The sequence below is a fragment of the Camelina sativa genome, chromosome 2 (genome assembly GCF_030686135.1).
Source record: "Camelina sativa cultivar CO46 ecotype springtype chromosome 2, ASM3068613v1".
Lineage (NCBI taxonomy): Eukaryota > Viridiplantae > Streptophyta > Magnoliopsida > Brassicales > Brassicaceae > Camelina > Camelina sativa.
Window position 1 is genome coordinate 18,183,943 of NC_141881.1, and position 52,224 is coordinate 18,236,166.

A 52,224-nucleotide genomic window follows, 5' to 3' on the forward strand; every position below is an offset into this window, starting at 1 on the left:
GCTCCTGTTACCTTCAGAGCTCTGATGCACTTTCAATCTCCCCCTTTTTGACTGAATCTTGCCACACAAGCAACCGCAGCATCAACCCTGAAAAAGCACAGACAACACAGCCAGACAAGACATAACCGTACTAGCAAAAATAAAATTCCAGCAATCAACACAAGACGGTTAACCGATAAAGACTTGTTAAAATAAATTGTTCAAAACCAAAAACAGAGATAAAATAAAATAAGTCTCAAGTTTTAACAGGGGAGAAATAAAATAAAATCAACAAAAAACTGTGAGCAACTGCTCCCCCATAGCTTAATCTCCCCCTCAGGCCTCTGAATCAGACTCATCTCCCCCTGCTTGTTTGGCACAGTTTAGTCAAAAAATACCAAGAACCTAAACCAGAAATTTGAGCGAACATCAAAGTGAGAAACTACTTACCAGCTTCTAAGGCATCTTGCAGGATCTTGATTGCAACCCGGATGGCTTTGCGTTCTGCAGAGGACCCTTTTGGAGAAACAGGTTCAACAGGGACGAATGCTGTCTTCTTCCCCTTTGCCTTCTTTGCATCTTTTGATGACAAACTAGGAACAGGTCTCTGAGCAGTCAGCAACTGATAGATGAGACTGGGAAACGGCAACCGAAAGCCAGACTGAGCTTGCAACCCCAGTTGAATGATCTGGTTGTAGATCATCCGTCCAAAATCGAACGAAATCCCATGCATGATCATGTAGATCACGAGAGCCCTATTCGTCGAGATGTACCTAGTATTTACCGTGGGAGACCAGTTGCTACAGCAGATCCGATACAGATCCTTGATCACCGGGTTCTTGATTGCAGTGGATACCAGCTGCTTGCAGGGTTTGACCTTTCCATCCGAGAGAAACAGAGCCAGATCCTCCTCCAGAATTGCAGCCGTCTGCAGTTGCTGTTCACGCACATCCATAGACCTCAGACCAAACAGGACATTGATACGGCATGGAGAGAACTCACAAGTCCAGTCTCGGACAAGCAAATCGACAGACTCCCCCTCACTCTTGACCGTTGGGAGATTCGCCAAGAATTCATAGACCACCTCGGAGTCGTACGAGCCAATCTGAGTAATGGTTTTAAGCAGCCCAGCTTTGTCTATGAACTCCCTAGCCTTGTCTACAGCATCTAGTGGATAACAGACCTCTGGAGCGAGCGTTCGAGAGACAAAGAACCCATAACGTCGAACAGCCTCTGAGGAGATGAACCGTTTGGCCTCGAAATCCTTTGACGAAGCTCCTCGAGATGCGGTGCCCTTATCTCTGTGGAGAGATGGGCGCTTGGAGTCACGACTGTCGAGATCAGCAGGCGGTTGTCTTTTGCGTAGACGGGATGAGACTCCTTGAGATGGCAGGGCAGGTACAGGCACATCACCGGTAAGATCTACCACCGGAAATCGAGAAGTCACCTCTCTCGGCGGAGAAGACGAGGAGTCGCAGGTCTCTTGATTCCCGTGAGAAGGCGAGGGATTCTGATCCACCTGAGTCGGAGATGCAGTGACAGACTCCTCGCGAGGCTGGTAAACCACCATGGCAGTCGCGGGATCGATCGGAACATGTGGAGTTGGCGGAGGCAAGGAAGACGGTGGTGTGTGGAGCTCCTTATCTGTGCTGGAGTCATAGTGGAAACCACGAAAGATGGACTTCATGATGGTTAGAGAGTTGATTGACAAGAGAAGAGAGAGATTTGAGCAGAAGTTTAATCGACACAGGGTTGAAATCGCAGAGGTGATGAGGAAAACGCCAAAACCCTAGCCGCTCCTTTTTATACACATTCGTGAGTCCCAATGGGCTGCACAAACTCGGCCCAAAACATTAAAGATTTCCTGAAACCGCTCAATTAAACATCAGTGTACACTGCATCTATTTCCTCTTTTGACTGCATTTAATCGTTAATTCATTCAATCACTATTAATATCAGTGCATTTATAAATCTCATTCTTCCTCTTTTACAACCCAATTTAACAGATTCATGAATCAAACACACAGATACACACAACCACTAATGATAGATTCGGAGGGACCCAGATCAAGAAATAAACACACATGAGCATCAATATTATTATTTTTATTTTTTTTTAAATATTAAACAGTGCATAAATCAGAACACTAACCAGACCTTTGTCGTATCAGCCACTTGTTCAGAACCTAAGCTAGAAACTATCACAACCTCTTGAATTGTCGAAGATCAGAGGAATGTTGCATGTGGGTAGTCTTTCACACTGGCATGCCTTTAGCCTTCAGTCCATCCCAACATGTTAAGGCAGCTGGAGTTCATCTCTTTGAAGAGCACAATTTTTTTTTTTTTTTCTCCAAGCAGCCTTATGATGACTGCTTCAGCATCTTGAGCTTCAATGACATCATTTGCTTGTGTCAGCCACTGATTCCAACCTCATCATTCCTTAGGTTATTAAACCTTAGAAAGACTGTGCATGTCTCTTCACAGCTCTTTGACCTCCTTAAATCATGACAACGTTTAACAAGATGGACAGACCGGCATGACAGGCAGCTATTTCCCACACTCTTTTAGATGTTGATCTTCTATATATTCCAGAATTTCCATGATCTGTTCTAGCTCCAGTTCCTGCCTTAGACCAACACAACTCAGAGACATAGTTAGAGTTCATAGACACCAATAGACATCCTCAGATTTACGAATCTGTTGAAGTCCAACGGCTTAGTAAACAAATCAGCCAGCTGAAAATCAGTGCTCACATGGTCTATCTCAATCAGTTTCGCCTCAACAAGTTCACGAACAAAGTGGTGTCTAATATCTATGTGTTTTGTTCTAGAATGCTGGACAGGATTCTTAGAGATGTTTATTGCACTTAAATTATCACAATGAATTAACAGAGTATCAGAATCCATACCATAGTCTGAGGACATTTGACGCATCCACAGAAGTTGTGTACAACAGCTGCCCAAGGCAATGTATTCAGCCTCAGCGGTTGATAGTGAGACACTGTTTTGCTTCTTGCTGTGCCATAAAATTAGGTTGTTGCCCATAAAGAAGCATCCCCCACTTGTACTTCGACGATCATCCACCGAACCTGCCCAATCAACATCGCAGTATCCGCTCAAACTGGTGTTGGTATCCTTGGTGAAAGAAATACCAAAGTTCACTGTCCCCTTGACGTATTTGATGATCTTCTTGATTGCCAGTAAGTGGGACACCTTGGGCTTGGCCTGGTACCCACGCATATCCCCACTGACAGACAAATGTCAGGCCTACTTGCTGTTAGGTAGAGCAAGCTTCCAATCATACCTCTATATAGTCGTTCATCCACATCCTCTCCTTCCTCATCTTTTGAAAGCTTGTCATTGACTCCCATAGGTACCTTAGCTTCTTTACTCTTCCCTAAACCAACCCGTTGTACTAATTCTTTGGCATAGGTGCTTTGAGACACAAAGATCCCATCAGCTGATTGTTCTACTTGCAAACCCAGAAAGTATTTCAGCTCTCCCACCATACTCATCTCAAACTCCTGTGACATGTTTTTCACAAACCTTTGCACCAGCGATTGACAGGTAGAACCAAAAATGATGTCATCCACATAGATCTGAACAAACATCAATGCATTGTTGCTGTTGAGAACAAACAGTGTCTTGTCTACACTTCCAAGAACATACCCTTGATCCAGAAGAAACGTAGTTAACCTCTCATAACATGCTCTCGGAGCCTGCTTGAGACCATATAGCGCTTTCTTCAGACGGTACACATGCTCAGGATGTTGTGGATTCTCAAAGCCTTTTGGTTGTTCTACAAACACTTCTTCTTGTAAAATCCCATTCAGAAATGCACTTTTAACATCCATCTGATGTAATGTGAACTTGAGAGCACATGACATACCGAACATGAACCTGATGGATTCTAGCCTTGCTACTGGAGCAAAGGTCTCATCAAAGTCAACTCCTTCGACTTGAGAGTAACCTTGAGCCACAAGTCTCGCTTTGTTTCTCACAATGCATCCACTGGCATCACTCTTATTCTTGAAGATCCACTTCGTTCCCACTACATTGACATTAGCCGGACGTTTAGTGAGTTCCCACACATTGCTGTGCTCAAATTGTTCTAGCTCATCTTGCATTGCAGCAACCCAGAACTCATCCCGAAGAGCCTCTTTGTGATTCTTTGGTTCCATAGTGGAAACAAAACAGGCAAATTGAACGATCTTAGAGTCCTGAGAGACAGTGTCTGGAACTACAGTCTTCTGTTTCTTTCCAGCCAGTTGAGCAAAGTCAATCTGTTTGCCCCTGGTAACTCTACCCCCCTGAATCGCACCGATAACATCGTCTGAGGAGTGATTCCGATGAACTTGAGAAGATGGAGGAAGCTCGTCTGTTGACAGTCCAGGGCGGGCATGATCACTAAGACTCCCAGAGGCTTGCTCAGACTTCTCATCATCAGTTACCAGATCCTTCTCAGAGAGAACAGGCACCATATCAACTCGTTGAAATGAAGTATCATCAAAAACAACATTTACCGTTTCCTGAACTGATCTTGTGCGTTTGTTGTAAACACGGAAGGCAGTGTTGTGTCCTGAGTAACCAAGAAAGATCCCTTCATCACTCTTTGAGTCAAATTTACCCAACTGATCCTTGTCATTCAGAATATAACATAGACAGCCAAACACATGAAAGTAGCTTACAGTTGGAGACTTTCATTTCCATAACTCATAGGGAGTCTTGCTGGTCCCTGGTCGGACATACACACGGTTGATAATGTAACAAGCAGTGTTGACAGCTTCATCCCAAAACCGATGTGGCACTTGATTCCCATGCAGCATAGCTCGCGTCATCTCTTGCAGTGCTCTGTTCTTTCGTTCGACAACACCATTCTGCTCTGGGGTTCTTGGAGCAGAGTACTGATGAACAATGCCCTGATGCCCGTAGAATTGATCAAACTTGTCATTCTGAAACTCTCCTCCATGATCACTCCTAATAGCTTGGATGGAACATTTTTCACTTTTAATCTGCAGGGCAAGAATGCGAAAGCATTCAAGGGCATCAGCTTTTTCACGAATAAATTGCACCCAGGTGTAGCGAGTGAAATCGTCCACCATGACAAAGAAGAACCGTCGTCCAGAAATGCTCTGAACTTGAATGGGACCCATCAGATCCATATGTACCAACTGGAGTGCATGACTAGTGCGAATATCTGTCACTGGCCCATGAGACGTCTTGACTTGCTTGCCTTTGTTACAAGGACCACATATGAAATGTGGATCACCTTTCAGCTTAGGCATTCCACGCACAACCTCTTGATTAGCCAATTTCAACATTGTGCGAATTTTGAGATGACCAAGTTTTTGGTGCCACAGCTCTGTGTCCGACTCAGTAGTCGTGCTAAAACACTGCATTGACGATTTCCACATGTAACAGTTGTTACCAGATCTCCTGCCTCTGAGTCGTACTGACCCTTGTTGATCAACAGCCTTGCACCCTTCTTGGTGAATGTGACATCCAGACCTTCATCACAAAACTGGCTGATACTTATCAGATTTGCCTTCAACCCTTCGACCAAGAAGACATCCATAAGATGTGGTTGAGAATCACCACCAGTTGTACCTTTTCCTCGGATTGTACCCTTTCCTCCATCACCAAAAGTAACTCTTCCTCCAGCAACACCTTCTAGATGTGATAGATTATCAAGGGCACCAGTCATGTGCCTGGAGCATCCACTATCAAAATACCACTTGGCCTGATCAACCTCTGTTTTCTCTGCTGTGAAAGCCACATGACAGTAGAGATCATCTTTCCTGACATATTCCTGTGTGTTTCTTCTTACAGCTGGATAAAACTCACCGCGTTGCATCAAGCTAGACACACGATTCTGGAACTGATAACACTGGGCTTTGTAGTGAGTTAGATGCCCACAGTACCAACATCCTCTCCTTCTACTACGCTGAACAGGTCTTTGAGCCGTCTGCCGAAATCCACTCGAGGCATATGGCGGCCTAGTATTCACCTCAGGAAACACCACCATCCTTGGGTTTCTTGAATTCTGCTTCACAGGAATCTGATCATACATTCTAGTAGTTCGAGGGAACTTCCTCTCCTTCAGCTCGGGCTCAGACTCCACTCCTTTGACAAATTGGGTGGTTGGGTTGGTGTTTGTTCCTTGATAACCCAGACCCCATTTCAGATTGCTGGATCTTCCAGTGCTAAGCAGTGTATCCAGATCTTTGGTTCATTTATTCAGCATTCTGATATTCTTCAGCTGTTCTTCTAACTGTTTCTCAAGTCGCAGAGTCTTTGCGTGTTCTTCACTTAATTCTTTAGAGATCATTGCAACATGAAGCTGTAACGTATCTCTCTCAGAAGTTAATTGTGTGTTTTCTTGAGTCTTCTGTACCACCATCTTGATGAGAAGCTCTATCTGATCTTCTACTGACAAATCAGCCTCTTCTCCATCTGAATCAGAATTCACTTTCTCATCTGCATCCTTGGTTTCCAGCACCACATCATCTTCTTCATCTTCTTCAATGACACCCAGCAATGCAAGGAAGCTGTTAAGAACCTCTCCTTTGCTGACTTCTTCATCTGAGTCACTTTCGCTCCAAGTGATGTAGGACTTCTGCTTGTTTTCTCGTGAAGGACAATCAAACTTAGTGTGACCGTGGCCCTTACACCCATAGCACTGCAAAGAATTCTTTCGTTTGTTGTTTGGACACTCAGACTTGTAATGCCCAAAACCCTCACATTCAGCACACTGTCGTTCTTGCTTGTCACTCTTCCTGATCTCCTTATCAGTATCAGATTTTAAGACCGATGATGTTCCCTTCCGCTGACCTCTTTCCATCTTGCGAAAGTACTTCTTAACCAACAAACCCACTTTTTCTTCATCTGCAACCTCCTGAGACTCAGCAAGCTTCTGTTCTTCTATGGCTTTAAGGGCAAAAGATTTCTCATTCACTTTTTCTTTCTTCTTCAGCTGTATCTCAAATGCCTGCATCATCTCAACCACTTGATTGTACTTGAGCTCATCAGAATCCAGTGAAACATCTATAGCAGACCTGTGTGGTTGAAACTTATCTGGAAGACTCATGAGGAATTTCTTCACCAGCTTCTTGTCCTTATAGCGTTTACCCAAGACTACAGCTTCTTGTGCAATACCACTCAGACGACTGCTGTAATCAGCAACTGACTCAGTTTCAGTCATGTGCAAGTTCTCAAAATCTGAAGCAAGATTGTCCAGCCTTGAACGTTTGACCCTACTTGTGCCTTCAAACGTGACTACCAGAATGTCCCATGCTTCCTTGGCAGCTTCACATCCTTGAACTTGATTGAAAATATCCCTAGGCAGCGACTTGAAGATAACTGACAGAGCCTGTGAGTTATGTTTGGACTCCGCTTTTTCTTCGGCTGTCCATTTCTTCCTGTGCTTAGGCACCATTTCTCCCTTCTCATTCTTTTCCGTCGGATGTGATCAACCATCTTCCACCGCAAACCAAGCTTCCATGTTGATGCTTGAGATGGCCTGCTTGATTGACACTTTCCAAAAACCAAAGCACTCAGGATCGAGTTTCAATGGTGATTGAACCGCAACAAAATCCAGTGATTTCTCCATACCCTTGCCGCAAGATCTCACCTATTGAAAAAGGATATCAGAACTTTTTATCAGGTGCTTGCTCTGATACCAATTGTAAAGGTATAGAGGACAGCAAATCACTCAAACCGCTTTGAAACACGCCAAGCAAATGCTTTTATTCAAACTTATAAAAACTCCCTTTTACAAGTTATGAATCTAAGCCTACTCTCTTGTCTATCTATCACAATACCCTGTGTAGATCTAAAAGAGTAAAATGAACACACTCACCTTTAAAGCCTTTTTTTGATTGCTTGAAGGTTTACAAAACTCACAAACTTTTCCCACGAGTGCTAACTCTTTTTTGCGGCTAGCCCTCGTCCTTTTATACCTTACACAAATGATCTCTAACCTAGATCTTTGTGAATCTCTAACTAAAAGGAAATATTCTTATCCTAAGAAATATCCTCCCTTAATCTCTCGATCAAATATACTCTCAATATCCTCGTGTATATCTTGATCTTTTTCTTCCTTCCTTCTCACGTTCCCTGTCACGACATCCCATAAACTTCCTCCACGTCAGCTCATCTGCCACGTCAGCATATCAGCACTCTGAAACATTTCGCAAGCTCCTGTCACCTTCAGAGCTCTGATGCACTTTCAGAAAGAAAAAGAAATTGTGAATAGATTGGGAGAAATGTAAATAAGCGAATGCCATGAAGTGTCCTGGACCATGAAAAATGCATGAGAAGACGGGGTAGGGAGCAATACTAGGAAAAGACAGACGACAACAAAACGTCAAACCTAACCTATAAGAAAATTAAAAAACGTGAATCATATAATGACCTGTAACGAAGCAAGTTAAAAATAGTGAAAAGTTCAAGAAAACCAAAAAATAAGAGTTTATGTAACGGCAAACTCAAAAAAAAAAATTTGTTTGCTAAACCAAAAACTAAACTAAATATAAATTAATTTTTAGGAAAAATACATGATGAAAACGGACAAATGCTTTGGAATGCATTAGCAAATAAGACATTTTTGAGAAAGCATGAATAACTGAGAAATTATGGTAAAGCATTCTTTTCTTTTGGCATAATCTCTAAAGTAAAGTGTTTTTTTTTTTTTTTTTTTGTGCACCCAAACTTATATTAGAATTAGACAGTTACAAGAAGATGAAGGCGATTCGGACAGCAAACTTGAAAGGTAAAGCAACTAAACCACAAACCAAAGATAGAGACACAAACTTGAACAAGCTTGATAGGGTACCAGGAGAAGTATTGAAACTAACTATCACAAGAACACCCATGAAAGAAGTAGCAATCAATACATAAACCTCGACTGGAATAGAGTAAGTCACCATACATTGTGACGTTAAAAGAACTGCCTCATACAAGGACAGGTTGACGCCGGAGGAGTCTCCGGTGAGCAAAGAATGTTGGACCAAAGCAGAGGCTAAACCAACAGAGATGGTTTTTGGTTGGACGCAAACAGGTAAGGTTACATCAGAGAAGTATCCGAACCAATTTCGCCGAAGATGGGCAGAAAAAGAACCAACAGGAGTGGTTCTAACCTGGAGACCAACAGAACTAGTCTCAACTGCAATCAAGCAGAGGCCGGAGTAGTATCCGGTAAAATCGGAGAAGTATCCGAAATTTCTAACCTTGCAACAAAGTGGTTCAAGAGACTGACCAACCTTAAGCAAAAAGAAGGAGACACACTGCTGGAGGAGCGCAGGTGGAGAGGTTGAGAAGAGGACTGATTCATCAACCGAGAGGAGGGACAAGCCCCAAACAAGAGGCCCACTGAAATGGATGAACACCTTCAGGGGAGCAACGGGAGGGAGGGGGAGGAGAGATAACCACTCTCCATCGAACTCACTGGAAAAACGGGAGCAATAGAAGGACAACAACCGAGGTGAGATGAACTTGTCATCTGGCGGATCTGGTGGGTCTGGCGGATCCGGAGGAGATAAAAGGCTCACCCGCAGCGCTAAATCCGGTGGCCTTGGACAGGAGGAGCCCATTGAAAGCAGGAAAAGCTGAAACAGAGTCATGGAAGTGGAGACAAGCTTCGCCGGCGTCGTAGATCTACCGACGGGAGGAGAAGCAGATCGATTAGGCAGCGAAGAGGGCGGTGGAAGGACACCGGAGGATGGGAAGAACCATATCTTCGGCGAGCGGCTACCTCGGGCTTCGTGTCTGGGAGAAAAAAACTAGGGCGAACCTATATCTCAAGTAAAGTGTTTAAAATAAATAAATAAGTCATCAAATAATTGAAAGCACAGTCAAACTAATTAAATCTACATCTCTTGATATTAAAAAAGTGAGTTGTGATAAGGTGGTAGGGCCCTTTGATTATGTGTTCTTTATTTTGAGTCCATATATAGAGAGATATTGGAAGAAGCATGATCAAAAAGATTCAAGCACACCACCCTCAAACATTGGAACTAACTAAAATTAGTGAACACAACAAGGATGGCAAAAGTGTTGACACTTCTTGTTCTTCGAATACTCATGAATCTCTTACTTATCGGTTGGATTTCTCTCTGGATCATAAAACCCACCACTCTATGGATACAATCTTGGCATCAAGCTGAAGATACCATCAAACATACTTTCTTTGGCTATTACGGTAACCCTCAAATTAGCCACCACTCTTCTCTTATTTTTACTTCAATATATCTCTGATTTTGTTTTTGCATTTATGACTGTTAAGGTCTCAACTTTGCCGTATTCTCATTCCCTCCTATTGCTCTCTCCATTATTGGACTCATTTATTTGAGTTTACTGCCACAACATCATCGTCCAACTAGGTAATTAATACGATTTTAATCTTTAAGTCACGGTTAAAAACTAAAAAAAGATTAATAAAAAAAATTGATGTTTTATTCTGTCAACTTGTTATAATACTGAACCTGTAGAGGAGGGAGGAGTGCATCTATTACTATCTCAAGACCAGCCATTATCAATAGTTTCATTGGGATCGTGTCTTGTTTCGAGATCATTGCTCTTCTTTTATTCCTTCTCTTTTTAGCTTGGACCTTCTATGTCCGTGTCACTAGCGACTTCAAGAAGCTGACGCCTGTCAAAACCATGGATTTTAACTTGTAACGTTTCTCTCCACTTCAACCTTTCTATATAGAGTTGTTAAACTTTGTTGACTTAGTATTATATGTTTTCAGATGGCAACTTAAGTACTTTAGAGTTGCTACAAGGTTCGGTCTATTAGCCGAAGCATGTCTCTCTCTACTTCTTTTCCCTGTCTCGAGGGGACTTTCGATGTTCCGTTTACTCAACATTCAGTTTGCAGCTTCTGTAAAATATCATGTGTGGCTTGGGACCGGTTTGATCTTCTTTTCTTTGGTCCATGGTGGAAGCACTCTGTTCATTTGGACTATTACTCATCACATTGAAGAAGAGGTAAATTTAATAACTCAGTTTCTTGTAACAATATATTAAAATACTGTCCTGACTCTTTCTTGTGGTAATAAAAAAACAGATTTGGAAATGGCAGAGAACGGGTCGGGTATATGTAGCTGGACTCATAAGCCTTGTAACAGGATTACTAATGGGGATCACATCACTTCCTCAAATTCAAAGGAAAAAATTTGAAGTTTTCTATTACACACACCATTTGTATATAGTATTTCTTGTAGCTTTCTTGTTTCATGCTGGTGATCGTCACTTCTATTGGGTACTACCTGGAATATTTCTCTTTGGACTCGACAAGATACTTCGGATTGTTCAATCACGATCCGAAAGCTGCGTTCTTTCGGCCCGTCTCTTCTCTTGTAAAGCCATTGAGCTTGTCTTGCCGAAGGACACAAGTAAGAATGTCTATTTTTTCTCTGTTTTTACACATTAAAAAGGTTTCTTATTTTGGTGTATTACTTTGGTATTTTGCAGAGCTTAATTATGCTCCATCGAGTTTTATATTTGTGAACATCCCGGTGATCTCGCAGTATCAGTGGCATCCCTTTAGTATTACATCGAGCTCGAGTGTAGACAAACACACATTGTCTCTGATGATAAAATGTGAGGGAAAATGGACAAATTCTGTTTATAACATTGTAGAAGAAGATGCAAATTCTGAAAAGAAGATTAACAACATAACTGTAAGAGTAGAAGGTCCTTATGGACCTGCCTCAGTAGATTTCCTCAGGTTTGCTAAAACACTCTATATTTTAGCTCAGTTTCGATAAAATTGTTTTCAATTTGAAAGTATTGATTTTTTTGGCAGGTATGATAATCTGTTTCTTGTGGCGGGAGGAATCGGGATCACGCCATTTCTAAGCATTTTGCAGGAACTCGCTTGCAAAAACCGACTCAAGTCTCCCAAGAGGGTGCAGCTTGTGTTTGCGGTTAGGACATTCCAAGAACTTAACATGTTGCTTCCAATATCCTCTATACTCTTTAACCCAATCAACAACTTAAGTCTCAAGTTAAAAGTTTATGTCACCCAAGAAAAGAAGCATGCTAATGAGACAAGAACATTGCAAGAGTTCTTGGCTCAGTCACAAGTTCAGACTATACAACTCGGAACCGACGAGGACTATTCAAGATTCCCAATTCGTGGGCCGGAAAGTTTCATATGGCTTGCCACATTAGTCCTTATAACCATGCTTACGTTTCTCGGCTTCTTGATAGGTTTAAGCCATTTCTTTATACCTTCTGAACACAAGAATCATTCACAATCTATGAAGTTAGCTACTTCAAGAGCTATGAAGACAGATAAAGAAAAGGTTCCTTCATGGGTTCCAGATTTGGTCATCATTGTCTCTTACGTTAAAGCTATCACAATTGGTGGTTTGGCTGGAAAAATTCTACAATGGAGACGACAACACAGAGAGGCACCACCAGGGATTTCTAAAGAAGAAGTAAAACCCGAAGAGAGAAACTTAACCGAGTTAATACCAATTGCTCCTATTGAGGAACATGAGATACATACCGGAGAAAGGCCGAAACTGGAAGGTATTTGTTAACAAAAACTATAACATTCTTGATTTATAATGTCTAATAAGATTCTATGTATATGTTTTTGTAACACAGAGATATTGTTGGAGTTTGAGAAGAACTTGAGAGGATGGTCGAGTGTAGGAGTGTTGGTATGTGGACCAGAGCCAATGAAAGAAGCTGTGGCATCTATGTGTCGCCAAAGGCGGCCTCAGTGTTGTGGAGTAGAGGATTCAGGAAATAAACACATGAAGATGAACCTTAATTTTCATTCTCTTAATTTCAACCTTTAAATTTAAACCAAAAGCATTTTCTAATTATAAGTTGTATTATTTTTGGGTTTGTATGCTTTTTTTTTTTTCCCTTCTTTATTGAACAACCGACTGTAGTAGAAGCTCTCTAATACAAATTTAAGCAAGCTTTCTAACAATACGGCCAACTTTTTGAAACAAATGGAAAAATTTGTGGCCCAAAATACGTGCAAGTGTGTTGTGCAACACAAATGACTTTGACACATAGCGTTACTTCGTATGGAAGTTTTGGTGCAGTTCTGTGACTTACGTCAACATACAAAAAACCCAACAGCTGCCTTGGAAATTCAGAATTCATGGACTGAATTTAAAATATATAAACAATTTATCCTTCTTTTTTTCTTTCTTTGACATCAAAACGATATACGTATAAGATTTGCATTAGTGTATTAGAGATCCTAATAATACCAATCTTACGTTTTGGGCAATGTATACATTGAATAGAGAGAGGAGTTATCTTACGTTAATCAATTATGTAAAAGCTATACTTACATGTAAAATATTAAGAAACACTTTTTTTTTTTTAACAACATTAAGAAACACTTTGTTATATAACCAAACCAGATTATTGGTCTGTACTCTGTAGTATTCACAATCACAGCACATATATTTACAAATATACCTCAAAGGAAAGCAAAAGATTTGAAAGAAAGAATTTTTATTAATTATAAAGAAATAAAATAAGCTTATAAACTTTTGAATTTTAATTTATTTTAAAATAGCATATTGTCTGTATAAAATTAAATGCTTAGAGTTATTTCTTTCCAGAAATTATGATACATCTTCTTTAATTATGGTTTAAATTAATATTTAGCTATGAGTGCTATATTACTTACTTTATGAAATACAACTCTTGAACAAAAAAAAAAAAGAAGTTATGAAAATACACTTAGTTGATGCAGGAATAAAAAAAAAAAAAAAAAACTCATGAAGTTTCTAAATTTAGTATTAATGTTCATTTCTCTATGTTTACAGCTTTGAACCATCATAAATATATAGATATTATCATTTTATATATCAAAACCAAATAAACACAAACACATAGTTACACCACATACACTTTAGTTAAAGAAATGAATCACAACGCACTTCAATGACGAAAATCCACAGAATCTTGGAGTAAGTAGAAATTAAACTAACACAAAACAAAATAAGTCCAATGTGTTTTAGACATAAACATAGTTTCATTCAATCAAAAAGATCTTTACAAGTACAACAAAGCTCAAATTCTAATAATAACTCTCTTTTTACTTCCCAATTACCCAGAGATTCTCTCTCACTTCACAAACTATCTTCGAGAATCGTGTTCCACAAAAAATACAGTAAAGCTGTGAAACGGCTTTGCTCACCCACCATTCAAACAAAACAAAAAAAAAAAAAGCAAAGTTTCACGTTAGACACCATTTCACACTATTCGTAACATTCTTTTGAAAGTTTTTTTTTTTTTGATATTCTTAAGTCACATTAATATTGTTAAACTGATTTGTTATCTTAATCCACTCCGTTTAATTTCGTTTTAACTATCCGGAAATTTAAAATTAAATTTAAAAAAAAAAAAAAAAATCACAGACCAACAAAATTAGCCGAATGTGTGTGATGGACTAAACCGACCCATCATCCCAATCATCTCTTTCCTTCCGTGTCACTCTCTTCCTCCCCCACGTTTCTTCTCCCTTAACTTTGCCTTTATGGGTTTTAACTTGTCCTTCTTCTTTCAGTTTTCGAATTCTACATATCCTCCACATTTTTTGATTCCACCTTCACCATCATCATCTCTCTCGCTCTCTCTTCAAAAGCTTCGGTTTCTCTAAATCGATGAGGCTCTACGTCTACATACTCCAAGCGAAAGATTTGCCAGCGAAAGAGACGTTCGCGAAGCTTCACGTTGGGAAACACAGGTCTAAGACGAGAGTCGCGAGAGACACTTCTTCACCGATCTGGAACGAGGAATTCGTTTTCAGGATCACTACTGATGTCGTCGACGAAGGCGACGACGTCGTTGTGTCGATTCTTCACCACGAGCAGGAGGATCGTTATCACTCCTCCAATGTTTCCACCGGATTGATTGGTAAAGTTAGGATTCCGATTCGTTCCGTTGCTGCTGAAGAGAATCAAACTCTCTTGCCGACTTGGTTTGTGATTGAGAAGCCTAGTGATGGCAAGTTCGTTAACATTGAATGTGGTTAGTCTCTTTTGAATTCTGTTCGACTTTGTTTGGAGAAATGGTGTTTTCTGGTGTTGTGTTGGTCATGATTTAAGTCTCTAGTTAGAAGCCAATGGCTTACCATTAGTGATGTAGCTTGAGACCATTAATGAGAATGTGTTTGATTTTGAGATTTCTGTGACCTTATAAATCTGTTTCTATGATTTTTTTTGCCTTGATTTTGAGGAAGAACCATTAATAGGCTTTATTTGCTGTTACTCAAGATAGATGAGTCGGATTGAGATACAGGACTCATCAAAATATTTGAGTTTGATATCTTCCCTTATTGGAGGTTGTGGTTTATCTCTGGATATGAACTAAAACCTCTGTCTCGCAGGGAAAATCCTTCTCAGTCTGTCTTTGCAAGGGAAGTGGGACATTACCTCTGGTGAGAAAGTCCAAAATGATAAGCAGGATATCAACTTGGAAGGTGTGAAAGAACTCGAAGGATCGCCTAAAGATCTGAGTTGCTCCAAAGATGGGAAACGGCGTAAACACCACGATGGGAAGCACATAATGAAGAACCTTGTCAACCAGATTGACAAGCTTTTTCATAAGAAAGAGGAAATGTCTAAAAGACTCCATGACGACTCATCAGGAGGACAAAGCGTGACCTCGAATTATGAGGATGCCACGGACAAATCTTCTTGCTCTGCTACTTGTACTGGCTTTGAGGATGGCCTTGACCTGATGCAGTCTAGTGACAGTGAAAAAGAAGAAATGCCTGAGAATCTTACCGGGGGTGTTCTTGTAGATCAGAAATATTTAGTCTCGCCGTGTGATCTTAACAAATTTCTTTTCACGCCAAGTTCTCAATTTAGGAAAGAGTTGGCTGAACTTCAAGGTTTATCAGATGTACAGGAAGGACCTTGGACAATGATGCAAGAAGATACTCCTCGTCTAACACGGGTTGTTACATACATGAGGGCTGCAACAAAAATGGTCAAAGCGGTAAAAGCCACAGAGAATCAAGTTTACCGGAAAGCTAGCGGGAAGCAGTTTGCTGTTTTTGTTAGTGTAAGCACTCCAGATGTTCCCTATGGAAATACCTTCAAAATAGAGTTGCTTTACAAGATACTTTCTGAATTAGAGCCAACTGCTAGTGGGGAATCTTCTCGACTGATCATATCATGGGGAATTCAGTTCAGTCATAGTACTATAATGAAAGGTATGATTGAAGGAGGTGCTAGGCAAGGGCTGAGAGAGAGCTTTGAACAATTTTCTGATCTCCTGGCTAAGACTTACAAAACTCTAGATCCGGCTGTTGTATTGGACAAAGAGCAGGTTATAGCAACAGTGCAGTCAGAGCAAAAGACTGATTTGAAATCAGCTTTTCTATACTTCTGGAGTTCTTCTGTCATCTGTGCTCTTCTTTTATCTGTATATGTTGTGGTGCATATACTGCACAGTGAGCCTAGCAAAATCCAAGGATTTGAATTCTATGGGCTTGATTTGCCTGATAGTTTTGGAGAGCTATTCAGTAGTGGAATGCTAGTTCTTCTTCTGGAGCGTGTTTATATGATGACTGTGCACTTTATACAAGCTAGATTGCATCGAGGTGAGGATGATAGTTTCTCTTTATAAAATACCTTCAACCTTGTATTGCTTGTGCAGTCCAGTTGACTTCTCGTTTCGTTCCTGATTTCAGGAAAAGATCATGGAGTCAAAGCAAATGGCAAAGGATGGATTCTGACAATAGCTTTAATCAAGGGCACAAATTTGGCTTCAGTGGAAGCAACAGAGATCTTTGATCCCTATGTTGTTTTCACTTGCAATGGGAAAACAAGAACAAGCTCTGTCAAACTCCAAGCCCAGGATCCCCAGTGGAATGGTAATCAAACTTTTGTTCTTATTTATCTTTTCGTCGTCAGTGAAAATCCTATGTCTCACTTTTCTATCTTTCATTTCTACTTTGTTTCCTAATATATCGCCACATTGCCATTTAACTTGGTGTGGTTCTTGCAGAGGTAATCGAGTTTGATGCAATGGAGGAGCCACCATCAGTATTAGATGTGGAGGTATTTGATTTTGATGGTCCATTTGACCAGGGGGCCTCTCTAGGTCATGCAGAGATCAATTTCTTGAAACATACAGCCGATGAACTTGCAGACTTGTGTGTTCCTTTAGTTGGCCATCATGCTCAAGCGTCTCAGTCGAAGTTACAGTTGAGAATTTTTCTGGAAAACAAGAACGGGGTTGAAACAATGAAGGGTTACTTGAGTAAGGTAGAAAAGGAAGTGGGAAAGAAGGTAAACATGTGCATCTACCGTAATGAAGTACATTTAATTGGCCAGTCATTTCTGACTCGGTGTGGTTGTTTGTTTGACAATGCCTTCATTATGTTCATGTGCCACCCTGTCTCTTGTTGTATGTGTTGACAGTTGAACATTCGATCACCACAGAAGAACTCCGCTTTCCAGAAACTGTTTGGTTTGCCCCATGAAGAATTTCTTCTCAAAGAATATACTTGTTACTTGAAGAGAAAACTTCCTGTGCAGGTTTGCTTCCGTTTCTTTTCCTCTGACTAATTCTTGAACTATTTTCCACTCAATGCCTAAGAAATATCTTTGAAAGTGTGGTGGGCGTACCCATAGATTATGAAAACACGCATTATAATGGAGTGGAACTGATGTTAGAATCTAAGAAATGCTTGCTGCTAATGTTGACAGGGAAAGCTCTATCTGTCTGCTAGAATTGTGGCGTTCTACTCAAATGTATTTGGACACAAGACAAAGTTTTACTTCCTTTGGGAAGATATTGATGACATCCAAGTGCTTCCCCCAACTTTTGCTTCCTTAGGAAGCCCTTTGCTGCTCATTATTTTGAAAAAGAACCGTGGTCTTGATGCAAAGCATGGGGCTAAATCTCAGGATGATGAAGGAAGGGTTTGGTTCTATTTTCAGTCTTTTGTGTCATTTGATGCGACTAGCAGGTACCTGAAGGAATTATGTTTACGTGATAATTTAAGCTGACCAAACCCAAAACGATTAGTTTACTGTCTGTAGCTTTGAATTTGAATTATTCATGAATATGGCAGGACAATCATGGCTTTGTGGAAAACTAGGAAGTTAAGTGTATATCATAGAGCACAAATAGCAGAAGAAGAACAAGATTTGTCAGATCCCTTCCTTTTGCCTGAAGATGTTGCAGTTGTTTCAGATTCGGATGCATTAAAGATGTCAAAAGTGTACTCGTGTGATCTTCCTTGCGATGTACAAACCATCTTTCACTCCTCCCTTATGCTTCTTCCATTTAATAGAGGCTATGAAATATCGGAGTGTAATTGAGGATCGGTTTGAAGATGGTGTTCCTGGAACTTGATCTCAAAAAAACTTATGTTACAGGTCGAACTGGTAATGAAGATCTTTGGTGGAGGAGAACTGGAGCGTAAAGTCATGGAGAAATCTGGATGTCTGAATTACGCGAGTACAACATGGGAATCTAAAAACCCGGGGGTCTACGAAAGACGGCTTTCTTACAAATACAATCACTATGTGTCTGTGTTTGGAGGCGGAGTCACCTGTGCACAACAGAAATCTCCAGCTCCGAATGATGAAGGTTGGATCTTGAATGAGATTGTAGCTCTCCATGATGTTCCATTCGGGGACTATTTTCGCGTAAGTCTTCTTCTTCAACTGCTTTAGTCTTCTTCTTCAACTGCTTTAACATAGTGGCGTATAGAATCAATCTGTTTGCGCTAAATGATAATATGATTGATCATGTAGGTTCATCTAAGGTACGAGGTGAAAAAAGCAGGAGTTGATTGTAAAACAAGTAAATGCGAAGTGTATCTGAAGATCAGGTGGCTCAAAACTATAAAGTTTGAACAGAGAATTAGCAAAAGTATAATGGAGAAATTTAGGAATCGATTAAAGGTTATATTCGATTTGTTCCAGAAGGAGTCTCCACCAGATTCATCTTTGACACTTCTTTGACTAATAAAACTATATAAAAACTTGTCTTCGTAGATCTCTTCTCATTGTCGAAATTTTGAATCTCGACTCGTACATATGTCCACCTTCACTTGATCCAATCCTGTGGATTGCACGTGATTCACATCCAAATATAGGAGGGAATTGAATTTGAAGATGTACATTGACTATTCAAATCTTAAACCATTTTATTTCGACAAACCTTAGCTACACAATTAGTTAGCACCAATTTTGTCTACTTCTGCAAACTGTGAAAGTAGGATTTCATCCTGTGAAATTAAACATTAATTTGATCTTGGAAAATTTTATGCCTCTGCATATATGTATATGATTTTTATTTTTCCAGAGTGATTACTTTTTTTCAATTAATTGTAAGAGGAATATTTTTATATAACAAACCTTTATTAAATTTTCAAAAATTATTGAAATAATAACCGTCGGTTCAATTAATTGTGGTCAATGATTATTGGAGTTGAACTGACCGGGAAAGCTTTTATTATTGCATTTTTTCTAGAATAGTAGACCAAGAGTTTGACATAGATTAACTAAAGTGATTTTATGGAATTCAATAATAGCAAATAGAATCGTATGTTATATTTATACTGAAACGATTATTTGAAGAACAAATTTAAATTCATTGATGTAACATGTTATTCAACCATTATTGAATGAATAGTATTTTTAAATAAAGTAATAAGTAAAATAGAAATATATATTGAATACTATTTGTTATTTGAAAATAATGTAGGGGTATTTAGCAATAGAATAACAATCTATATTTTTAAAATATAAAATTTATCTCTGAAATTACATTCTCTATCAATTCTTGCATAAGTCATGTCTGCAAATTCCTATTTGTCTATCTCTAAAAAATGCTTGAATTTTTCCACATCTCTTGGAAATTAGGATAGCTTCGGTTCGAGATTATTCCGATAATCCAAAAAGAAAATTGAAAACTGTTCTCTTATAATCTTAAATATTTTTTTAGAGCCAATCTTTAGACCTCGAATGCTGCCTCAGCAACACACCCCAAAACTGATCAGCAGCCGAACATACACTGCTCCTCAGTTTTTGCCCCGAGATAAGGAATCCTTACTTGCACCATTCCCATGTGTCTGTCTGTTCATTGTCTTCACCCATCCTTTTTTTCTTATATTTTTAAATCCAAAATAGACACCCAATGCCTTTATGTGTCTCCTACTTCAAACCACCTTCATGAATCATTTCCATAACACAACCCATAAAACTCAACCTCCCCCATGTGCCTTCACATGCATTCCAATGAAACATTATACTCAATTAATTAATTATCCTATTAATTCCATTTAAGCGTTGTTGTTAGCATAAAAAAATTAAACAACCACTTTTGACTTCACATTCAACAAGACTAGCTATGGATCTTTGCAAAAGCAGAGCAACAACCACCGTTACTCTCTCATGTCTCCTCTTCTTCGTCACTTCATTCTACACAATCTCCACCGCGAAATCAGCCACCACCAATCAGCTCTCATACCAACTCCTTCAGTTTACCGCCTTCTTTCTCGCTGCAGCCTTGTCACTTCTTATGTTGGTCGCGGCGGCCCGAGCCACCATGGTCGCGTGGATAACGGTGCTTGTTCTGTTGGCTTTCTCGGGTACACGGCGACGTGTTCTGGCACGGAGAGGGAAAACAATCACCGCGGATGTGGCGATGTGCTTGTTCAGGGTTCTGTTTAGAGAGGCAGATCCTCGCGGTTAGTCTCTTGATGGTTGGTTCTTCGTTGTTAGAGAGTATTTTTTTTTACATATCCCATTTTGTATATAACAAACAAAATCTTTTTGTGAATGATCTTCCCTTTTGTATTTATTTATACGGAAATCAAGATTTTAATTTTAATATATATATATATATATATATATATATATATATATATATATTTGTGTGATTAAAATGTTCATTAAATTCTATTATATTTATAAAATAAATATACTTATATAGGTTACAGAACAATTTTAATCCTTCTAATTTTCTTTTGAAAAATACTTATTTTATATTTTTGGAAAACGAGATTTCGATCTCAAATCCGATCTTAGAAAAATAAATTAAGGAAGTAAAACCATAAACGATGTATAAAACACAAAATGATCTTATGAATTTTTTGACATTTTTTTTTTTTGATAAAGAATTTTTTGACAGTTGATATCTCTCCTACAAATTAAAATAAGTTTGGCGCTAAAAAAAAGGAATAAAACACTAAGGAAAATCAAATCTATGCCTAAAACACACTTACAAACAAAAATCCCTCAGTTATAGTTTTCAAAAAATTGTCGAGACAAATATCCATTTAGATGATGGTGGCATATACAATTGACTAAACAACACACTTTCACTACATAAGTCGGACATTTTAGAACAGTTCTACTAGTCCAACATAAGGAAAGACATGCCTTTACATAAACGGCTACAAAAGATTTAAGAATGAAAAAGAACAAAATCTGGGAGAATTGGAAAATAAAGGCTACTATCCAAGAAAAATGTCTAAATATACTTTATTTTCATTTTAACCATATATATTACTAGGACTCAGAATCCCCGCAATATCGCGGAGAAGTATTTCAGAACAAAAATAATTTAAATTTAAAATTTAAAATTTAAAATTATACATTATGAAATTATTTGAATGTAATAAAATAGTTTGAATACATAAACTGTTAATAAAAACACAATCATCAAAATGAAAACTTATAACAAAAAATATTATGTAGAATAGACGCAACTTTGCAAAACATATTGTTTAAAGTATTATAAATAGAAGATATTTTTTTTGAAGAATTATGGTAAATAGTTACAATTAAAAAAAAAATCATTATGACCAAGTAATCCTTACTGAAAATATTGAACTAAAGGTTAAAATAAGTAATGTAATTTTTTCTTAAATAACTATAATTAAAAATATATTTAATAATGAGTGAAACAATATCAACGGAAAATTAAAATTAAAATACACAACTCTAAAGAAAAAAATAAAATAAATTTTATATATTAAAATAGTTTTTAACAAAAAGTTACGATAAATAGACGCAACTGTAAATTTTATATTAAGTTTTATTAAATTTCTATATTACTATAATCATTTCTAAAATTTTAGTTAGATGATAGAATAACATTGAATATTAGATATAAAAATAAAAAAATAATATTCAAATTATTTAGATTTAACATAAAATGAAAAATTTGTTTCAGCGAAAAATGATTTGTTAGTTATTGATGAAGAGACAAATATATAAAGAGTTCAAAAGATATGACTATTTAAATAGACACACCTATTAGAACGAAAAGTTGTGATGAAAAAATATGAATAAAATACACAACTCAACAATGAACAAATACAACTGTTTGAGTTTTTTAAAAAGAACAAATAAAACCAATTTTTTTACAAAAAAATACTACGAAAAGTCGCAACTGTTTTTTTCATTTATTCAGATTGTTATTATTATTTTTAAATATTAAAATATTGTTTTAACGGAAAGTTAAGATAAATAGACACAACTGTAAATTCAATATTAAGTTGTATAAAATTTCTCTATTGCTATAATCATTTCTAAAATTTTAGTTTGATTATAGAATATATTCAATTATCTAGACTCAACATAAAATGGAAAATTTATTTCAACGAACTTGTTAGTTAGTGATGAAGAGATAAATATAAAGAGAGTTCAAAAAACATGACTATTTAAATAGACACACCTATTAGAACGAAAAGTTGTGATCAAACAATATAAATAAAATATAGTGAAAAGACACAACTCTACAATGAACATATACAACCGTTTGAATTTAGAAAAAAAACAAATAAAAAACGTTTTTTACGAAAAGGTACTACGAAAAATCGCAATTGTTGTGTCTGCACTTGATTATACTTACAAACTCATATAAACTGCTTTTAAATAGAAGACATCTTTATTACCATATTCAAAAGTCAAATCCAAAAGCTCATTATATACTCATTCTAACTCTTGAAAAAAGACTCTAGGTATAAAATTAACTAAAAGTTGTAAATTAGATTCATCATTCCAAAAATCTTTTGTTAAATCAAGAATTGGAGGAATCTCTTTACTTTTAAAAGAATGAATGCTAGAAAATAATTTAGAGAGCTGTAAAAACCGTTGAGATTGAAATTTTATATTATTTGGTGTCATGGCAAAAAAATGAAAACAGTTCAAACAGACAAATATATATAGATTTCAGAAGATATGAATATTCGAATAGACACAACTCTACATTGAACAGTTGCAACTTTAAAAAAAACTGTTACAATGAACAATCACAATTTTGTGTAAAACACACAATTTAAATTTTCTGCAGATTGTTTTGGAAAATTATCCAAAAAGTACAATTGAAAAACACAACTTTTGGTGGCATTTATTCGGATTGCTATTATATATAAGTACTTTCATTAATTTTTTATATATAAAAATAACTAAAAGTTGTAAATTAGATTCATCATTCCAAAATTTTTTTGTTAAATCAAGAATTAGAGGGATTTCTTACTTTTAAAAGAATGAATGCTAGAGAATAATTTAGAGAGCTGTAAAAACCGTTGAAATTAAAATTTTATAATATTTGTGTCATGGCAAAAAAAAAACAGTTCAAAAAGACAAATATATAGATTTCAAAAGATATGAATATTCGAATAGACACAACTCTACACTGAATAGTTGCAACTTTACAAAAAAAACTGTTACAATGAACAATCGCAACTTTGTGTAAAACAGACAATTTAAATTTTCTACAGATTGTTTTGGAAAATTATCCAAAAGTACGATTGAAAAACTACAACTTTTGGTGGTATTTATTCGAGATAGATTCATTATTCCAAAAATCTTTTGTTAAATCAATAATTAGAGGAATTTCTTGATTTTTAAAAGAATGAATGCTAGAAAATAATTTAGAAAAATGAATAAACCGTTGAGATTGAAATTTTAGTTGATTTTGTGTCATGGCAAAAAAAATGAAAACAGTTCAAACAGACAAATATATATAGATTTCAAAAGATATGAATGTTCCAATCAACACAACTTTACAGTGAACAGTTGTAACTTTTCATAAATAACCATTTTAATGATCCATCATGACTTTTTAGAAAATATCCAAAAGGTACGATTGAAAAAACACAACTGTTGGTCGCATTTATTCAGTTTGTTATTATTATATAGATTATATAAAGTTTGATGTCAAAGTTACTCATTAGAGATCATGACACATGTCAGTTGTATCGATAAGATGTCGACACGTGTCCAGATTATTGTTTAACATGATCAAGACATATGTCAAATTAACGATCTTAAATTTTGACACATGTCTAAGCTAATTGCTAAAAAAAAGTCAAACCTAAGAAAAAAGTTGAAAAAATATTTACCAAACAAAAAAAAAACTAATCTAAAAAAAAATAAGAGGAAATATTTACCTATCACCGTCAGGAAATAGAGCATATATCTTATTATATAAAGATGTATATTAAGTGGTATCCTATATCAAATCAAAACCTTAAGTACTCTAGCAAATCATGAACAACAAAAAAAACAAATACAAACCATGCAAGATCAGAAAACCTTACTAACAAAAGAAAACGGAGTATCATGAGTGCTGATCAGATTGCTATGATCGAAAAGACACTTGCAGATGAACCTCATATAATGCTGGATTTAACTATGCTTCATATATGGATAAACAAACTAAATCAATGTGTAAGTAAAATATTTATATACTGCTACACATATATATTCTACTACTTCCACCTATCTCACTATTTTAACATCTATAATAGACATCGTATTATTTAAAAATTTTCATTGATGTTCATTGTCTAACATATCCAAAATACATGGTTCCCACATTACAACTTCGCAACTTAGATGATGGTAAAGACTTTCATTTAATTTGTCTTATACTATTTTGGATGATGAATCTACGTACTATCAATATTTTTTCATTCCTTCTTTTTAATATTTTAATTTAATTATGTTGTAGTATTTTTAGATTTTAGTTATATTATTTAGTTAAATTTGATTTTCTTATTAGAAATTCGTGATATTTTAAAATAATATTTTATATATTATTTTGAGTTTTTAGTTTTATTTTTCTGTTAAAGATTTTTAAGATCTTTATTTATTCCTTTTAAAATAGATACTTTAAATTTATTATCTTTAAGTATTTTTAGAATTTTTAATTTAGTTTATATTTTATATCTATAAATTATCTAAGACTCATATATCATCGTGGTTATAATTTTTTATTTTTCTAACTGTCTTTTAATTTCTCAAATTTTATTTGGTTGGTCATAAACTCATTGCAATCATGTAGATCTTTTTTTCTCAGTTTTTCATCCAAAATATTTTTTGAGTAAACAGTTTTAGTGGTTAAACAAACTGTCACTACAAATTTTAGTGGTGAAAAAAACTACGTTAAAATGAAAATAAAGAGACAAAAATTTGTTTAATATTTTCACAGATACATTTAACAAGTGGTGATAAAGAGCGTATTTTAACAATAAAATATTTTAGGATGTAAGAAAACATTATTAGTGATAAAACATAGAATTTCTCTCATCAGCCGCCAGATTTTTTTTGTTGGCTAAACCTAGTTTTGGTCTTTGTTCTTTTTTTTTTTATCGTTATTGAATCGAGAAGACCCGATTCATACTCAAACCTTATTACACAAAGTAACACGACTTAGTGAAATTGAATTCCGGTAGAATCAATCGCAGAGGTTGTGTTGTAACTACTGACACTTCCCCTCGACTTTGATTGTCATGTTAGAACATAGCTTTTTCGTTTTTTCCTTGCTGGGTTTAAGAATATTCATTTATAATTATTAAAAATAAAACTAAATGTGATATATGTAAACACGAAAAAAAAAACTGTCGTTCTGAAAATTGTATCCAATAAACATATAATCAGCCAATTTGTGAACATTAGCCAAATTTTGAGATATAAAAACTAAATTTGGTAGGTGTGTTAAAATGTTTTAAATTAAAAATATGGTAATAACACAGCCTAGTATATAATATACTCATAAACTAAATTTTGAATACTTTATGATTTTATTATATATACAAATAAAGTAGCATTTACATAATTCATAAGTTTAAGCATATTTAAATATATATATATGTGGTTTCAATTTAAAATTTTATAATGTATGAAAGAATTGTTTGATGTTAAAATGAATTCAATATATGCTTATGTTGTTAATTTTATAATTGAAAAATATAATGCCTTTAATATCAGTTAAAACTTTATTCTTTGGATGAAATATTTAAGTTTGCTAAGTAAATATATTTAGTAATTAGTATATGGAATTTGAAATGTTTAGTAATTAGTAATTCATAAGTAAATATATTTAGTAATTAGTAGAGGTAAAATATTTCCAAAAATAACGCTCTTGATGATATTTTGAGAAACAAAATTAATTGTTTCCATTCATTATTATACTCACCACTCCATATTCACAAAGAATAATATCTATCTATATTATTAATTTTATAATTGAAAAATATGATGCCTTTAATATCAGTTAAAACTTTATTCTTTGGATGAAATATTTAAGTTTGCTAAGTAAATATATTTAGTAATTAGTATATGGAATTTGAAATGTTTAGTAATTAGTAATTCATAAGTAAATATATTTAGTAATTAGTAGAGTAAAATATTTCCAAAAATAACGCTGTTGATGATACTTTGAGAAACAAAATTAATTGTTTCCATTCATTACTATACTCACACCACTCCATATTCATAACTAACTATCTCTCTCTTTCTCACCACATCAAGACAATGGCTCTGCTACTGCCACCATGAAAAAAAACTAAACAAAACTCCAAAACTCAACAAATGAAATCCCCCTCAAGTTCCTTACTACAAAACCCAACCAACCAAAGCGATTCACTGTTGTTCTACTAACACAGATCCACAACTGATTCTTGCTCTGCTCCTCTCTTTGTTTTGTAAAGATTCTTCTCTTATCCATTGAGTTTTCTCAATTTATTAATATATTATATATAAAAAAACACTTATATATATATATATATATATTATTAGTTGGGGGAGAGCTTGCCTGGTGTCGCCTTCTTCTCTCTCTAAGACTTGTGCTTAATTCACGGACATGTGAGGATACTTGCTTTTGCCTCATCAAAGGCCATGTTATAGCTCTTTACTTATCTCTTCTCTTCTGAGCTCTCAACTCAAATCTTCAGAGATACAACAAATCAAGAAAGTGATAAACCAAACAAGAAAGGACAAGTCTTTTTTGGTGTTTCAGATTACAGAGAGAGAGATCAGTAAAAAAAAAATGTGGCTGCTTTGTGCCCTGATTTAAGGTTTGAAGTAATCTGTGTATATGGATTATTGAACTGGATTCAGAATGGAACACAAATGGCAAATTGATCCTCAGCTTCTCTTTGTTGGACCAAAGATTGGTGAAGGAGCTCATGCCAAAGTCTATGAGGGAAAGTAAGCTCCTTTCTTCTTCTTCCTCACTTTCTGGATTTGATTTAGTTTCACTCTTAGCTGATGAGATTATTAGGAAAGTTTGGAGTTTGATTTGTGGGTAAGTGAAGTTTAGTGTTTGTTCTATATGGGTATGAGCATAATGCTTGTTTGGTTAAGACTCATCTCTCTAGATTTGTGTAGTTAAATTGTTGAAATTGGATAATTGGCTATTCAAAAGTTGTGTTTTTTAGTAATGGATCTCTACTGTTTTTGGTTGGTACGATCTGTAAACAGATACAAGAATCAGACAGTTGCTATAAAGATAGTTCACAGAGGAGAAACACCAGAAGAGATTGCAAAGAGGGATTCAAGATTCCTAAGAGAAGTAGAAATGCTCTCACGAGTTCAACACAAGAATTTAGTCAAGGTTCTGTTTTCTTCTTTTGAGATCTATGGCTGCTGCTTTAGTTTTTATCAGTAATGGGCTGAAGGGTTTAACATGAGTCATTTGTTCTCTGAATCACAGTTCATTGGTGCTTGCAAGGAGCCTGTAATGGTGATAGTTACTGAACTTCTTCAAGGCGGTACACTGCGTAAATATCTGTTAAACTTGAGACCTGCGTGTTTGGAGACCCGTGTGGCCATCGGTTTTGCTCTTGATATTGCTCGTGGTATGGAATGCTTGCATTCCCATGGGATCATTCACCGTGATCTCAAACCTGGTAAACAATACCATTCTTTGTCTTTAATGATCTGCTTAAAATATTTGCAAAACAACACCTTGTTTCATGGAAACCACATGCTCATCAGATCTCAATCACAAAGAATCTTTCTTTCTTTTTTAATTGTCTGACACCACACACGCTTCAAGTTCTTTTAATATTCTTCTGGTTAGGATTAGATTTATATCTTTAACTGTTGGTGGAGACCTTACTTTCAGAAGATGGTGTTAAAGGAGGATCTTTTGTTCTGTTTTGCAGAGAACTTGCTTTTAACTGCAGACCACAAAACAGTAAAACTAGCAGACTTTGGATTAGCAAGAGAAGAGTCATTGACTGAGATGATGACTGCTGAGACAGGAACATACCGATGGATGGCGCCTGAGGTACTTTATTATTGAAAATTTTGTTAATTTATCATGCTTCTCTTGGTTACTTAAAGACAATCTTGATGGGATATTACAGTTGTACAGCACGGTAACACTTCGGTTGGGAGAGAAGAAGCATTACAACCATAAAGTCGACGCATATAGCTTTGCGATCGTTCTTTGGGAGCTTTTACACAATAAATTGCCTTTTGAGGGAATGTCGAATCTCCAAGCAGCATATGCAGCAGCCTTTAAAGTGTGTAACAGTAACACTGTCTTGTTTTGCTTCTTTTAGCTAAACATTACTCTCTCTGTTTTGACATATGTCTTCTACAGAATGTGAGACCAAGCGCGGAGAGCTTACCAGAAGAGTTGGGGGATATTGTAACATCATGTTGGAATGAGGATCCTAATGCTCGGCCCAACTTCACACATATCATTGAGTTGCTACTTAACTATCTCTCTAAGGTTGGATCTCCGATATCCGCCATTCCACAACGGATTCTTGCTTCGAAGAACACACTATTGCCACCGGATTCTCCTGGAACTAGCTCTTTGATGGCTAAGCTTGATGAATGTGGGGAAACTCCAAAGGCCAAAAGTGAAGACAAACGAAAAGGTTTGTTTTTCTGCTTCAATCAATGTTATTAACGTTTCTATTACAGAGAGAGTGGTTTAGGACCAAAGATTTGGTAGACGACATCACTCAAAATTTATTGATGTAATAACGTCTTCCCCATCCCATATAAACTCTATATGAATTTAGCAAAAAGTTCATTTATATAAATAAAATAGTTATGTAATTGTAATGAATTTAAAGTAGAAGTAAAGAAAAAGTTATCTTAAAGAGGCTCCTGAATAAGAAAGTTTGTACTTCTGTTAAGTCAATGTACCCTTTTGTATTTTTCTATCTCCCTCTCTTATCAAGACTAGAGGATTAAAATTAGTCAACTCTTTATTTTCCACTTCTTTCTAATTGTTTTAATGGTTTCTCATCAATTAGTATCACAAGATGTCAACTTTTGAAACGGTAAACCAAAGTTTGATATCTCAAATGCTAGCAAAACAAGTGAAGGTTATGTGGCTTTGCCAAAGCATGTGTCGTGTGCTTCATAATACAATCAGCGATGCTTTCTTCCCTCGGGGACTTGTTCATCTTGTTTATCACCAGATGCCAGAGAAGTTTTCAGACCCTGATTTGTTAAGCAAATCAATGGAAAGTAAGTTTAACAAGCTACCATGAAGGCATGAACAACTAATAATCCCAAATTCCCAAGGGTAGGTCAGATTCAGACAGACTATGAAGCAAATTAAAAGCAAATTAAAATGCAAATCAATTATACAACCATCAAATTATATTTCTTGTAACTTTATCTTTCATTTCAAAAAAAAAAAAAAAAAAAATACAAATCAATTATACAAAATCAAAAATAATACATAATATAATTTTATTTGCATTTCTTTAAAAAAATTACAATAATATACATTAAATTTTAAGAATTGTAAAAGTGGACTTGAATTACTCGTCGCTAGAATTTCACTTTGATATATAATATATCAAAGTTTAACAATTTGACGGTGATGACGAAATGTTATGTCTTTTTAAATTTGTGAAATTGAAAATTGACATGTATTTTTGGAAATGAAGGACAAAATTACAAAAAAAAAAAAAAAAAAAAAAAAAAAAATCCTAATAAAAGATGTCTTAAATAGATTTATTATTACACAATTGATGAAAAGAAAACTTGGACAGAAGAGTAATCGATTAAACCATATCTAATTTGATCCACTTTAAAATTTAAAACTAAGAATCATATTATTTCATCTAAACTAAGACTATCTATAATGTTCATTAATCTTTTTAAAAAAATTCTAAAATAAAGTACTGTAAAAGAGTTTAGGGATTATCTCCATATTATTCTACTTTTTTTTAACGTGTGAGTAGGATTTCTCTCATATACACCAATTGACTGAACATAAAGAGCATTACTGTTTAAATTACACGTGATATGAAGATTAACATGAAGTTGTGTTGACAAAAACAAAAATTAAAAAAAAAAAAAGTCCATCTTGCGAGAATATCTCATCAGTAGTTGAATTACTTCAATACCTTCGAACATTGAAATTGATGGAATGGAAAATCAAAAATTAATATGAATAAAAGAAATGAGACAAAAAAATTTTAAAAAGTTTGAATTCAGAATGTAAAATGATGATGATAATTTAACAAAAATATTATAATCACATACTTCAGTTAATTCATTACTAGGATCTGACCCGCGCTACAGCGCGGAGGAAAATTTTATATACATATTCATTTTAAATAACTGTTTAGTATATAGTATGGTTATATCTCTATATTAGTCTTATTTATGATTTTACATAGAACACATTTGGGGGATACAATATACAAAATTTTATATACATGTTCATTTTAAATAACTGTTTAGTATTGTATGGTTGTATCTCTATATTAGTATTATTTATGATTTTATATAGAAAACATTTGGGGGATACAATATACAATTCATCCACATAATAATATAGTATGTATATTTTTAAAATGGACCAATATATTGCACTGATGTTGTTATTGGGCTCAGGTGGGCCGAAGTTTTGGTTTATAGTTATTTAGAAATCGTCAAAAAACAATCGGGCTTCATACGTGGGGTTTTTAATATTAAAAAAAAAGCCTGGAAAAGACATTAATTTCCGATCACCCTCCCCAAAAGAACTGATCGACTGCTTTACACCGTCTCAACTTCTCGAATCATTTCACCATCTCTAATCCTTTTGGAGAGAATTGATTGAAACCCGATTATTTCCATCACACAGTCCAGTTCTGTTCTACAATTTTGGAGACCCAGTCGTACTGAAGAACAACTAAATCTTCAACTCGAAGAGAAAGGAGAAATATATTTGCCGTTGATTGTTTTCTTACACGGCGGATTAAATTGTGGGTTTTAGAAATCTCCTTATCTATCTTAGTTAATTGGGTAAGTTTATTATGATTAAGATAAATAAAACCCCTATCAGTACCTTCATGGGTTTGAATTTAGCTTTATTTTTGCAATTTGAGTAATTATTATAATTGGTTTTATCCATTTTTATCAATTCTATCAGAAAAATAGTAGTCGATGTTATAAATCACTGAAAATTTCATATGTATCCTTTGCTTTAATTTGTAATGGTCTTATTGTTATGTTGCAATTTTTCTGTGAATATGTGAAGGAGATCTATAAAAACAGATGGACAAAGACACATACATCATAAACGGCAGATTATATGGTGGGTTTAACTAATCTTGTAAACTAATTCTAGTTAATTGGTTAAGTTGATATCTAGTTCTGGAATTATTAAACGACTATCACTTCTATCAAGTTTGAATTTAGCTAAATTTTATACGATTTTTACTAATTGTTAGTATTCGTTTTATCTAGTTTTCAACTTCTCTCACAAAACATCAATCTTACTTGTTGGTATAAAATTCTATATATACTTAGCTTTAGTTTCGTATGTGCTGATTGATATGTACTAATTTTCCAGTGCAATTGTGAAGAATAGTAATCAAACGGAAGGACAAAGGGAGAGACAATACTGCAAATGTGAGATTTAATATTCCCGATTATATAATTAGGAGTGTTTAAGCAATTTTTACATGATATTACTGAACTGTACTAAACATCTGTAATTATATCAGGTATCTTCGTGGAACCCTACAGCTTAGATTGGAGATGACATTGTCCAACATATTTGATAATGGTAAGTATTCTCATCTACTTTAAATATTAAGATATTGATAGGTTAGATTGGTTGTTGCATATATGAAATTAGATAAATTGATTGCCAAACTTAATTTGAAAAGAAACTTATCCTTTATTAATATCATTTTCATTTCACAAATGGAAATACTAAACAACTTAAACATGATAAAGCATAGAAATTTTGACATCTTTATTAAGTACTGAAACATTAAGAATAATCATTCTTGAAGTAATCCCCTGGACATACATGTCCTTGTATGAGTCATATAAGACACCATCATAAGTCCTCAAATCTTCATCACATTTTGGTCGTTTTAGAAAATGTAAAAGGAGTTTCAAACAGAAATTTCCATCAAACTTACTTGGAATATACGAAATCCTTCTATTCCCATTTGTTCTTTTCCTTCTTATGAAGCATTTTTCTTTCGGATCCCAAGTAAAGTACAATGGAATGTCCTCAAACGTTAGTGCTCTTGCTTCTGGACAGTATTTGTTGAGATCAAAGCAAGCTGAAAGCAATGGATCTTCGATGTTCTTCACTTCTTTCCCACTATCCATACTGGACGGTCTTGATGGATGCAAGATCAGTTATTGCTAAGTTGGCAGCCATTTCGTAAGCTTAAGTGATATGTGCTGAAAAACTTTGTTGGAAGGTATGAGATTTATGTGCATAAGTAATGAGTATTTATAGGTAAAATATGTTCTCATAATACATTATCATAATTGATTCACTAATTAATTCGGTAATCAAATTTCCGGAATTTTAGTGGACTGAGTTTTAGATACAGGTTTTGGAGATCAATTACGGGACTAAAAATCCAGTTGTGCTGACTAAAATTAAGGAACATTTACTTGATGATATATATTTGGTAAAGATATGAGATCATATGTTTTAGCGATTCCTTATTTTCCGAAACGAATTGTAGAAGACCTTATTTGACTAAAATTATGCATACGATTAGGGAAAATATAGTTGGCTAAGATAGGATATCTTTGAGAGTAAAAGTGAATTACTATTTCGTCTCTCAATAATTGTAATTATGATTCCTAAATTATAGGAAACGTAAAACGACCATATTTATTTTGAAGATATTTGTTTAATTGTTTTGAAGATTAATATTTAATTAAGGTTTAATGTTTATGATTTATTGTAGATTTCGGATCACCCAGTTAGAGATTTCGGATATAAACAACCCGTTATCCGATTGTGTTAATTTCGGGTTAATTTTTTATTATGACCCGACCCGAATTCTATTTGTACTTCTCTTTTACTAATATAGAGATGATACTTGTAATCACATATACTCATTGTTACATCAAAAGATTTGTACAAATTTTACTCCCATATATATATATATATATATATATATATATTATTTGGCCTGCCTAGGGAACTTAGCTAGTGTATTCTCTTTGGTTGTCCATAAGCTCAGCAAATTTGTCGGACGCTTCAGGGTTTCCGAGAGTCTTTAGAGACATCTGCAGATTCTAACACTGATTAAAAAAAAAAAACAAACATGAGATTCAATGGTCAAGATTAGCCTTCAAATATCGATTACTATTTTACCTCCATTATTTTCTGAATTTGAGGGTTCTCCAAAACCTGAGCCATTGTGTTGGTGAACTGTTCTTTGTCAAACTCAGTGATGCTACTACGTTGATTCCATGCGGTTGGAATAGATCTCTGAAGCTCCTTAGCTAAAAAAAACCAATAAATCCAGTCAACTAGAAGAATATATCCAAGAACCACAAACTTCAATTACTAAATAAAAAGGAAGGGAATTACATCGATAACACTGGGACTGGGAGAATCTAAAGCATTGGATTCAACAAGCCCATGCGTATCCTTCGAATCAACTGCGGAAGAAAACCCACCATAACTAACTAAATCAATCAATCAATCAATCGCCTTAAAAAAACTGAGATAAACAACAATCGGATATGACTTAAGCTCGATCGTGATTATACGAGATACCTGAACCTGAAGGAGAAAGAGTTTGCTCCATCGGATGAATAGAAACCCTAGAACAAAAATCGAGATAAACCAAACAACACAGAAATTAGGGAAGATTATTGGAATCGAGTCATGATCCAACAGAAAAAAAAAACAAAATCAAATGCGCAGAGGCGATACCTCAATCAATCGAAGCAAAAGAGGAAGATGGAGATCGTAGTGGAAAGAAGAATTCCAATGATCTCGCCAATAATGTCTGGAAAATTCAGGCAAAAATTATATACGAAGATAAAGTTTCAAGTTGAAAAAAAACATATTTATGGAGGTAGAAAATATAACAATGAAAACATTGTCATTGTCAGTCCGAGATTGTATATCAGAGAATGGGAGAAAGTTAAAACGGAATTCCAAGTTTGGAATATCTTCACATTTCTTGACATACGTCATGGACATGAAGTTTATCTTGTAGGGGTGAGAACTGGCTCTATAAACTCCCTCTATTATCTGAAATCTCATAGTTCATTATATCATGTAGCATTCTCCCTCTTCTACGTACTTTCCCTTGAAATATTGATATTAACTGCGATCTGATGGAGGCTTGTATCCTATCTCCCTAGACAAAAAGAAAAAGAATAATTATATCTCCCTAAGGTAAACCCTTTTGTTCACTTTTCCTTATTTTAGCCAATGAAAATCTGACATGACATAATATATTTCTTATAAAATAAAGAAACAAAATCTGTATACATTATTATAAAATTAAAAACTTAAATCGCTTATTTATAAACTTAAACCGATATATAATTTCATTCTAACTATAAAATCTAAACCCTAATTATCTCATTTGTAACCCAAACCGACATATAATTTCATTCTAGTTGTAAAATCTAACCCTAACCATCTTATTTGTAAACCCAAACCTGTGACATATAATTTCGTTTTAATTGTAAAATCTAAACCGTAACCACTTCATTTATAAACCCAAACTGACATATAATTTCGTTTTAATTGTAAAATCTAAATCCTAACCACTACATTTGTAAACCCAAACCGACATATTATTTCGTTTTAATTGTAAAATCTAAACCCTAACCACTTCATTTGTAAACTCAAACCGACATATAAATTCGTTTTAATTGTAAAATCTAAACCTTAATCACCTTATTTGTAAACCTAAACCGATACATCATTTCATTCTAATTGTAAATCTAAACCAAGCAAATATTTATCTTTCCTTAAAAAAAATTATACAGAATTTTGTTTTCTTAATCTGTTTTACTTTTTAATTTAATTTGATTTATTTTTTAAAATAAAATAATGTATAGAAGATTCTGATTGGTTGAAAAGGAAGAAGTGAACAAGAAGGTTCACTCTAGGAGTGAACCTAAGTATGTTTCTTTGTATAAATAAGCGTCCAATATGCTATTTCCGGATTTAGGCTTACAATCCTCTTATGGCCCAAACCGAATACAACAAACCAGACAAAAACCGCAGAAACAAAACCGACAAAAACCGCAGAAACAAAACCGACCCGGTTTCCTTAACCAAGATAAACCGGTTACAAGAAACCCTAATCTCTAAATGAAAAAAACAGTCGGAGCCGCCGCGAGTCGAGCGGAGATGGTGATCCAGGATCCGTTGAGATCCCGCCACCGTAGAGCCATAGTTGAGGAAGAAGAAGATAAACGAGCTTGTCTTTGTCGAGGAGATCCAAGCTTAGTCGTGAAAGAAGAATAGCGGTAGGCAGTACATCTGGAAACCTTCAACAGTGGCTTAGCTCCGCCTTCCCGCAGACGACCTCCCCCATCGAACAACGGCGCAACGAAACCTCTAGAATCTCCAATCTTCAGATCTAACCACCATCCTTGCTCGTTCCTCGCCGTGAATTTCCTTCTTCTGTTCTGCATCGCTACACCGGCAGTGGAACTCTCACCGACAGTGTCTTGCAAAAGCTTCTCCCTTGATTTTGATATGAAATCTTTACCTAGTTGATGCAACGGTTTACAGATGAAGCACTATGAGCCATGGGGTCCTCATCGTCACCGGAATCAACCGAAAACCTCTCCGACAGAGCACGAGGTTGTGATCAGATGAAAAATGTTTTTGAGAGAGAAATCACCGCGAATGAGATCCATGCGCGTGACTTCTCTCGACTGCCTAACTTCAACCAAAAATTGATAGTTAAATGTAAGTTTAAAATTAAAGTATGATATAGTATACCAAGTAAGTTGTTAGATAAGTTACACGCAAGAACCTTGTTATCCACCAAAAGTATGATATAGAATTTTGGTCTATCTTGGTTTATGGTATGTCCAAAACCGAGCAATTCGGACTTTTAACTTTTGCATGTCGAGAGGTCAGAATTAAGTTACTTTAAGCGGCATACTATCTCCAGAATATGACTTATTTTGTTTCCTGAACATTAAGAAACAAAACTTGTTAAAAGTTACACGATTTCAGATAATCAATCAAATGAAAGATAAAAGACAAGAGTTTAAAAAAGTAATCAATGAAGAGTTTCAAAAAGACAAGAGTTTATATATAAATATATTTTTGGCTTGCTAACAATAAATTTTCTAGTGTATTCTCTTCAGCTGTTCGTGATTAATCAATTGGATGTGCGGTTTTCTTTGTCAATCCACTGTCATTATTGTTCCACAATATATTAAGTTAAGCCGTAAATTTCTTGAGATAATTTTTGGTCTCTTTAGTCTTGTCGGAAACAATTCCATCAATTCTTTTTTTCTTTGGTAATTGTTATTCATGCACTATCAAAAGTGGTGCATATTGACGAACATAGCAAATATGATTACTACTATAGGGTCCTAAATTGAAATGTTGTAATCTTTCCAAAGTTACTTACAAAAAACCAATCTAATTAGGATAAATTCATAAAACATTTAAAAACTTTTACCATATTTGTAGCAATATGAATCTTTACAAAGGCATAAGAGAAAGGTATTTCTTTGATGTGTGTATGGCTCAAAATCTTCCATCGGCGAATAAATCATGGTAATTAACTATTCTAGATGTGTAGCGTACATGTACTACTCCACCAATTGAGGACAAAATGAAATTAAAAATTGTTTAAATGTGAATTGTCAAACAAGGATTCTAATGGAAGGTTAGAATCTCGTTCATGTAGCCCACAGACTGAATGGCAGTTGTAACCTTTTGGAGAGTGGTTGCCATCACCAGACCGGCACTGGTTGTCATCACCAGACCGGCACTGGTCGTCACACCAAGATTCCAACCTCTAAAAAAACAAAAAGAATACTCATTTTTTTTAACATATTTCTTTTACAGAATGTTCCCTAATGCAGCAGCTTATCAGAGGAGTTTGCCAACATAGTAACATCTTGTTGGAATGAGGATCCTAATGCGTGGCCCAACTTCACACATATCATCGAGTTACTACTTAACTATCCCTCTAAGGTTGGATCCTTTTGATATATGTGATTCCACAACGTATTCTTGCTTCAAATAACACATTATTGCCTCAAAATTCTCATGGAAGTAGCTCTTTAATGGCTAAGCTTTGTAAATAGTTAGATGCTTTTAACAATCTCTTATAATATATAAATAATTAGAGTTTGCCCTAGCCTCCTTTCGTCTCTGGCACAACCACCGAGATTTGCTCCCCTAGCGGCGCCGAGCCCGATCGGTGTCGCTGGGACTTGGTTTCTTCATCTCTGTGGCCTCCTCTTCCCCTGTAGTCTATTCGCTTCTATTTTCAGTTTTATCGGAGGTCTTTTGAGATTCCAGATCTCATCTCCACCCATGCGTCAGCTTCAACCACCTTCTCCTCCTCCGCATCTGGTTACTCCCCTCGGTGAATCTATCACATCGAGTTCCCACCCCCTTGTTACTGCTCCAGAGATCCATCAGTGTCCCTCTAGACCCAAATTCCGTCTGTCTCACCGCCCCTTTAAGCCGTCAACTTTAACATCTTTCTGCTCCTCGGATCCAGATCCTCTCACCAAGTGCTTTGCTTGGATGCAGCTGGTCGGAAGCTCTGTTTTGACGCTGGCACTAGTGAACTTGCTTGACGAAGAAACCTTCCTCCTTGGTCTGCTTCTCTCTCAGTAACCCTCTGTCCCAGGTCTATTCCCCACTCTTATTTTCGAACCTTGGAAGATAGTTTACTGTGGATAAACTATAAGTCATTCCTGACCTGGAAACGCCTTAGACCCGCTGGTTTTAATTTCATATAAAAGCCAAATCGGTTAGTATCTTTGTATCCTGCTTGGTCAAGTCGAGTTACACTCGGTAGCAGATCCCTAGATACTTCGGTTGTAGTTGAATCTTCTTTGTGTCAAGGTCAGTTAAATAGCTTGGTTTGGAAGTTTGCAATGCTGCTCTTTGATAGTGACTTTGACCTGTCAATCGGTTTATCTCTATTGCTTGCTCTCCCAGATCATTTATCCTACATATTACCAATAGCTCAATTGCTTCAGTGTCAACTTGTAACTAGGTTTAGTCTGAATTCCATTCTTCCCCTTTCTAGTCAACCGTTGTTTAGCTTAAGGATACCGCTTGTCCGAATACTACTAGTGAACTTTAACTAGCATCTGTTGCTAAATTGGTCCAAGAGTCTGTTAAGAACATGTTACTAGAGTCACTTAAGGATGACCTCCTAGAAGGAGATAGCTTGTTGAAGATTGGTATTATGATCCCACCTCTACGGAGTGGGGTTACTTCTGCATCATCAACCTCTTCTTTTTCCCTTGCCTACTAATTATGGTTTCCATTTGACTTTTCATCAACTTTTTGAAGTTCTCTCAGTCAAGCCTGAAGATTAGCGGCGTTATGACCTCTGCTCAAAGAAGTAGTGATTACCGCAACCTCCTCAAACTACCCTCATCCAAGCACAGAATCGCAACCACCATTGTAGTGGCCGATTTTTAGAAAAACACCAACCTTGCTCGCTCCCTTGGCAAAGCTCTTACGAGAGTTCCAGCCTTGGCTATTCCCTTGCTAATTAGTCTTTGTTTCAAGACAGTGGTCATCCTCTCTTCCTTTGACCTACTCATGGAAAATGCATCGATATGCTTTGATCTCACAGGTTCCAGAACGCTGTCAAGCCTTTAATCCATAGCTCTCAAGCTTTTAATATCTGTTGCCCCTATCTACCTTTATTGTTTTGATGTTTTAATTTCTAGGAAGCCCCTATGTTATCTTTTAAACTATCATATTTCCCTCGTATGTTACTCTTTGGTTAATGGATAATAACATTTGTTCGTTCAAAAAAAAAAAAAAAATCTCTTGTAATATATTCAGTTCTCTTTTTTTTTTGGTAAGAAATATCGTACTTGATTGGTGTTCATTTTTCTAAATCAAATGATATAATTAATTACAAGTTCATATCAATATGATTTATGTTTTCGAAATTTTTGACTAAAGATCATAGTAGACGCATGCCATGAATATGTTTTAGAAAATTGCAATGAAATTTAATTTGTTCCCTCAGTCTTGAAATTATTAAATAAATAAATAAATACTACCCGCTGCAAAGCTTTTCCTTATTTTGTCTTCCCAAAGATTTTGGTCGAGTTAACCCACTTCTCGAAGCCATGTCTTGCGTTTTCGAGATATGCCTCCAAGGCAACTTGTACTTTCTCCAAGTGTGGTTTCCCTATGGTCATAACTTGTCTTACCTAGAAAAGCAAGACAATGCATGGTCACAAGACTCACAACAATGTTTTATGTAATGTCAAAAGAAAGCAGACGAATTGAATAAAGATGGAAACATATTAACCTCAAGATAGTAGTATGAAATGTTGAATGCTTGGATGAGATGTGGGGTCAGAGCCTGCTTACACGTATGGAACAGCTTGATGGACTCATCGGTTAAGTATTTAACGTTTGGCTCGAGATAAATGGTTAATGTCACATACGCATCTTTGATGCTTGGAATCCATTTCTGTGAATTCTAAAGTTAATCAGAATAAAAAACAAAGAGCTTCTCTTTTAACGGAAACCAAAAACTTCCAGGGTTAATTCTGAGTCCAACACTAACCTTTTGAAGAGTTTGGCTAAGATGTTGATTCCATAGAGTCATAATATATGCCTGAAACCATTGAAAAAGAGGGTCTTATAAAGATTAATCACTAAGATTGTATCGATGTCATGCACCTTGTTTTAGAATTACCAAAGTTTTATTTGGGACTAGACCAAACTTAGACAAGAGCCACTTCCCATCGATCTGAACACAAGGCAAAAAAAAAATAGTAAACTTTTGAATATATATATACATCAATCCCAAAGACACCATGTTCCTTACATTTTCAAGCTTTGAGCTAAGTTCCGCAACTTTCTTATCCGCGATTTCAGCTCGAGTTTCCACTTCGAGACTCCTCTTGCGTTGTATTTCCACTTCTTGTCGTAGTTCAAGTATCTGCCAATGCAGAACTGAATTGAGGTAACAAAAAACAAGAATGAAATAATACACAACTCAAGCTACAAACCAACCTGTTTCTGAAGTTCATAATTGTTTCCTCCTTCTGCTTCACTTGCGTGCTTCACTGGATTCTCAGTCTAAATAAAGCATTAATAAGTAAATAAGTTTCTTCGACATACATATTTTTAAAAAATAAATCAAAAACAAAGATGGATCCAAATCTCACTTCAAGAGACAACCACATCTATACACGATGCAGCTGAGTAATTGTAAAGTTTTTTTTTTTAAATTTGGGAAGAAACAAAACGTTACAAAGTGATATCCTTTTGCAAATATATTAAACCCTAAGAAAACTCAATTTTCTTTTCTGAATTTCTCAGAAACCATACAAAGAAACATTTACATAACTTCATATGAGATCCAATAAACCGTTACCTGAGGAAGAAGCTTCTTCGTTATCGGTGTATAATAGTAACAGAGAAGAGGTACGAGTAACAGAAAGATGAGTGACTTAGAATACGCCATTTTTGGAGCACTGGAAGATAGAGAGTCGCCAGAGACAGAGTGACAAAGTCGTCATATAAATTGAAGGGGCTTCTCATCTTTTCTTTAATTACATATATCTGTTAATCTACTTTTAATAAATACTACTATATAAATGGGCAATTTACGGGGTCTGTGTTCTCTCTCTCTTCTCTCTCTAAAATATTTCAGAGAGGGAGAACGTCGATGTCTCGTCCGATATTGATTGGCTTACAAAGCAACAATGATCGGTTTGGTAACGGCGCTTTCTTGCTGTGTTGGTAACGGCGCTTCCTTGCCGTGTTGGTAACAGCGCTTCCTTGCCGTGTTGGTAACAGCGCTTCCTTGCCGTGTTGGTAACGGCGCTTCCTTGCCGTGTTTGCTGTCGGCGCTTCTTTGCCGTGTTTACTATCGGCGCTTCCTTGCCGTGTTTGTTGTCGGCGCTTCCTTGCCGGTGTTGTCTGATAGTTAGCTGTCCCGAGTGACTTGGGCTTTGCCGGATGTTCTCACGCCGGTTTTGTTTCTTAAGATCTGTGGTTTACAACAAATCATCATATATGATTATGACAAAAAGGTAATAAAAAGAAGACGTATTTCCAGCATATTTAGATTGCCTGTAGCCGTTTTCTAGATGTATATGGAGCTTCGATCGAACAAGCTTTGGTGGATCAATCAAATTTCTTTCCTTTCTCTGATTTTACCAGATTTCATTGTTTAATGATTTGGAAAATTAGATGGGTTGAAATCCCTGTATTTGGATCCATTCTATCTGTTTTTGCAGTCTCCGGTGAGAAACAACCAAAAATTGATGCTTCACACATTTTCCGGCGTCAATAGTGTTCACCGGTATCGGAGTTTTCAACGGTAAAGGATGACGAAAAGTTCTATCGCTTCTCTTGCAACATGGTTACACCACGTGTTTTTGTTATTGACATGTTAGAAGCGCAAGAGTTATCTTCTTATTCCTTTGATGTAATCTCTTGAACTTTGATTTTGGGCTTGTAAACTTGCTTCGATCAATCAATAAAGATAATACTTGTAAAAAAAAAAAAATGGGCAATTTACATTATAATTGTGAGTGTTTTGTATAAAAATGCAATTGCAAATACAGTATGTGCGTTGAGCTAATTAATTATGCAATTGCGTTACATTTACAAAAGAAAATATGTGGGCAGATTAATTACAGGGTTTTTCAATTATATTTGTGATTTATTATTTTTATATAGATGAAAATGCACATTTGACGGAGTTAAACTGAACCATGTCGTCCTATTAACATTCCATGTGTCAAATAAAGATTTTTGCATGTTTTGATGAATCAACTCTTGAATAAATGTGTCGTCCTAACATCAATCTTAATCCGTCTGCGAGATTTTATAGTTCTCTTTTCTTTTTGATTAATTTAAAATATCTTAATTACATTTAAGTAATGATTTAATTTTTTGAAAAGAAAAAAATCAAACGAGATGGGAGGTGAAATATGATGATTAAAACCCAATTCAACTGGATATGATATTTTTAATTCAATTTGATTGGCTGTTAAAGATGTTTCCGTTAAATTATTAAAGGATTTTTTGGGAAAAGATAAATTTGAAACTAATTAAAATCATTTAGTCATGTAAACTAAATCTAAAACAAAATTGGTAAATGCCAAGAAAGCGAACTAAAACTATATGAAAAAGGTAATTTAATTGAAGTTAAAACAAATAAGTAATATAAAAAAATTATAAAAAAAAAAACAAATGAGTAATAAAAGTGAGCTCTCAAGGATTTTGGATAATTGAGACCTTAATTGGTAATGGCGGTTACTTGTAGTTGTAGTCGTAGAGATTTTGACTTTAAAATTTTAACTTCAGAGAATTTGGTTGTAGATGATTTAACTGTAGAAACTTTAACTGTTAAAATCTGATTCTTTACCAACAATTTTTAAAGCTATAACTGTTATTTTTATTATTATTATTAAATAAAAATAATGAATATATATATAATGTCAGAAATTAATTCATATAGTACTTTAATGAAAAATTTAATTTTGTTAATGATAAATTAAAATTCTGAAAAATATAAGTCATCAATCAAATATGTGATTCTGTTTGAAAACGAATGATAAATTAAATATCACTAACAATATTTTGATTTTTGTTTTGTTTTTGGTGGTTGATTTTTAATTGATTATTCTGAAAAATATTAATAGTGTTTTTTAATTGTTTTGAATGTTTTTTTCCTATTAAATAGTCATATGAGCAGTCAAAAATCCATTTACAGTATTATTAGTGATGATGATGAAAACATAAAATTTATTATTGAAATGAATCTTAAAATAAAAAAAATGAGAATAATTAATTTATAAAAATAAAATATGTAAAATATATATATATATATATATATATATATATAGATATATATATATATTTTTGGAGAGCTTTTAAATGTAAAAAAAAAGAAAATAAAAAATGCTTTTAAAATTATTTAGTTATTAAAGGAAAAAAAGTTTGATTGCACAAAAGTGGCTGTCAAAGCTTTAAATATTTTTAAAAACTTAAAAGTACCCTATCAATCAGGGCCTGAGTATCATATTTTATGTCGCTACTTATTGGCTAAAGTAACACTGAGACAAGTCGATGAGCATGGTCGGCAGGCTTAGCTGATGGTCAAAGTTCTTGATGACTGAATTAGGCTTCTGTGTGAATTATATGGGATATTGGGGTGTGAATTCGAGAAGTAAAGAAACATAGTAATGTCAGATTAATAGATCACTGAAGTTGACTTTTGTATCTAAATTGGCACTCAGTCAACACAAACTTGGTTTATTTTATTTTCTTTTCTTTAAAAAAAATAAAATAAATTGGCTTAAATTAGACATATTTGAGGTTTTTTTTACATACTGATCATGTTTGCCTGTTTTTGGGTAAATATTTTCACCTTCCCTACGATGGTCTCTCAATACTAGATTTTTTTGTGTTGTCCAAACGGATCGGATCGTAGTCTAATATGTAAACTAAATAGTGCTTTTAGATGATGAGATGTGATGTGATTGTTTTGGTGTAATCTCATTTGACTTTTAGCTGATATCCTTTTGGTCAGAGGAGCGTGCGCTTTGCCTTACAGAAATGGGCATGTTCCTCCGTCGTACGAGAGAATGCAAAAGGTGCGCATGTATAGTATTGCAGCTTTAAGAGCCTTTCACTACCATATACGGACGTAGGACATGTTGCCTGGAGTATGTCTGGAATATTTCATAATTTGTTATCTTCTAACAGGTAGTTCCGGCAAACGTTATCCACATATATGATTAATCTTGGTTTTGGTAGTTAAAAAACCTCATCTATGATATATATTACACACCTATAATTCAGAATTGTAGAGGTGTAAAAATCCTCATCTATGATATATTTTAGTCACAAAAAGAAGTTTCAATTGAACCAAAGTGTCTTGCTCATTCCATACACTATTTCTGGAAAGAAAAATCATTCTCTAAACGATTAGTATATTTTCTGAAGGATTCATAGAAAAAAGCGGATACAATTAGAATATGTAGAGTATCTTATAGCGATGTGTCAAGGAATATTTAATTGTTTGGAATCTGAAACTGAATTATTCAGTTGCTAAATTATAAAACTAAAACTCATATCTCATCCTTTGGCATGTTTAGGAGCCATCTCAGCTGGACGAAGACAACACAGACACTTATGCCAGAGAGGGAACACAATCTTCCCAAGTCTTCCAAAGGGTAATCTCAGACCAAACCGTTGACTTTGTCCTTATTAATTGTTTATGCTAACCCCAAGATATTATTTGATTCAAGGATATTACCATAAATCACTATATAAAGACATAAATGTGCACCCCACTTTTCTTATCAAACATAAAAGTCAGCAAAACACAGAGGCATATTCCTCTTTTCTTCATAAGCCTTAATATCTTGGTATTCAGATTCAAGGATATCCATGGCGATCCAAAAGATCCTCTTCGCTTCACTTCTCATATGCTCACTGATCCAATCCAGCCATGGGGCAGAAAAAGAAAGGCTCTTCTCCGAGCTTGAGAAAGGTTCACTTGAGGTCACCACTAAACCAAGCCGAGAAGGAGCTGGTGTGGGTAAGTATAATTCTTCTAAAAGACATTCATGATCATTAGTGTTGAAAACATTAGTTGTAATTACTTAGAAATAAGTGAATAATAATGATATAACCTGACATTAATTTATAAGAATATTAATTTACATCAAGGCTGATCAATATTGGATATGTGGTGGTTTTTAGTTTTGGATGCCGGAATAGACAAGATAAGCATTACATGGAAGCTAAGCTCGACGGGGTCTAAAAAGGAGGCTGAATTTAAAACCATTAAAGTAAAGCTATGCTACGCTCCACCTAGCCAAGTTGACCGACCATGGCGCAAGACCCATGACGAGCTCTTCAAAGACAAGACCTGCCCACACAAGATCGTGGCCAGGCCTTATGACAAAACCACTCAATCTATTGACTGGATCCTTGAGCGTGACATCCCCACCGGAACCTACTTCGTTCGTGCCTACGCAGTTGATGAACACGACCATGAAGTTGCCTTTGGACAAAGCACGAACGAAGCCAAGACGACCAGCCTCTTCAGCGTTCAGGCTATCAGTGGTCGCCACAAGACCCTAGATATTGCCTCCGTCTGCTTCAGTGTCTTCTCCGTTTTGGCTTTGCTCGTCTTCTTTGTCAACGAGAAGAGGAAGGCCAAGATAGAGCAAAGCAAATGAGTCTGTTTACTTTGCGTGTTTGTGACGTCGAACCCCTAAAAAAAAGCGTTGACTTTGAACTTTCTTGTTTACCAATTGCTTTTGTCTTGTTGCTTACTTCTTCCCTATGTGTTTTTTTTTTTTTTTTTCATGTGTTTGTACCATTAAGCCATTCATACGAAGCAAAACTAATCCTACGGTGGTGATGCGTTGTGTGAATTCTATATTCTTATATACTTTTTGATATATATTCTTACACACTTTGTTTCACAAAGTTTGGAATTTGAAAGTTCTATGTAAATCGTATTCAAAATACCACAAATACAATTCAGCTATTACTTTGTGAAACGACTGACTTTTTTTTTCAAATATAAATAATAAATAATAAATATAATATAATAAATAAACTATAATTAGTGGTCACATACCCACTAGCCACCTAACCACAATCACAACCAACAGCGAAATAATAATGCCAATATCCAATAAATAATATCCAATAAATATAATAACCGATAAAATAATATCTAATATTAATTCCAATTATAAACTAATACTCCAAACAACATAACCAGTGAACCAGCAATCCTAAGCAACATTCTAGGACACAACCCTAGCAACCTCGCAGAAGCTAGACAACCAAGCGAACCACTAGAACATCCTCCTCTTCATTGCCTTGATTCCACGGTCACACTTTGCCTTTACCTGCACCACAAACACATATTGCAATGCATGAGTATTTTATAAACACTCAGTAAGGCAATCCTCCCATCTACCGGGCTATACACACAAGCAATAGAGTCTCAATAACCAACACACAACAATCAACAAACAACAAGTAACAAACCAGGACTCGGCATCGACCGACGCCAACATGCATCGACCGATGCCAAATGGGGATGCATCGACCGACACAGAAGCTGCATCGACCGATGCAAATGTAACTTGCATCGACCGATACCCAATCCGCATCGACCGACGCATGCTCGACGTAACGCGAAAACCCTAGAGTTTTATGCGCCGTCCTCGCACTTGCATAGACCGATGCAAGATATGCATCGATCGACGCAACGTCAAGCATCGTGTTTTTCCCCGAAGCTTCTCGCCGGATCTTCGTTCCTACAACCACAAAACTCGATCCCAAGCCACAAGAAAGCTTCCTAACGTCCATAGCAACGATCTAACAAGTCTAACATCACACAACAAACAGATTAAAGAGTTCTCTAGCTTAGATAAGCCATGGTCATGCACTTACCTTTGCCACAGAAGAATCTGAACCTCTAACAAACAAGAACAAGCTCCTAGGAAGCTCCTACAACGATCCCAGCTACAGATCTCACCAAGAAACGTCACAAATCTCCAGAAATCACCAAAAACGTTCAAGAACAGTTCTCTCTTTCTTTTGTTTCTCAAAAACGGCTAAAGTCGTCTAATGAGACAAAAAGAACGACTTAAGGGTTTTCCCCTCCCCTTTGCCCAAAACGCAGCGTTTGACTTAAGTCAAAATGCACAAAATTGAACCAGCATCGACCGATGCTCCTACTGCATCGATCGATGCACATCCCAAACCAGGATTCCGGTTCACGGATGTTACAATTCTCCCCCACCAAAATAGATTCGTCCTCGAATCTCGAACAACCATCAGCCAAGGACTCCTGTGCAACCATCTCCACGGCCCGCACTCCTTTGACCGATCTACAGAAGGTCACCTCTAGGCGATAAACTCACGCTCCAGGCGTCATTTGCTCTCGACTTTTTGGACTTTCCTTTACTCATAGGCCTAGAGCTTGAGTTCTTATTGGCTCCTCATCAGACCTAAGTCTGCATGCCAAATGTTAGCTCCTCATCAGGCCTAAACCCGCATGCCATTATATATAAGGAAAAATCCAAACTCGTCTCTCGGGTCGTCACCCTACAGCGCGCCTCTGGACCGTCGTCCGAAGTCGATATACCAACCATACTCCCAAGCCACAAAGTCTCTGAATATGGCAGTACTAGGAGAACCTAAGTTCTCCAAGAGCCGTGAGCAAACAATTCTGAATATGCCTGAGTCCTATCCTTATCCAGGTTTCCTTCCCGTGGCTCGCGTAAAACATCTCAATGTCCTACCAACCACATATCCCCTCACTGGAATACCTCATGACCACACAAGGATCATATACATGCCACAAGGGCCGCCACTAAGGCCAAACAAAATGTCCTAAAGAGGACCGCCACCAAGGCCAAACAAAATGTCCTAAAGAGGACCGCCGCCAAGGCCAAACAAAATGTCCTAAAGAGGACCGCAAACAAGGCCAAACAAATGTCCTAAAGAGGACCGCCACCAAGGCCAAACAAATATCCTAAAGAGGACCGCCACCAAGGCCACTCGTCCTGAAGGACCGTCACAAAGACCATCTGTCCCGAAGGACCGTCACAAAGACACTCTGGCTAAACAGCCCACCACAAAGGCCACGCAATTGGCTAAACAGCCCGCCACAAGGGCCACACACGGCTAAACAGCCCGCCATAAAGGCAACACACAGCTAAAAAGACCGCCACACACAGCACACTGACTCGAAAGTCCGCCACTAAGGCCACACACAAGCCCCTCCAAGGCTCTCCACCGCTAAAATGGACAAATTCCAACTCCCGTAAAACTTTCCATATTTAGCAATTTCCATTTTTGGAAACTTCTATTTTAGGAAACTTTCCTCCAGAACCCCGCCTCACGAAAACTTTCTACCCCGAGCACCACCTCATCTTGTTACTGAGTCGCACAACCAACCACCTCAAGCGACCGAGTAACAAGAGAGATGGGTTGGAATACTCCATTCCCGCTCTAGCCACGGATTACAGATGGAACCAGGCTAAACAAGCTCAAGTCGCGGCTTGCTTCTCATACCACTTCTTGAATCTTGCTTTCATCTTTGCCTCAGGCTCCCAAGTCTGCTCCTCAACACCTTCACAGTCCCACAGGACTCTCATCAAAGGAATCTTCTTCTTCCAAAGTTCCTTGATCCTCCTCTCGAAAATCCTCACTGGTCTCACCTCTAACGTCATGTTAGGCTGAAGTTCCTCAGGAATCTTATCTAACACCTGCTCACCCTCATGGAGACACTTCCGCAACATAGACACATGGAAAACCTTATGGAATGCACGCATCACCTCAGGTAACTCCAGTCTATATGCCACTGGTTCAACCCACTCAATCACTCTGAATGGACCCATATACCTCAGACTCAACTTAGTCTCTGACAATGACCTATTCGAACCCTGCAACATGTCCATCTTGAGGTACACTCTGTCTCATACCTGAAACTCAAGATCTCTCCTCCTCCTATCCACATAACTCCTCTGTCTATCCTGAGTCTCCTTCATGTTCAACTTTAGAACCCGAATCTTCTCTGAGGTCTCCTGAACAAAACTAGCACCAAACATGCTCCTCTCCCCCACCTGAGTCCAGCATAATGGTGTACGACATGGTCTCCCATACAAAACCTCATAAGGAGCCATCTTAATACTCGCCTGATAGCTGTTGTTGTAAGCAAACTCTACCAAGTTCAGGTGATCTGCCCAATGGCCATCCCAATCCAACACACACATCCTCAGCAAATCCTCTAGCATCTGGATCGTCCTCTCAGACTGTCCATCTGTCTGGGGATGATAAGATGTACTCATATGCACCTTAGTGCCCATCTCTGCCTAAAATGCCTTCCAGAACACCGAAGTGAACTTAGAATCCCTATCAGACACAATGCTCGCTAGCACCCCATGCAATCTGACTATCTCTCTCACATACTTCTTAGCCAAGACCGCTGCTCCTTCAGTCTTCTTAATGGCCAGAAAATGTGCTGACTTAGTCAACCGGTCCACGATGACCCAAATAGCATCAAAGGTCCGTGACACTGACAATCCTACCACAAAATCCATGGTGATCATATCCCACTTCCACTCAGAAATGGGTAAACTCTTCAGTAAACCGCCAGGAACCTGATGCTCAACCTTCACTAGCTGACACACATCGCACCTTGAAACCCAACTAGCCAAATCATTCTTCATCCCAACCCAATGATAGTACCTCTTGAGATCTCGGTAGATCTTAGTCGCTCTTAGATGAATAGACAACTTGCTCGCATGAGCCTCTCTCAGAATCTCCTGCCTCAACTCCTCATCCTTGGGCACACAAACCCGACTGTGCACCAAGATAGTACCATTATCTGAGACCTGATACTCTGAATCCACATTCTTAAAGGTATTCACCAGCCCCAAATCCTTCTTCTGAGCCAACCGCACCCTACTCAGAAGATCTGCTCTATCAACTGCTTCCAAACCCAACGGTTCCAGTGAAACAGCACACAAACTCAAAGCACTGATCTCCCCAACCAGAGACTCCATCTCCTGCTCCTGAGCCGAAGCTACCCTCTTCCGACTCAGAGCATCTGCAACCGTGTTAGCCTTACCAGGGTGATAGGCTATCTCCAAATCATAATCTGCCACAAGCTCCATCCACCGCCTCTCCCTCAAATTCAACTCAGGCTGAGTGAATATATACTTCAGACTCTTAGGATCTGTAAACACCTATACCTTTGCACCATAAAGATAAGATCTCCAAATCTTCAGGGCAAAAACTACAGCACCCATCTCCAAATCATGAGTAGGATAGTTGCCTTCATGCATCCGCAACTGCCGCGAAGCGTAGGCAATCACCTTCCCATGCTGCATCAGAACACACCCCAAACCAACTCTAGATGCATCTGTATAAACCACATAGGGTTCTCCCTGCTCAGGCAAAGCCAACACTGGCGCAATAGTCAACATCTCCTTCAGGCTTGCAAAACTTTCCTCACACTCTTCCGACCAGACAAAAGAAACATTTTTCCATGTCAACTTAGTCATAGGACGTGCTCTGCTTGCAAACCCCTGCACAAATCTCATGTAGTATCCTGCCAATCCAAGGAAACTCCTGATCTCTGTGGCATTCTGCGGTCTAGACCAATCTCTGATAGCCTGAATCTTCTGTGGATCCACAGAAACCCCGTCTGCAGATACAATGTGACCCAGAAAGCCCATCTCACGCAGCCAAAAACTACACTTGCTCAATTTGGCAAACAACTTCTGCTCCCGCAGCTTCTCCATAACTGCCCTCAAATGCACTGTATGCTTCTCAGGACTCTTAGAATAAACCAGGATATCGTCGATAAAAATGATGACAGACACATCCGGAAACTCCTGAAACACGCTGTTCATCAATCTCATAAACGCTGCTGGCGCGTTAGTCAACCCGAAAGGCATCACCACAAACTCAAAATGCCCATACCTCGTCCTGAGAGCAGTCTTCCTCACATCTGCCTCATCTATCGGTATCTGATGATAACTCGACGCCAGATATACCTTGGAGAACCAAGTAGCACCCCTCAACTGATCCAACAACTCATCGATCCTCGGAAGAGGTTCCTTGTTCTTCACAGTGACCTAGTTCAAACCCCGATAATCAATGCACAACCTGAAACTCCCATCCTTCTTCTTCACAAACAACACCGGCGCTCCCCACGGTAATACACTAGGACGGATGAATCCCTTACTCAACAAGTCTTCTAGCTGCTTCTTCAGTTCTGCCATCTCTGCTGGAGCCATCCTGTAAGGAGCCTTGGATAACGGAATCATCCCCGGTTCCAGTTGAATGGTAAAAAGATCCGACCGAGATGGTGGTAATCCCTGCAAAGACTGAAACACATCCTCATACTCCTCCACGACCGGAATACCGCTAACCGTAGACTTTCCCACTTACTCTGGCATAGATATAGTAACCAAATAAGCCTCACGTCCCTTCTCGATCATCTTCCCAGCCAGAATGGCTGAGATCACGAGACTCCCCGAAGTCGGTCTAATACCCTGAAAAACCAACATCTCTCTTGGACGCTCAAACTCCACTCTACCCCGATGGCAATCCAAATGCACCATATGCCGATGCAACCAATCCATCCCGAGAATAACATCATATAACTCCACTGGACTGATAAGCAAATCCGCTGGTCATGACTCTCCTGCGATCTGAATATCAACTCCTCTAGCTCGTCCAATCACTCTCAGGAACTCGCCTCCCGCAACTCTGACAACTCCTGAACGCTCTCCAGGATCCCTACTGATCCTCGCACACTCTGCACACTCCGGAGTAATGAAGCTATGAGAAGCTCCAGAATCAAACATAACATGGGACTTAAACCCGCCCACCAACAAGGTCCCTACACAAACCTCATGTGTTGAGAACCTAACACTTTTTCACAGGAAAAACATAAAGTCTGAACCTACTAAAAATTCACAAAGCTTAAGTACCAGAAATTATACTTGTGATCTCCCCGACACTAGTTCCACCAGTCTCA

The 52,224-nt window shown here is 36.7% G+C and overlaps 7 protein-coding genes and 2 long non-coding RNA genes across 9 annotated transcripts; 7 read left to right on the plus strand and 2 right to left on the minus strand.

The window, feature by feature from the left end:
* Nucleotides 1-7,703: 7,703 nt before the first annotated feature.
* On the minus strand, nt 7,704-9,811 carry LOC147948811 (uncharacterized). The gene is made up of 2 exons (XM_087485253.1): nt 8,908-9,811; nt 7,704-8,202 (listed from the first exon to the last, which is right to left on the minus strand). The coding sequence occupies exons 1-2, from the start codon at nt 9,596-9,598 to the stop codon at nt 8,150-8,152; spliced, it is 744 nt and encodes a 247-aa protein (XP_087341379.1). The 5' UTR covers nt 9,599-9,811; the 3' UTR covers nt 7,704-8,149.
* LOC104752049 (ferric reduction oxidase 8, mitochondrial) lies at nt 8,835-12,927 on the plus strand. Its single transcript, XM_010474121.3, has 8 exons — nt 8,835-10,176; nt 10,261-10,357; nt 10,466-10,651; nt 10,727-10,964; nt 11,044-11,371; nt 11,451-11,706; nt 11,785-12,515; nt 12,594-12,927. Exons 1-8 carry the CDS (start codon nt 10,020-10,022, stop codon nt 12,788-12,790), a joined length of 2,190 nt encoding a protein of 729 aa, XP_010472423.2. The 5' UTR covers nt 8,835-10,019; the 3' UTR covers nt 12,791-12,927.
* A 1,315-nt stretch (nt 12,928-14,242) lies between these two features.
* Nucleotides 14,243-18,978, plus strand: LOC104724800 (C2 and GRAM domain-containing protein At5g50170). The gene is made up of 9 exons (XM_010443353.3): nt 14,243-14,990; nt 15,349-16,569; nt 16,660-16,842; nt 16,977-17,260; nt 17,393-17,509; nt 17,681-17,943; nt 18,049-18,223; nt 18,356-18,628; nt 18,737-18,978. Exons 1-9 carry the CDS (start codon nt 14,624-14,626, stop codon nt 18,944-18,946), a joined length of 3,093 nt encoding a protein of 1,030 aa, XP_010441655.2. The 5' UTR covers nt 14,243-14,623; the 3' UTR covers nt 18,947-18,978.
* Nucleotides 18,979-20,189: 1,211 nt separating this feature from the next.
* Nucleotides 20,190-20,821, plus strand: LOC104724807 (uncharacterized). The gene has a single exon (XM_010443359.3). It carries the CDS (start codon nt 20,337-20,339, stop codon nt 20,679-20,681), a length of 345 nt encoding a protein of 114 aa, XP_010441661.1. The 5' UTR covers nt 20,190-20,336; the 3' UTR covers nt 20,682-20,821.
* Nucleotides 20,822-26,699: 5,878 nt separating this feature from the next.
* On the plus strand, nt 26,700-29,346 carry LOC104724818 (serine/threonine-protein kinase STY13). Its single transcript, XM_087485403.1, has 7 exons — nt 26,700-26,928; nt 27,023-27,433; nt 27,707-27,839; nt 27,939-28,134; nt 28,393-28,517; nt 28,597-28,755; nt 28,836-29,346. The coding sequence occupies exons 2-7, from the start codon at nt 27,345-27,347 to the stop codon at nt 29,148-29,150; spliced, it is 1,017 nt and encodes a 338-aa protein (XP_087341529.1). The 5' UTR covers nt 26,700-26,928; nt 27,023-27,344; the 3' UTR covers nt 29,151-29,346.
* A 2,009-nt stretch (nt 29,347-31,355) lies between these two features.
* LOC109127359 (uncharacterized) lies at nt 31,356-32,880 on the plus strand. Its single transcript, XR_002033995.2, has 5 exons — nt 31,356-31,495; nt 31,731-31,787; nt 32,046-32,104; nt 32,200-32,261; nt 32,751-32,880. It is a non-coding gene; the product is annotated as an uncharacterized LOC109127359 (long non-coding RNA).
* Nucleotides 32,881-39,627: 6,747 nt separating this feature from the next.
* LOC104724828 (uncharacterized) lies at nt 39,628-41,670 on the minus strand. Its single transcript, XM_010443388.2, has 7 exons — nt 41,053-41,670; nt 40,689-40,754; nt 40,501-40,614; nt 40,369-40,422; nt 40,237-40,287; nt 39,976-40,140; nt 39,628-39,874 (listed from the first exon to the last, which is right to left on the minus strand). Exons 1-7 carry the CDS (start codon nt 41,140-41,142, stop codon nt 39,740-39,742), a joined length of 675 nt encoding a protein of 224 aa, XP_010441690.1. The 5' UTR covers nt 41,143-41,670; the 3' UTR covers nt 39,628-39,739.
* LOC147948812 (uncharacterized) lies at nt 41,582-42,192 on the plus strand. The gene is made up of 2 exons (XR_015580417.1): nt 41,582-41,713; nt 41,921-42,192. It is a non-coding gene; the product is annotated as an uncharacterized LOC147948812 (long non-coding RNA).
* A 2,744-nt stretch (nt 42,193-44,936) lies between these two features.
* On the plus strand, nt 44,937-46,081 carry LOC104724848 (high-affinity nitrate transporter 3.1). Its single transcript, XM_010443404.3, has 2 exons — nt 44,937-45,237; nt 45,402-46,081. The coding sequence occupies exons 1-2, from the start codon at nt 45,087-45,089 to the stop codon at nt 45,881-45,883; spliced, it is 633 nt and encodes a 210-aa protein (XP_010441706.2). The 5' UTR covers nt 44,937-45,086; the 3' UTR covers nt 45,884-46,081.
* The last annotated feature ends 6,143 nt before the right edge of the window (nt 46,082-52,224 follow it).

Bases quoted from the DNA above. Each gene is read 5' to 3' on its own strand.
- LOC147948811 (XM_087485253.1), bottom strand. From the start codon at position 9,598: ATGACTCTGTTTCAGCTTTTCCTGCTTTCAATGGGCTCCTCCTGTCCA. The intron at 8,203-8,907 runs GTATGGTGACTT...TCTTTCTGAAAG, and splicing joins AGTTCTTTTAACGTCACAAT to TGCATCAGAGCTCTGAAGGT.
- LOC104752049 (XM_010474121.3), top strand. From the start codon at position 10,020: ATGGCAAAAGTGTTGACACTTCTTGTTCTTCGAATACTCATGAATCTC. The intron at 11,372-11,450 runs GTAAGAATGTCT...GGTATTTTGCAG, and splicing joins TGTCTTGCCGAAGGACACAA to AGCTTAATTATGCTCCATCG. The intron at 12,516-12,593 runs GTATTTGTTAAC...TTTGTAACACAG, and splicing joins AGAAAGGCCGAAACTGGAAG to AGATATTGTTGGAGTTTGAG.
- LOC104724800 (XM_010443353.3), top strand. From the start codon at position 14,624: ATGAGGCTCTACGTCTACATACTCCAAGCGAAAGATTTGCCAGCGAAA. The intron at 16,570-16,659 runs GTGAGGATGATA...TCCTGATTTCAG, and splicing joins ACAAGCTAGATTGCATCGAG to GAAAAGATCATGGAGTCAAA. The intron at 17,944-18,048 runs GTACCTGAAGGA...TGAATATGGCAG, and splicing joins TCATTTGATGCGACTAGCAG to GACAATCATGGCTTTGTGGA.
- LOC104724807 (XM_010443359.3), top strand. From the start codon at position 20,337: ATGGATCTTTGCAAAAGCAGAGCAACAACCACCGTTACTCTCTCATGT.
- LOC104724818 (XM_087485403.1), top strand. From the start codon at position 27,345: ATGGAACACAAATGGCAAATTGATCCTCAGCTTCTCTTTGTTGGACCA. The intron at 27,840-27,938 runs GTTCTGTTTTCT...TCTGAATCACAG, and splicing joins AACACAAGAATTTAGTCAAG to TTCATTGGTGCTTGCAAGGA. The intron at 28,135-28,392 runs GTAAACAATACC...TCTGTTTTGCAG, and splicing joins TCACCGTGATCTCAAACCTG to AGAACTTGCTTTTAACTGCA.
- LOC104724828 (XM_010443388.2), bottom strand. From the start codon at position 41,142: ATGGCGTATTCTAAGTCACTCATCTTTCTGTTACTCGTACCTCTTCTC. The intron at 40,755-41,052 runs GTAACGGTTTAT...TGCTTTATTTAG, and splicing joins CGAAGAAGCTTCTTCCTCAG to ACTGAGAATCCAGTGAAGCA. The intron at 40,423-40,500 runs GTAAGGAACATG...CCTTGTGTTCAG, and splicing joins TTAGCTCAAAGCTTGAAAAT to ATCGATGGGAAGTGGCTCTT.
- LOC104724848 (XM_010443404.3), top strand. From the start codon at position 45,087: ATGGCGATCCAAAAGATCCTCTTCGCTTCACTTCTCATATGCTCACTG. The intron at 45,238-45,401 runs GTAAGTATAATT...GGTGGTTTTTAG, and splicing joins CCGAGAAGGAGCTGGTGTGG to TTTTGGATGCCGGAATAGAC.